Raw genomic sequence first — 71883 nt, 5'->3', positions numbered from 1 at the left:
AAAGGGCAAGAGTTCAAGGGTTTATTCCAAGCACATCTGGCAAGCGAGTGGATCACCCACTTGTCATCACCTATGAGACTTGACCTGCCAACTCAAAGCAAAGGCTCAGCCAGGTGCTACGTGAGCAGGACACTGCATAGAGGAGATGACCTTTAGCAGTGTAAAGGTGAAATGCTGCTGCCAAATGCTTCATCCCAACACAGCAGAAAAAATACTAAGAAAGAATCAGCTACTTCGCAACAAACTTTTCTGTATTTTTATGCAGCCAACTGCAACATAATAGGCTTTTCATTCTTCAGCCTGATGCTTTAAATTCTGACAAAGACACATTTTTGTATCACACACCTTTCTAACCTGATAAGCTTTTCAGCTCTAGAAATCCTTCTGGTTAATAATGGTTATCAACAGGGAGTAAGGAGGGACAAAGAGGGATTTTAATGTGAAATCAGAGACACCAGTGAGAAGCAGGACACTTGAGAAGTCTGCCAATGTTCATGCCACAGAAATTAACAGACTTCCATTTAAAAATTATGGCTCTATTAAAGCATGAAGATATTGCACTAAAGGTGTTAAAACAACCAATTAAAATACAGTTTTACTCCTGCAAAAATATGGAGCATTTCTATGGAAAAAATACAACTGACAAGCATGTACCGCAACTGCTAGAAATCAAAATAAATAAATAGTTTTAATTGGAAAAGGAATACTTCAGACCACAGTGTGCAGTTTTGTGGGCAAAGCAAATCTGCTAGCCAGTCTTTAATAAGCCCACATTGTGCTGGATTCAATTTAGCTTTTCTGAGAACATGGACATAATCTGTTAATAATTTAACACACCTCTGGCAAAGCAGGAATACCGTAAATAAAATGTAAACAGAGAAAACAAAAGCAGTGCTTTGTTTGTGCAACTAGATGGCAAATTAATGGAAAAGACCCTTATCACAACAGAAAATCTGAAAATGTTAAACAGAGAGAAATCAAGAGATCCAAAAGTAAGATTCCCGGGGAGGTATAAACTTTACTATAGTGCATAATACATATGACATATTTTATTTTGGAACGCTCTTTTTATTAAAAATGTGATCTTAGTCCTGTTTAGCAACATTGCATGTGGGAACTTCACATTATGAAATTCTTCACTACTGCTGATCTACATTTATATTTCCATTACGTAATAGGCAGAAATAATGCACATATGATATACTTTCTGAATATATGATTGATGAACGTGCATGCTTGACCAAAGCAGACCTTTCATGCATTTGTATGTATTGCATGTTAGTGGAATTAGTATTGATGTAATGAGCATCCAGAAATAGTTCATAGTTACTATCAGAGATATAAAAGCCATTTCCATTGTTTTACGTGATGATTATTTCAAGTTTTGCACTAAATGAAGGTGACGGAGTCCATAGTATCACACAGGTCTGAATAGCCTACAGTCTAAGTAAGTCACTCACTAGTCTCTTAAATTTAATTGTACGAGTCCTATCATTTCAGGCTGCTAACTGGCTATCCGAATATGTCCCAAAGCAGCTAAGAGGTCTAAGCTTTGGAAATTAAGCACCCAAATGCCTCTAACGGCCTGTCTCTACACTGCTAGAGGACTGCTCCTAAAGAGGTACATGTGTGGCACAGGGCTATGCTGTAGAGCAAGAATATGTTGGCTCTACAAGAGCAGAATGGCCATGTTAGCCTAGAAAAGCATAGGCACCATATACAGGGTGCCAGTATGGAAAATTCCTCTTCTTGTCCCCACGCTCCTGGAATATCATTCCATTTTCTAAATTTTAAGTGAACTGAGCCCCTGCTCTGCACCTCTTCAGCTACATCTCCTTGCCCAAGCATCTGTCTGGCTGGTTGTGGGCAGCTCCGTGCACCTCCGCTTGCTAAGCTCCCACATCCCTCCATGGGGGAGGCTCGGGCTTCCCCTGGGGACTCCACACCACAGCCTGGAGCAGTTCTGATCAATCAGTGTCCTGATGCCAGCTCACACTGCTTGCTTACTCCTTCCATTACGGTTCACAGTCTCCCTGGGCTCTTTCTGCATATATAGCCAGCACTCAGAGCACAGTCAGCTCAAACACCTTAAGATCCCTTAAAGTTATTTCCCTTGCACTTCCATCCCACTCTTCTAAGTCTGGAATCATGGAAACATTATCGACCCAGGGAGGTCTCAGGTACTAGCAGGTTTCTGTTTCCATTTGTCATACTTTTACAGCATTGAGGGTTTGCAGATCCCTTTTGAACCATCCTGGAGGCAAGTACTGCGTCAGCTCTGAGAAAGGCAGTGTGAGAAACATAGGTGTCCTCTGTGGAATAATTCCCCCATTTGTCAAGCTCTCATTACCTTCCTTCCATAAATCTTTCCAGTTTCCTTTCCACACAGATGTGACAAATGCACAAATGCTGAATGTTGAGAGTGCTGTTCCTTGCCTCAGCCATCAGACTTCCACTGAAGGTGAAACATCAAGTTTACTTGCGTTCCCTCATGTTATGCCACTTGCAGAAAGGCACGGCTTTGATTACTGTAGAGAGCCCCATAATCTGCAACCATGTAATTGTATGTTATGCCAGTGACTTATTTAACAATGGAACTTCTTTATGTCTGCTAGTTGCCATCCAGCAGAGTCTGACAGAGGCATCTGGCTGCTTCTGCTGGGAAAAAGGAAAGAAAAGAACAGGGAGGAGGGGAGGAGAAGGGAGGCGGAAGGAGCTGAGCTGGGAAATACATGAGCCCTGTAAAATAAGCATGGAGAGCTGCTGAGAAGGAGTGCGGATGGAGAGAGGCAAGTGAAGAAGGCCTCATGACAGAGCGGTGACGGGAATCCTGGCAGAGCCTGCTGGAGTAGGTGGCTGGTGTTAAGGCACCCAGATAAATCACAGTAGGGACTGAAGTGCTGATTTGGAAGCTTGTTGTCTTGAAAAATGTGAATATTGGGAAATTGAAAAAGTCAATCAAGTGAGTTGTGTGCTTTTGGTGGGTTACGCATCTCTAGCAAATGTGGAAGAGTTGCCCAGTGCACGGGCACAGGGTAAGAGAAAGGCATCCAAGTCCTTTGTTGACAAACAAGGTTAAAGATAGAAAGCAGCTAGAGAGCAGCATCCTAACCATTTCCAGCTGAGGATGCATCAGTGAGAACAAGGACAGAAAGACAAGAGAACTGTAGAAAGCCTCTGTGTTTTATTACCCTTGTCATCTACCAACAGACTGACTGTTTCTCTTGCTTTTGTCTTTTTTTTTTCCTCTAGCATATTTGTAAATGTTATTTACTTATTGTCACTAGCTCCTTTGGGCTGTCTACTTTAATTTCATATAACAAATTGTGACTGGCAGCATTTGGTTGCTGCTGCTTTCTTTATTAATTTGTATCTTACTACTTCAACAATATTAAACAGTTTTCACCCCTCCCATTATTTGTGCTCCATTTTGGATCAAAATCTCATGGGAATATTTATGGGACACCAGCTCCAGCAGGACTGAGAAAGGTGGCCATTTACTGTGGTGTACCCATGCTTCAGATGTACATCCTGGTACCTTTCACAAAGAGGAAAAACATACAAACGAATATCAAACCAACACTTCCACATTTCTGTTTTCATCACTAAGGATCACTATGAGCACATTACTAAAATGTTTTACTCATATTTAAGGACCCTGTGGCTCAGTATGTTATACAGAGCATAGATATATACCTAAAAATAATAATTCAACTTTAAAGCACTGCAGACCCGAACTCTTAGTCTTGGGCAATTCAGAAATTGTTTCTTGAGCTAATTTTACATAAAGAATGTCTGCCATCAAAATTCATATTCTAGTCATGTGAATAGCCTTATCAAGTTTCTCCAGAGTCAACGTCAGGTGCTTTATGTGCCATTGAATGTTATTTTTTATCTGTGAATATTGTAATAGAATTGGCTCTTTAATACTTTTTTTCTGACAGTTTTCATACTCAATTCTCTTAATTTGGACCATCATACTTTCTCCAGCCTGACTTAGGCTTGAATTTGATGGTCTGATTATTAAAGATTATTGAAATCATCTTCTCTTTCCACCCTTGTTTTTCTTTAAACAACAGCCATGTCTCACCATAAATAAAAGTTGTAAAAACAGATCATAGCCCAGCCTTTGTGCGATAAGGCTAATAAAAGCAATAATTTATTTTTCATGCCAAATATGTTTGTTCAACTGCATTCAAGACATTTGTCCCATACTAGGGTTGAGGAAGAAGCTATATCCTAGAAGGGACATTCTCTGGCATATCTGGCTATGGAGATCCCCAGAAAAATCACGGTGTTGCAGTGCAGCTGTTCTGGACTTCCATTCTCTTTCACCAGCGTGAACTGAAACTACTGCCTCTACACTACAATATATTACATTAAAATGTAAAACTAATATAACTAAGGGAAGCAAGAGGAAGGAAGAAAAGCCAGAAATCTGTGGTATTAGCCAGGATAAATTAACTTGCTTTCAAATGTGTTTAATTCCAGCAGGCTTACGTTAAAATGTTCTAAAGCACCACTCATTCTCTAAAAGGTATTAATTGGAATACAGGGCCTGAGAGCTAAAAATAAGGCTGGATAAATGTGTCTGCAACTCAGATCAACATCTGTTAAGTAAGAATCTGCCTGTCACTGTGTCTGCTTTGTATTGCCATCACTGTTGATCCTGAGTGCAAGGACTCATGGCATTATCACAGCTTCTTTCTGCAGACCTAAGTGCTGGCTTTAACACCATTTGTTTTTTTATTATTATATAGTAGGAAAATTGAATGACTCACACTGCCCACACACACTGACTTACTCATTTATACACAGCGGTCAGAGCCAAGGGTTGTCTAAATGATCTATATACTGTTGCTTTGAAAAAAGGCACGTTCAAATGAGATTCCCTCTCTCATTTCTAAACTACTGTTCTTGCTACTTTCAAATGCATATAAGGCTCCAACTTCAAGAAATAAGTTTTCTGTTTATACTGGGGCTGGCAGGTTTAGTGAGGACTTTTTTTCCTATCACATCAACCATTTAAAGACAAATGTAACCCTCTCTATAGGATTTGTTGCTCTAGAAATACAGAATGAAAACACCATAAAAAGGCTATTAATGACAATTGTTTATTTCCTAGGGTTTTGAGGGTAATATCTGTAAAATGTTATTAAATTTCTATTGAACGTGTTCAGGATTTTTAGTAGATTTTAAGGCTAGAAGGGACTACTGAATCATCTAATTGTGCCTCCTATATTGCTCATGATATAAAATAGCATCCAGTTAGTCTTGTATTAATGCCAGTCCACTTGCCAGAATAACACATATCTCTGAGTTTCACCTTAGTCTCTATAAGACACCCCTGGGTAGAACTGCCTTTTAATATATGTGGATAAAAGTCATATTTGAGTTAGAAAGACAGGAAATGAGACTCTGCTTTCCCAAAAAGAAATAAGGAAAAAAAAAAAGATAAGTAAAATTCCTGTAAAGTACTGCAACAGGGAGGAATATTGATTACAGACATCTCTCAATAATAATAAATAAAGCTATAAATAGCCTCAGCTCTCTGCTAAGTGCACTGAATATAATTAGCTCACTCTAAACATTAGCACTGATAAAATCAGCTGCATGGAAACCAAAATATTTAGGAAAAAAAAATGTGAAGGGGAATTCCATGCTATTCTGCTCCAGGCTCCTGAGAAAGACTAAAGATTAAATACTTGAGACTGTCAAATCGTGCCTGTAAGAAAACCAGTGCAGAAGTCCACTTAATATTCACGACCACCCTTCTATGCAATAACCGCACAAATATTGATGTGATCATGGCAATACGTATTCCTCTCACCAAAGGTAAGATGTTGACTGTGTAGATGTGCACATTTGAGTTACTAACCTAGGAGTCCGTTACACGTGACAGAAGTAGAAATATTTTTAGATCCCAGTATGTTATGGGTATTTGAGGTATCACTTTAGCAATACTGGAAAGTATGATTGATGCAATAAGTGTCCATCTCTTTGCATTTTTAAGGGAAAAACTGGGAAGAGAGAAGGGCATATATGCAGCCATTCCTGCTTAAGATGGCCTCTTTGCCAAAATAGCTCATATTTGAAAAATAGCTGGGCAATGGGAACCTGAGAAACACCGGGGTTGTGTTGTAGCCTGTGGAACATACTTCACAAAGTTTACATTCACTGTGCAATCTCTTTTGACACTGCATACCCACAGTATGTAATTTAGGTTTAGATTTCTCATTCAGACAAAGATCCCATGGAGTCACATCCATCAATAATATTTTCATCTCTGTTTGGTTAAAAGCCTCCATCCTAAGCAAGTCCATCTTAGTTATACACACTTTCATTAACTCCCATATGGATTGTAAAAGTGTTTTTTATCTGAACATAAAGCAATCAGACCTTTAGAGACACCTACTAGCTGATTACAGTGAACAAATCATATTACTTTCTCCACTGACTCTGCAAAATATTAAATTAAGCTCAAGATTGCAGCGTTTATTTTGAAAATACTCCATAGGCTTCAGAAAGTTCTGTCACAATGAAACTTTGCACACTAAGAAGTTATCTACATGAGAAAACTTTTCTGTATTCTAGTCTGTGACTCCTGAACTGCACAAATCATCTCACCCTCTCCTGCAAAGTTCACTGTATAACTACACAAAATACCTACATATTAGAAGACTCTATAAAAAAAGAATGAAGTGTAGGATGACACTCAGCCCTATCCCCTGGACATGAACTGGGAGAATAAACCCCAAATAACAAATGCTATTCATGGCACTAAATACACAGCACACAAATATTATGGTTTGGTAACAGTATAAAGAATAAAACAGCTACTGCAGGAGTAGTTTTATGGATGCTGCCATCTGACAAAAAACAGCATGTTCACATAGATTAATAATCCTAGGAATTATTAAAATTATTCTGTCTTTGCTACATATTACCATCTTTTGTTTTCCTGACCTCAACTGCAGTTCTAGCTATTGGACGGACTAGAGAAAGTTTACATGAAGTAGTCCCTTCTTCCCACAATGGAATAAAAAAGCAATACAGACTGTGACTAACTTCCTTCTATCAGAAGTCGTATTTCTTCAGGCAGACATATGAAGGACAGCTTTCACCCAGGTTACCTCTGCTCAGGAAGGACTCAATTCTCCACTTTGTAAGCCACACCATTCCTGAGGTTTTATTACTAACTGAAAGATTGTATCTGTAATAATATTATTTTTCTACAAGGTAGTGCCTACCAGGAATAACAGATTAAACAGTGTTTTGGCTTAGACAATTGTTAACATACACCACGTGAATTCTGTCCTACCAGGTCCAATGATTCTCTCTGAGTGTTTCCCTAGCTTGTTTCACACACATGCTTACTTCTTTTTCAAGCATTTTACATATAGGTGTATGAGGCAAAAAAAAGGGGGGGGCAGGGAAACGGTTTTCCGAGTGTGAGAAAAAAGGATGTGATTGACTAAAGATGTAAAAATGTTACTGCCTGCAAAGGACTGCGCTCACTGAGAATTTGGGGGAGATATCGGAGATTTGTATAATACTGTCCCCCAAAATAGATTCTAGGCGCTCCTCTTGCTTTTCAACCACCATTAAAACAGTCTTGGCTCAGAAGTCTGGATTTCAAATTGGCTAGTGGCATTGGTCAAGCCAGAGTTTGCCAAGCAAATCTCTTACAGGGAGGAGGGTGAGCAGGGGACCTGACACCACTTAGAGCAGAGCATCCCTTAATGGTGCTCCACAAGGGGACATGTCAGGGGAACAGTGACTATCGCTGCTGAAAGGGAATACGTCGGTGTCAGCATTGTCCTTGCTAGCTCGGATGCATCACTTTCAGCTGGCATATTTATTATTAATTATTATTAAATTTATTTATTTAAGTGTGCTTTGCACAGATAGACACATTGTCAGTCACCAAGGACTTAATATCTAAATTAGCGAGGACAAACAAACGCAAGATGAAACAACACTGTAGCAGAGAGAGTGTGAGGGGATTATTAATGAAGAGAGAAAGAGAGAAGTAATTTTTTTGAAGTGACAGGTTGCTTAAGTGAGTGTTTAAAGAAGAATTCATGGATTTTAAAAACAGACAGTATGATCATTACAACTGTGTAAAATGGCCACTTTACACTATGCAAAAAAAGGCTGTAATGTCAAAATAGACATTTATCAAAATATTTCAAGCTAGGACTTGAAACCATCTCACAGGTGACCTTCGGTTCCAAGTCTATTTCCTTGAATTTTTTTTGCTGTCTGATGATGGGGGAAAAAAAATAAGAAATAAAAAGGGAAGGAAAAAAAAAAAGAATGAGAATGAGGACAAACAGGGTTTTCCTGACACAGCAAAATAAGGTATGGTGATAGGGAAGTAATGCAGGCAGGGAAAAGGGAACAAGGAAACAAAATGAGCAAGGAAGGTTTGGCCCAGATGGTCCATGCAGAGGGAATCAGAGTATGTGCAATAGGGTGAGAACCATGTAGGTTGTTCCTAGTGAACACAGTATTGAAGGATTTAACTGCGCTTAGTATTAACAGGACTGGAGGCAGAAAGTCAGTTGTGGAATTAATAATATATGTTTAGAGCAGCCAAAAAGGATAATAACTGTATCAGCAAATCACCACTAGATAAAGAGAGAAGGAATGAGTAGGGCATGAAGGCCAAATGAGATCTTAAAAGTCTTTGGCTCTTAATAAAGAAAGGCTTTTATCTGAGGTCTTTTTCATTTCTTTTGTCCAGATAGAACAGGCCAGTAATTTATATCATTTATTAGATAAACCAGCATCCATTCTTCAGCTGGTGACTAGAATTTATGTTTGAATTCTTCTAAAAAATGAAAAAGCAGTAGAACTGGAAAGTACACAGGCTCCCAGGCTTTGAGGGTCAATTATTTCATTCAGAAGCATCATGTAAGCGCACACAGCAAAGCTACTGACAAAGTTACAGAGGGATAAAGGAATTCCCAATGGTTGTTTTATCTTATCTACTACCCCTTCTGTGCATTCTTTACAGATTTTGTATAATCTTGATCCTGCAGTCCCCTTTGGTGGCCGTTTCCAATAAAAGGTCCTTATTTTTCTTCTTGTAATACCAAAGCCGTACCAAAGAAGAGGCTCCCTAAAAAACAAAATTGCTCATAAAAAATATGGGTTTCTGGTCACTCTTCATCAGTGTTTGCAGATGTTTCATAGTGTACCTTAGGTAAGTCTGGTCTGTGAAGAGACAAGACCAACCTAACATTTTTCTTAGGCTTCAGTATTCAGAAACAGAAATCAAAGCTAGAACCACAGGGCAAATATTTTCAGTATCTGGTGCTCTCTTTTGTGTGATGTTTCTCTTTCAGAATTATTGTCCCTAAAATCTTCTAGTATGAAGTGTGTTTTTAGAACAAAGAAATAGTGTTACTAGAATCCAGTGCAATGGGAAACAAATTCCGGTTTTTAAGGGCACTTTCCTTTCCCACTTGTAGTCATGTAACTCACCTTTCTCCCTGCATAGATAACCTGTGGCAACTATAACAAATTCTGACATGGAAAAATGAGGTCAAAGAAACACTTGATCACTTTTCACCAGCTGTTTAAGAGCTAGAAGTTCTGGAAATAGAAGGAGAACCATAACCATGTTACAAAACATCCCTACCAGCAATCCTTTCTGTGGCAAATCACTTTGATTCCTTAAAGCATATATCTTCTATCTTGCTGTCTGAGAAGCCTGGCTAAGACACATGCTTATTCTTTTTTGTTATTCAAACACATTTGGGACACTGCTTCTAGGTCCAAAACACCTTTCCAGGGATTATATATATTTTTATCTCAAGAATAATTACTATTCTTAATTATTTCTATCAAAAAAGAGAGCAATGGAAAGTATAATTTTAAATATGCACATTTGTAGGAGAAAAAAAAAAGACAACAGGAACTCCTTTGCAATTGTGAAAAATAGTAGGAAGAAAGAAGCCTTTATCAACAGCAATTGTTGCAGACTGTCCGTGAGCAGAGCCAGAGGTTGAAGCCACATGGTTTTGTTATGTTGTTTCCCAGGTAGGATGTAGTGGCCCTGAGGATGAGAAAACTTCATGGAGCATAGCTATATGTTTTGAGGAAGTATAGTCATGAACAAATTTTCTGCCTAGGCTCTGATGCCCAAAGAAAGGAATCTGCAGAGCATACAGAAAATCCAAATAGAAATGCCTTACGTAGTACTTACTACCCCATTCCCATACTTTCTCTGTCATGGAGGCATAATATTGACAGCACAATTTCCACTGATACCAGAGACTTATATCCCTCCTACTTTGCAGGCATGAATTTGCGAGGGGACTAGTGTCCTTTATTTTATCCCCTCTCTGCTGCCCTTCCTTCACCTCAGCGTAGAGAAGTCACATATTCCTAAAACAAGGAGTGTCCTGCATACCTTCTTCACCTCAGCTGAGCCAGCTCTGTCCTCGGACCTACAGGCCACCAAAGGGAGGCTGCAACCTTGGAAAAGGGGCCAGCTAGAGAGCTTGTGTACCCGGGATATTGGCCCTGCCTCAGAAGTCATACAGTGTCACACCAGCTTAACTCAGGACTTGGTCTCATACATTTACCTGAGACATACTGTAGTCCCTGGCCTGACATGAAGCACACAAATTTAAAGGGAGCCATTATTTGAAAGAAAGCTTTGAAAGGTGATAGCCACATTCAGCTCTTAAATTGTTTTTTTTTTCTCTACCCATGAGGAACATACAGGAACTATGGAAAACTAAACAGTTTCTTAAAAAAGAAAAAAAAAACTATTAAATATCACTAATAAATATCACAAATAAGGCACAAAACACTTTTATAGTTTGAAAATAATTAAACTGAATCTGCAAATGTATTAAAAAGCTAAGATTATATAACTGGGCTCATTTTGATGCCACCTCCATTTTTGTTATAGATTGTGCATGATGTTTCAGATCTTGCAAGACCACAACAATCTCTAGAGTAACTGCTTTTACAAACTTTCTTTAATGTATCCATGAATATAAAGTCAACAGAAAGTGACCACAACTAGAAAAATCATGGATGTTAAAGATTAGAATATGGAAAATAAGTTTGCTCTTCTAAAACTGAGCAGCCCTGAACTGAACACAGCTAAGTAAACACTTAACTTTGAGCACAAGCATCACTCAGCAGCTCCGACTGACTGCATTGGTACTGGTAAATAAAACGAACCAGGACCTGCCCTTTGCTCTTAAAGCCATAGGTGATATCAGAATAGCTTAAATCTCTTCCACCTAAAGCAAAGGATATGCTCAAACTCAGGCAACTTCCAAACTGCCCACACACTGCCACACATAGCGACCTGTGCCAAAGCCCTGCTGATGACTAAGCCGGCATTTTGATGCCATGCAAACTCTCAGACTAACCCTAGCTGTATTCAGTTTGCTAATAGGAGCTAGTGCTGTAGCAGTGTTGTGCTGGGCTCTTTGTGGTAGGATATATAGCTCCATACGCAGCTGGAGGAACCCCATAGACTGCCACGGAGCCTGATTTAAGCAGTTAACGGCTTTTGTTACATTTCTGACTTTGGCAGTGTCTAGGTCTGTTTCAAGGGAAAATCTGCATCCTCATGAATATTTAGTGAATCTAATTTATTCTTTCATTTTTTTACAAAAGAAGGTACCTGTTTTATTGATATATAACAAAAGGAAAAAAAAGTGAATTTCTGCATAAATATGCAGCCAATGTTTTAGTTAAAAACATAAGAGAGTCTGAAACCCCTTGAGTAGATTTTATAAAACCCAGTAAAAGGTTTAAAAGTGAAAACAACGAAAATGGATTTTTTTTCCTGACAAACTTGCAATAAAATCTTTTACAGGGACAAAAAGGGAAAGAAAGCACAGCAAACAAAAAGAAGAAGAATCTTATGACCATTCTGCTACAAAATTTGATTGTAAAACTGAAACTGACTTCTTTGCAGACAAAAATCTGTCTTTAAAACATTTGCAGAGGGGTTACAGAAATAAATTAAATATAATCAAAAGCAAGAGATCCGTAGTAAGTACCAGAGTACCACCTTGTGGGGAAAGACCACAGCTTCATCCTCAGCATGTTTTTCCTCCCACTGAACAGTCTGTTGCAGGAAATACTTACAATATAAACATAAAATTCTAGCTAAGAAAAATGAAGTAGATTCAGGCACCAGGAATATATTTTATGTGAGGTTTCTTCCAGTGTCAAATTACCTTTTTTGAAGAATTCATCTTAAATTTTTTTAAGAGGGCTATTATAAAAATTCCCTAAAAGAAAAAAATATCCCCTTTTAAATTTGTGTGCATTTCTTTCTTGGCTTCCACTTTGCCGTAGATAAATTTCTCCAGTTACACTCAACCAAGAGAAAGTTATATATCTGGCATGTCAAGTTCAGCCCCAGAAAAGTTTTCATAAAGTTAAAGGTTATGACATAAACACACTAGTCCCAGGATCTTTGAGATGGTATTTCTTATTGCTTTTCTGCAACTGATGTAGAGATTAGAGACAGTAATATTCCTACCTTTGAAGAAATAAACATATTTATCAAATATTCAGGTGTCCAAAGGGAGCTATCACCTGCTTTGGTTCATTTCTTTTACAGAGTAAAAGAATTTGAATGATTAAGTCATTGCTAAAAAAAAAAAAGACAAAAAAAAAATGTGTTTACATGTTTGCATTCAAGCTGTGAAAAAATTCCCACTATAGAAAGAGTGCGGGATCAAACCCATACGAAACAGAATGAAATTGTATTTGGATTTTCCCTTCACTTGTCTGGAGCTCAGGAGTCTGATCCAGCTGCAACTGTAGTCTAGTGAGAGGCTGACAGCGACTTCAGATGAGATGGGCTTCAAATCCTTAGGCTGGACTTCCTCTTGCCTCGCTTTAGGTAACTAGAAGTTAGAGGCTCAATCCAGCTGCCCACATCCTAGCAAGTGTCTTTTCAGATGGTCCAGGATATGCTGCTGCCTGGGCCTTCATCTGATGCCCCAGGAAGATCCCATCAGTCCCATTTCACATCTGCCAGCCCCACGTGGATGTCTCAGACATCTTTAGAGGCCTCCAATGTCATTAGATGGCTGACAGTGGCAAGCTGAACCAAACCATAGCTGTCTGCTTGAATTTTGTCATACGGGCTCCATCTACAGTCAGTAGAGAAAGGGAGAATTGTCAGTAAATTGCCTTCAAATGGCAGTTCATCACACTGTGAGATACACATCTATGGCAGGTAGGAATAAATGCCCTCGAAGACGGCTTGCTTTCCTTACTGACCAAAGAAGGGCCTTAGAAACCACAAGTCTAACTTTCAGGTGATCACACTGAGCTGAGATGATGAATCCCAACCTTACTGTGTAATTGAGTACAGCCTTTCTCCCTGATTTTGTATCCTGCTAAAACACTGTGGGCTGCTTATTGTGATAATGCGACCTGAACTGTAATTTATACATTGTGCCATAAACCACAAAGAGAGATATAAAACAGTTAGTGTAGTTCCCCTCAATAGCAGCGGCAGTGAATCCTGCCTTAATCAGCACTAGTAGCAACTGTGATCTGATTGCCAGGTTGCCGTGCAGGAGCGACACCCCTATGCCCTTTGGGGATCCCACGCTGCATGGACTTACTGTCCATCTTTACTCTCTCCCCAACCCAGGACTGCAACCTCAGTCCCCAGGAGCATTATTCTCTTGTCATGTATTTCAGCTGACACAAAAGTGATGTCTGCTGTGTGCCTCCCTCCCCACACTCCCTGCCTCCAGGGGAGCTGTATTCCCAGTAAACTGGGAGATGATGTCCATCCTGCATTATCAAACAGGTGATACAACATGAGGAACTTCCTTCCTTCTTCTGTGATTGTATTTGCTTTATTCTGCCACTGCTGGTAATGAACGTGGCATGATTTTAACCTACCAGTATATTTGACCAAAGCACTTCAGCTGTGCATGCTCCTTGTTTCTCTCAATTCTAGCTGGTACAAAACCATAAACTAAGCACAGAGGGCTTCTACTCTTTTTTTTTATTTTTTGCCCATTTAAATAGTAGGAGAACAGCATTTCTTTGAAGACAAATTTCTCATTTAGAGAAGGTTTTGTTAAGCAGGCTACATTTGTCCTTTTCTTCTTCCATGATCAAATTCATGAGCAGTTTCCCCTCCTACTTTCAGTCCACTTCCAGTATTTTGTGCAACCACACTACTCTGTGTCTGCTGACATAAAAAAAATTGGTCATCTTCCTCTTCTAGCACTGGTTAAAAATCATACTTCCCTCCTCTTGTTCTGATTCAATCAATCCTGACATTCATGCCAAAAAGATGAAAAAAGAGATCGATATTCCTTCTGCAGGTTTCTTAAAAAAAAAAAATCCTCTCCTTCCAAATTACCCTGTGTATTGAAACAAGGTCTTACTCAGCTTTGTCTGTCAATATAGTTTTAGTTCATCTCAAGAACATAGCATACTCAGATACAAAAAAAAAAAAAAAGTAAGAATTAATTTCATTATTTAGACTTTTAATGGCACTTGTTTGGCCCAAATACGATTGGAAGAGACTTCCTTATGCAGTAAATCCACTGCTCTGCTCTGCTGTCACAGGTAGTTATGTCAAATAAACTATTTCAGTTTTTTGAACAGGCACCATCCTGCTAAGAGACTTTTTGTCCTCCTGGTTTGAAATTCTATTCAAGTTTTCAATTTACATTTATTAACAGCATCTTTGTGCCAACTTTCCTTTTTGCTTGAACATCATTTTTCCATCACTGTTATTTGTCTTCCTGATATCTTTCCAATCTTTTTAAAGAGGCAACATATATCCTCTCTGGCCTTTGTTTTCCTGAGTTAAACAAGCCAAGTTGTTTTATTTCCCTGCTGTGGAAAACCCTATCTTATATAGACCATCTTTAGTAATTTTTTTCAACAACTATTTCAATCTCAGTTCATTTTTCTCAGGACACAGATAAGTAGCATTGTAGAGTCTTCCAAACAGAGACTCCAAGTCTCTAAAGAAGACTTTTACTGGATATACATACAGGCCATCTAAATTAGACCTTTTTTCTAGGTATACTATCTTGCAGATCCATAGTCCTCCTTAAACCAGTTAAAACATGAAAGCTGTATTCTTCTTCATTTGCTCCCAATAAGTCTGTTGTAGGATAAGATGATGTTATGTGTCCTTAAATCTCTTCATGAGCTTGCACTCTACAATTTAAAATTTTGTCCACTTCTGTTTCTCTTGTTTTTGGAGCCTTATAATTTTTCCTGCATCATGTTCCTGTCCTCCATTAACCATCCTGTCTTAATTTGTGTCACCAGAAAGTATCGCTGTCATTCTCCTAATTCTTTTGTCAATATCATTAATGGAATTATTAACAAGATCGATCCCAAAACTGAATATTGAGAAAATCTATTAGCAACTTCTCTCCATTCCCGTACTTCCCTTTTGACAGTCCCCATTGTCTTCTGAACACTCCCATAGCCAATTCCTTACCTACTTTCAATCCTTTTAAAGATTCTTATCATTTCCAACTTAATTAACAACTTCCCACAAGGCAATATATCAAATTCAATCCAGATAGAATAGTTCTATTCCATTCCCTTTGCCTAAAAATATCACAGAATTTATCAAAAATGATCTTGTGTTAATCTGATATAATCTACCTTTGATTAAAAAGATGACATATTTTATTTCATTTGCTTCCACACTATTATTCAACCCTTCACACTTTGTTTTAAAGCCTTATTTTAAAACCTACCAAGCACAAACCAGCATGTATGTAGATGTCTGGATCACCTTACACCTTTCTTAAATATCTTTGCATATTTTAAAGTTACTTGATAACACTTCTGTCTTTCTTTAAAATATTTCCTAATGGAAAGTTCATGTATTATGTCTTTCAGAACTCTCAGGTGAAGATTAGCTGGTCTCCTCCTGTCTGACTGTTAAATTCTTTCATCAACAAACATACATTTCTCCCATTAGCCACTCATGCCATTGTAGTTGCTGCCTGTTGCCAGGTGCAACTGGGGAAAAATCTGAATTCAGTTTTGTGATCACATCTAGATGATCTTTCACATTTACTTTGCCCAATGGCTGTGCTTTCTTGAGGGCTTAGGTTGCTGGAAAAATCTGAGATATAATATGCCTCAGAGTACAAGGCAAAGCAAGGGCAGAAAACCTTGTGACCATCTGAGTTCCAGTAATTTTCATACAACGGAGCTTCCTCTTTCCTTGTTTCAAGACCATACTGTTCCTTGTATATCAATGTATATGGTGTTTAGCAAAGCAATCTACACATTCACTTTGTAAGGCCTTGGCTTTTTTCGAACACACATTTTACTACAAATAATAAAGCTCACCTTGATTGAAGGAATTTGAATAAACTCATACCTTTTTAGAACATTTTACTCAGTGTGGGGAATTCTCAGAAAATACAAATAAGAATTTGAATAAGAAAACACAAAGCACATTATGGCTGCTCTCACCCAGTCTCAGCAGAAAATAACCTCTGTACTGCTTTGCAACAGTTTGCAAATCACTAATGCAAGGCAGAATCAGTGATATGATTGAGATTCATAGTGAAATTTGACGTATCCAAAACACTGCAACTTGCTGCTGAGAAATCCTAATATAAGAGCTTCGATAATGCCACATGGGAAGAGTGGCTTGGTAACTACACCACACTAAACAACAGAAAAACTTTTAGTATCATGGAGGTGATGTGTCCTCATGAGATATTTACGCTGTACCTGGATTGAAACATGAAGTGGGCTTTCAGGTCTCTCTCCACTAGTTCTGTATGGCACACACGCTTTATGGTGTGCCTCATATCTACTCATTACAGCCTCGTGTTTGCAAGACAATGCACAACCCAGTTCATTCACCAGCCCTTCTCCCTCAGGCATCCAGGCTCATTCCTGCCCCATTAACGCCTGCAGACTTTCTTTGTGCCATGTGCACCCAACACCACCCAACTTGCAAGTGAGACGAGGCCAATAACTCACCATCACCTCTACGCCTGCTGTAGAGGTCTTTAATCACACAACTGACTGAATCACAGAATGGTTGAGATATGAAGGGACCTCTAGAGATCATCTACTCCAACTAGTCCAACACCCCTGCTCAAACAGGGACACCTACAGCACGTGGCACGGGGTCATGTCCAGGTGGGATTTGAAGACCTCCAGAGAAGGAGACTGCACAGCCTCTCTGGGCAGCCTGTTCCAGTGCTCTGTCACCCTCACAGTAAAGAAGATGAACTGAAATGGCATAGATTCCACATTTCAGTTCCTATTCATATTTCAGATTTTATTTATATCTAACACAGGACAATATTTCACAAAAGTATTAAAGTTGGTCTTGTCAGAAAATTGAGCTTGAAATTAAGGCATTATGGAACTTTTTGGAAGGTTTCTTATTATATGGTATGTCAGTTGTTCAGACCACCTTCCACTATTGCTTTCCTGTATCATTCTTCTATCACCTAAACTTTAGATGTTTTAACGAACTGAGCATAAATTGTGTAAACTAAACGTCTGACAGAAGGGGAAATATTTTGAAAGTAGAAAGTACTTTGTTGTTTTTCTAAATTAGTTCAGCATAAAACATTCTGGTTTGCTCTTCTTAAAAAAAAAAAAAAAAAAAAAACAGTTACCAGGAGATATTTTGAGAGAGCTGGAACCTGCAATTAGGCTGAGGGTGGCCATGAAAATACGGATATGTCTCTTCTCATGAAAATGTGCCCATACACTAAGCTGTAAGGTTCTGCAAATTGTGTTTAAATTTTAGATAAGATACTCAGATGTTAAGGCTAAGTCTCAAGTCCATTAAACTGGCCATGTAGGCTTGATGGATATATTTTTGAAAAGATCTATTGCATATTCTTCTGAAAAATATAGTTCTTAAACCTGGTCCACGATGACAGGATAGCCCTAAAAATCGCAGATTGGGGCATTTATTTCCGTTCTGACCATGGTATCCTGAGACTTCACACAATCTTTAAGTCCTTAACTTCCTTGTAGTGTAATTTCTTTCCAATGATAGTGATAGGCAACTGAGAAACAGATTCTGGGCTTCCAAAATTCAACACAAGAGCAGCTTTTCTCCCAGAAAAACATAGGCTGTAATGGTTGCAGTTGCAGTGCCTTTGTTTTCTGCTACCTTTAAAATGTGTTTTTTGAATACATATTTAAAATGTTCTATTTTGGGAGCGTTCACATTATACCTAGTCCCAAAATGCAACACACATCTAATTAAGATTGTGTCAGTCAGAAAAGAAAAAGAAGTAATCATAAAAACTGCAACATACTCAAAACCCTATCTGATCTTCCCAACAGTGACATTTTGATAATGATGATGATTTTGCTTTCGCAAGAGCAAGAACTCATTATTTTTGAGATACATATTTCTACATCAATTTCTGAAAGGAAATGAACCTTACAAACAACTCTAATTGGAATGCTTTCCTCCATGCTTTTAATTCTCATAAAAAAGAAAAGGTAACAGCACCTCTGTTAATAGCACCACTAAAACATAAAAGACAGCAACTGCCACTTGCTTGACATACATCATCAAGAAGCCTAGGCAACATACTATAAGTTGAATATTCAGTTGATTTTACTATAGGCCACCACCACCTGTCCTTCCGAAAAAAAAAAGGACACTTATGTACTTCACCTTCTCCAGTACATAATGTATATTAAATAATAAAAAAAGCTCTAAGTTCAGAATTCCAGCCTAACACTAGTCTCAAGTTTGCAGTTACATCTGAAAACAGGAGTGATGGATTTCCACACATTCTTTAATTCATTCTTTTCCTTGATGTTCATCGACTTCATGTGTTGGCTGCTGTGAGTCCCTTCTTAAAGAGCTTAGGGGACTTTCTTTCAGCATTGAATTTCTTGCAAGGGGTCTAAATGTTAGAAGTCTGTTTTCAATCGTACGGGCAACTTCCCAATACCTCAGAAATCTATACTCTCAAACTTCTGAAAACATATATATTGCACCCTCAGCACCAGAAATGACAGTAGCATCTTACACGACAGTGATACACTTCCTTCAATCCCTCAGGTACAAACCTGGCCACTTTGTGGCTCCATGTCATGTTATGATCAAGATGTACATTAATGATGGCTTTCACGGCCACAAAATTTGAACATACTCCTGAGGATAAGCTGGAGTTAGATGAATCATCTTGACACTACATATTTGGTGAACATCAGAGCGAAAAGCAACATCTAGATTGAGATGTCACCCTTGAGAAACAAGGGCTGCTGAATAACCCCATGGCTGGATCAAGCACCTATTGACCAGATTTGCGGTGACGTGGAACCTTCCCAATTCTAACAGAAGCTTCTGTAAATCCCTCTACACTGAACAATATGGGAAAATCCAACAGGAATTCACAGTGTTGAGGGCATGAGCCCGTCCACCAGGCACACACAGGGAGTTGTTGCACAAGGCAACGATGCTGGCCCTTCCTGCTCTGGAGACCAGTCCCATCCTGCAGGCAGCGACGAGTCAGCTGGTGCCTGCACCAAGTCTGGGATTTGCAAATCGCTGGGTTCTTGGAAATCCTCATCTAATTACATGGGTTGACAGAAAAAGCCAGCGCAAAACAACAAGCTATCACGGAAAGCATAGCTTGTACAGAACTGCATGTGGTTTAGCGTTCCCAGCCCCATCCGAACGCTCCTCCTTGATCCCCTCCCGGCTTCCCGGCTGGCGCAGCCTCTTCAGGCCGGCTCCGCACGCCAGCTCTCTGGCGCTGGCCAGGCTTTGTGGGCCGCGACCAGGGCGGGCAGCCCCGGGCGAGCCCCGGGCAGGCTCGCACCAACGCGAACGGCCCGCGCCGCAGCGGCGGCGGCAGCTCCGCCCCGCCGGCCGCGCTCCGCCCCGCTCCGCCCCGCGCCGCCCGCCGGCGGCAGCCGCAGCAGCAGCAGGAAGCGGCGCTCATGGCCGCGGCGCGGCGCTGAGCGGCTCTGCCACCCCCGCCTACTGCCGCCGCCGCCGCCGGGGGCGGCCCCCGCGGCGCCCCCCTCGCCGGCGCGGCGCCTCGCAGGCTCCGCCGCAGAGGCCGCGGCCTAGGGCAGCCGGCGCGGGCAGGCGCGCCATGCGGAGCGGCGCCGCCGGCGGGGCCGCCGCCCGCCGCCGCTGCTGAGGCCCGCGGCCGCCGCGGATGCGGCCTCGCCCCGCGCCGCGGCCCAGCTCGGCGAGCAGCAGCAGCGGCAGCGGCGGGCGGGAGCCGCCGCGGCGCCCCGCGTAGCCCCGGGCCCGGCCGGCGCGGCGGGCCCGGCGGGCGCTGCCGGGAGGGATGACTTCGGCCGCCTCCGCGGACATGATCGAGACGCCCCCCGTGCTCAACTTCGAGGAGATCGACTACAAGGAGATCGAGGTGGAAGAGGTGAGAGCGCGGCCCGCCCGGCGGCCTCTCCGCCGCCAGGTGCCCGCGGGCCGCGCGGGGCAGGTAGCGCGGGGCGCCCGACATGCTGGGGCCGCCCCGCGCCGGAGCGCGACCCGCTCCCCGTGCCCAGGCCCGGCGGTCGCGCTGCCCCCGTGCCGTGCACCCGAGGGACCGTTTCGGAAACCACCCCTGGCTGTTTTCCCGCATCTAGGGCTGTTTAGGTGAAAGCGCATATGGCTCTTTGTTTATTTTCCTTTTTTTTTTTTTTTCTGCAGCCGCGGCACGGCGGGTGGGTAACGTTTCGGTTTGTGACCCGCACTCCGTGCGCAGGAAGTGACGCCGGGGCCCAGCGCAGGCCGTGGCGGAGGCGGCGGGGAGCGTTTCCCCGCTCATCCGCCCGAGCTTCCCGGCGGAATTGCTGCCTGAAGCTCTGGGAGGCGGGAATTGGAGGGGCTTGGGGCCCGCCGGGGCGGCCTAGGAGAGCAGCATGGATGTGACCGTAGCGTTGTGCTACACCCCTAGTAAAGGCCTCAGTGCATATATAGCATATATAGCAGCAGCTTTACTAAGTCTCCCTGCCTCACAAGAGGTTCTTCCCTGGTGAGAAAGGTCCAACAAGAAGATTTCAGCTGAAATAAAGTTACTCCGCACAGGCCCATCCTGAACTTGAGTCAACTTGTAGAGCCTGGGCCTAAGGGATATCCAGGACTGCTCAGGCTGGTGTTGCACTTTTGTTCTTAGATTAGCATCTTAGTGAAAATCAAATGGTTTTCCTTAAGATAACTCTGCGGAAGTAAATTTAGTTTTGATCAGTAGTTTGTATATCTACAACAGCAAAGTTGGTGTGGCTTGTTGCATTTTGTGTTGGTAATTATTGTAGTGAGCTCACGTGATCTCAGAGAGGTCACAGGACATAAAATTTGTGGTATTTCTGTAGAACATTAGAGAACTTTTTATTTTCCTCCAAATAGCGTCATGGCAACTTCAGTTTTTCATGGTAACATAGTGGAAATCTGCAGAACATAAACTGTGTTCCAAAGGGATGCCTTTTCCCCTTTCTACAAGCCTGGCAATTGTGGTCTTTCTTAATTCTGTACGTCTAGTTGTTTGTCTTCCCTCTATGTGTTTAACTATTTTGAAGCAAGAGAATTTGGTGGGGCTCAGGAACTGAAAGTATTCTTTGCGTTTGATATATACCGATATTTGTGTAACATTTAACAAAACACAGGTATCACATCAAGTACTTTGGGAGAAATGGCTTGTTTTACCCAAAGAAGAAAATAAAGTTCATAGGAGTTTGGAGATCATAAAAAAGGTACCCAGGGATGTCTCATAAAAGTGAATAGCACATATAATTACACATAGCACTTCAAACAAATAAAACACTATACAATTTTTAGTCCTCACAACGCTCTTGGGAAGTCTGCTAGCAAGGATTATGTTGCAGTTTTACTTGTTGAAAATGTGGAGTTTATCATTCTAGGGTTTAGTATTCAGGACTGGCCTGTGTCTTGCTAGGCTACCTAGCACCTACAGGGACAGGAATATGTGTCCAAAATGTATGTATGGATGATGCCCAAGCCGTAAGTTATGGCTTGTTTAATTAGATTGTTGCATTATCCTCCCAGTAGCTTCTCTATTGGAGATCACCCAGCTCATCTAATGTCATGAGAGCTGTTGATGAAGTGGTACTACAGGAGGAAATCCAGAAATTATTGCAGTATTTTGCTCTTTGTAGCTGTCCTACCACAAATTCTTATTAGGCAATGGGAATACTCTAGTGTGTACAAAATCAAAGTATCATGGTACAGAGGAGGAAATAAGATCTGCCTTGCAATAAAACAAGAAAACCATGTTACACTTTCCTTTTCTGGACTGTGGATGTTAAGCTCTTACTCATCATGTGATTTCAGTGCAAATAATCAAATTTGCAGGCATAACATACATTGTAAGTGAGGATTCGCTATGCTCTTAATGTGGACCCAGGGATTTTCAAGGATTTTTGAATGGCTATAAGGACTCCAAGTGGCCAAATTTTAATATTAAACTTTGTGATGTTTAGATCAGATGTTTCAAAATAGAGTGTCAACAGATCTATACTGGAAACTCAAATGAATGCTTGTATAAGCATAGCTTTGCTGTTGTATTATCAAGGCTGTCTTGTCAGCAGATAGCAGTTCCACTCTGCCACAAGTTTATTAATAGATATCGAAGTTCTGGAATACTTGCAGGCCCTGAGTCCTTGCTAATAAATTTGAGATCTATAAGTGCACTTTCATTTTGGTTTGACTCGGCTCAGCTCAGCTGGGTAATATCATTAATACACCTTTTTTTTTGGCTGTCGTATGTGACTATAATAAGGGAAATAGCACTACAGGATAGTTATAAGTCAAGTTTATCTCCAGCTTCAGACTGCCTTTTCATTATTTAAGGGTTGGAGTAAAACACAGGGATAATCACTACCAATGAGTCGGAGTCAAATCAAAATTATGTGACAGAGTGGGAGAATGTTAAAAACTAGAGAGGAAAAGCAACTTAAAACTTGAATTTAACAGAAATATTCCCTCTTTAACATGCAAATTTTTGAATATGCGAATAGGTTCTTTTGAGATTTCATGGATTAGACAATCATTGGAAGCTGAGATAATAAAACTACATAATTTATCTGAAAACTTAGTATAATTGAAGTAAAGCTAACAATAAAAGCTACGTGGCTCTATTTTTAAATCTTTTTGTTTAGTATGTCTAAAGTACTGCCATCCTCTTCCCACAAGCCCTTTCCTATTCAAGTAGTGGGCAGACTTTGGTTGTGAATTGCCCTGGAAATCTGCCCCCTGCTCCTCTTTCCTAAAAATCCCACAGCCATCGTGTAACTTGATAACAGCCCCATCAGACTTGTCCATCGCGTGATGAGCATTGGCCTTGGGTTGCACAGCCAAAAGATGCAGCTCTGGTCATGTGCTGTGGCCCTGCCCACCACTGCCTCACATAGACTGGGTGAAAACCATTGCCATGTTTGCACAGTTGCAAGTTACTCTTGAATTCTCTGAAAGCCTAAATTACCTGAAAGTCACTGTTCAACAGTGTCCTGATACATTGTAACATATATTGATGTTTATTTCCCACAATCTGTTTGAACAACAGTTGCTGATTCTAAGGGGCTTTGAGGAAGCCTTTTTAAAAGATCAACAGGTAAGCATTCCAAGTATTTATTTTAGAAAACCTACTTAAGATGCCAGCAACTAAGGATGAGCTGCTTATGGTATGTTCATCTATGTTAAACATTTTTGACTTATTAATTTCATTGACTGGGAAGTGTGGTGAGAATTATATGTGTTCTTTACAATTATGGAGTAGTTCATAGACAAGAGAAAGATATATACAGTATACAGATTTTGTTTGTTTTATAAATAGTTCAAAAAGTTGATGAGATGCAGTGACCAGTTATGCCTGTTCTTTTACAGAGCAAAGGTGGCTCATATAAACTGCTGCTGAGCGGGGGACTGATAACACCTCTTTAATGCAACTCTGGTTTATAAAAACAAAGGCCTGTGTCCAGTTGCAGAATACCCATTCTAAAAATAATCTGAAAAATTGGAGGAAGTTTAGAAGAGGATTGTAGGAATGATCTAAACAGTATTTTTTGATATGAGTACATTTGGCTTGGTTTTAAAGAACCAAGTGTGTTAATCAGAATTGAATCTTAAGTAGCATCTGCAAATTCTCAGCCTTTTTCAGCAAGTAAGCCCTAAAAGTTGGGCATTTAGAAGACCAAAAAATAAAATATATATATATATATATATATATATAAGTAAGTATTTAAAATACAAGTTTTGATTTCTGTAATTTAGTTTAAGTACATTTCCAAATCAAATGTCTGTATCAAGTTTGTTTAGTTATAGCAGTGAAAGATGCCCCTCATTCATCTACATAGGAAAATAGTTGTAATGTGAACTAGAGTTTGCATATATAGCATAAGTTACACAACACCAATTGCCCGTGGATGATTTTGGCACCCAGCAAGTGTTAGTAAACCCTTAATAATCTAAACTTAATTTAGATTTATTTGTGCACACCCCAGCTGGTTGAATGAATCGGATTGCTTTCTGCAAAATATGCTGAGATTTTACTCCTCAAGAATGCTTGGGAAAGAATCCTGACAGTAGTAAGGAGGGTCTGTGTCCCAGTGGTAAAAGCTAGACCTGTACGTATGAGATAGCAATAAATTTCCTTGTCTAGCAGCAGCTGAGGTCACCACTGAATGACAATGTAACCACTATCAGAAATAGTGGGAAAAGGCTTTTCCCTAGGACAAAACAAAGCCAACAGTACTACTCTTCTGTGCCTCGTGTTTAGCCCAGCCAATAGATTCTAGCAAACTTGACTGACTGCTGAATGATTATTTTTTTCTCAAAGACCAGTAATTTTAGGTTGTGACAGACCAGCAAGCCAGATTTTCATACTGGAGTCTTTCCTCTGGAGTGCTCAATTTTGCACATATTTTGTGTTTAAAACGAGAATCTGCTGCCTGGGATGCTGTAAAACTATAAAAGTTTTTTTAAAAATCCATAATAGAGCAAGAGACAAGTGCTTTACTAATACGTTTAAATGACTGGTAGTTAAAATGAGTTTAATTCTTGAAAAAGAAATCTAAAAGGCTGTTCAATGGGATGAAAATATAACCCAATAAAGTTATCTCTGCTTGAGATGCACACATTTCTTGGAACGAGGGAACTATCTAAGTGCTAATAGTATCTTTAGAAAGCTACATTTCATAGAAAGCTAAATTTCATAGAGCAAAAATGAGTTTGTAGGTGTGCGATGACACTTTTGTGCTCCATAAACATATTCTAAAGAAGTCGATAATTTAATTCTCCTCCCAAAATCATTTGCTTACGTAGTCGAATCACTGAATAGCAGCAGCTCAGTGTTGTGCGGCTCTGTTAGATGATGTCCTCAACAAGGAATATCCGTATCAGTTTGTGGCAATCATAAGCTGTGGTCCTGTATTAAGAATCTAAGTTGCTTTTTGATTAATAGATTTTAGTTCAATCATCCTTTCTCTTATGAAACTTTGCACAGGTCTGTTACCTTCCGGCAACTCTTTCTGTCTGTCAAGTTTAAACCTTAAAATTAATGGAATTTATGACTGCTTAGACTGCTTAGGGTTTTGTTTTGTTTGTATATTTTAGGATTGTTTGGTGAATTCCAGACAGAGAGCATGGTGCTTAGAATTGGGTTGAATTTGGGGAATATTTGAGTACAAATAAACTTAGTCAGAGAAGCTAGCTGTAAAGAACTGGCACATCTAAACTGCTCCCTAAAGGGGCTGCCTGTAGCGTGCCTGTAGTCAATGACCGTTGACTATGGTCATTTGAAGCCCAAGTGTTTCAACTTGCTTGATAAAATGCAGCAAGCACAGAGGAATCAGAGCTGGAATTTGAGACTGGCTGAATGAGTAATAAACAAGATGGGCATGTATTTTTTAAGGGCTCTAAACTGTTATTCATAGGCAGTTTAGACACTTCAGTGTTCCATGTTGTTTTTTTATCTGTGTACTTACCATGTGCAGTAAGGGCAAATGTGTGAAAAACTCAAAATAGTAATATACTTACTCAGTACCCCTGGAGCCAGTATATACCAAAAATAGGAGATGCTAAAATTAAAAATGTATTTCGTTTTCACACAGTGTTGATGAGTATGTATTTTTCTCCGTCTTGCATTGTGTCTGAAGCTCAGAGGGATCCAGAAGCTCAATTTGCTTGAGCCTTTCATGAGCCTCAAATGTGCCAATGACTAAAGCGACAGATTAAAGATAACATGGAGATTTCTTCCTGTTTGGAAGCACAGGTCTTGTTGATTTGGGGGGGGCAGGGGGTTCTTTTGGGGGAAGGGAAGCTGTATTTTTTAGAACTGCTTCTATTGTTTTCCCAAATCATTTTATTGCTATATAATATGTTCAGTGAGGTCTTTTTAATTGAAATGCACCAGATATCCAGCATGCAGAGCTAAGTAATGTACAAATTTAGTGGTTAGGGATGAAAATTCTTTCCATTTCTTTAATTTTGAGTAGGAAAAAGTGTGTGACTAATACAAAATTTCAATCAATTCCCTGCAAAATGTTGACATTTGATAGAGGAAGATGGTACATATGAATAAGCATAGATGCATTTTCCTTTTTTGCTCTGGGGGAAAAAAAGTCATCATTGACATCCCCTGAGATAAAATGCATCCTTAACAGCTTAACATATCTGCAGTCTCTATATCCTGCATGATTTCTAGTCTACATACTTACCAGTCAGTATCATGTATCTTTATATACAGCATTTGATACTATTTGTATGCGGAGGCAGAGCTAATGTTTGTTCTATGGATCTTGCATAGTTCATATTCTTTAAATAAGACTCAACACTTTTTTTTTTTTTTTTTGAAAACAGGCAAATACCACTTTTTTGCCATGCTTTATGTTTGTTTGTTGTTTTGCAGTAAAATATATCTTTTTACTGCTGGGAATTTTATAGGAAGAAAAATAAAAATATATACCTGCTTTTCAATCTGTAACCAGCTGATCCTGGACAAATTTCCTCTGTGACGAAGGAGAAGCATTGGTGTTTTATTTCTAAACTTGTAATCTGTCCTTATATCTTGCCTTTTTTTCTCTTGCAAGGCACCTAGAGGGCAAAAGTCTTTTACGAAAATAATGTGTTTATTTTTAGATCATTTTCCAAACATACAGTGCCACAGATCAACTGCTGTTTATTGATTTGTTGTGTCAATAATTCCATTAACTGCACCGCATATAATTCAGAATATGCACTACTGCCTAGGCATATGGTGTGGCACCAGCAGCAGGGGACAAGAAGGAATGAGCGTGAAGAAACTAAAGTTCAGATAGCTCTTTCCTCCTGTGCTATTAAATTACTTGGTTCTAGCACACAGTGCTGAAGGGGACTCTAACAGTGTTCAAATTGTTCTGACTTTTTCTAAGATTTGCTCTTTAAAGACTAAATTAGGTGAAAACTTGAGGGGGGAAAATGAAATGTAAGTGGGAGCTGCCACGAGCCCCATCCCTGCCCCTTTCACAGGATGTTTTTGCAGTGAATACTTCTTCCAGATTAAGTAGGAAAGGCAGCCTGGGATATCGCATATAGTAAAGCTCGAGGTTGTACCGGATCCATCATTGCTCCTGACAGTTTGCGATGGCTTCACGCGGCGCCCTGGAGGCCGAGGCTGCCCAGGGCGGGAGCTGCTCCTCTCTGTTTGCCCTGTATCCTAGGTAAATAGTCGGTGTGTCCCTGTCCTCTCCTCAAGTTCAAGCCTCTGCGCACGCAGACCAAAGTTACTGATAAATTGTTATGAAACCTTCACTCTTATGCAACCTTTAATTCTGTGAGGTGGCTATGTTTTAATCTTTGAATATTCTTTTTTTCAAAAATATTTTTTTAATAAAGTCAAAAATAATTATAGCTTTTTAGTGAAGAACTCAAATGTAATTAAGGGAGGTTTTTTCAGTGTTTTTCTAATATTTCTGTGAGACCTTTAGCCATTTTAAGGAAGACAGTAGAATTAAAATTACCATAATAAACTGCTAAAATTATTGCATCTGTAGATACTTCCATTCTATCCTTGTTGTTTTCCACCAATCCCTAATTTTACCCTCCCTCCTCACAAAAAAAAAAAAAAAAGTTTACACTGGACAAAAAGTGTCCGTTCTGTTCCTCGGGATCCATACTTGTAGTCTAGGACCAACAGTATGGTCACAGGGTGTTGTTAAAGCCAGGCAAGGAAAGGCCTGGCCCCTGGCTGGGGCCAAATATGGAATTTCTGTCCCGCCAGTTCTGCTTGTTTGTCCTCATTTGGCTCCCTCATGTTTTGGGGGAATTGGAAAGAGCTGCTTTTGTACTGTTGTCTGCCTTCCATCTCTTTCCCTTCTTCTCCTCTCTACCTTTCCCTTACCAGGCATATGTACAACAGCTTTTTTTTTTTTTTTTTTTTTTTTTTTTAGTCTGTGCTTTCGTCTAGCAGCTATTAGCCTTCTCGCTATCATCTGATTTCAACCTTAAGTTGCAAATGCCTGTTCTGCTCTTATTTTTGGGTGTTGCCATTTTCTTCCTGAAGAATTCAATAAAAAGAAGTGAAAAATTATGTTTCTAAGCTTCTGTTTAGAAAACAAAACTTTTCTCAAATTTTAACTTCAATATTTCATGTTATGTTGTTCTAGGTTGTTGGAAGAGGAGCCTTTGGTGTGGTGTGCAAGGCAAAATGGCGAGCCAAAGATGTAGCCATTAAACAGATAGAAAGTGAATCTGAACGAAAAGCCTTCATTGTAGAGGTACAGTAAGCCTGCTGCAAAACCTTAGTTTTTTTCTGTAGATTTTGTCTTCTCCTGTTAAGTTCATGGGTGCATTTAGTGTATTAGCAGACAGACTCCCACACACACAGTTCAGGACACCCCCTTTTATACAGACCAGACCTGCTGAGGCACATTCACTTCCCACAGAAACTGCGATAGGAAGGGGAGAAGTGGCCTCCACTCAGTGGAAGGAGTCAAGATGCAGCTGAACTGCACAGGGCAGTCTTGGAGCTGAGAAACACTTCCAGGTCCTGCTATATGAACAGATCCAGAGTAATGTCATACCTGCTCTGAATTGAAGTTTCTCATTTTTCAGTTTAAGATGTAGGTCTTTATGTGTAGAGAAGTCAGGGGGTGGGATTTAAAAAAAAAAAAAAAAGTGTCATCTGAAAATATAATTAAGTTTTTCTTTCGCTGTTGAAGTAATCCAGTGTTAATCATCAGTAGCATTTGTAGCTACATCTGTGTTAGCTCCTTTACATAAACCTTCATTTTTGGTTCTAGTATCAGTTATTCAGGATACCGTGGATTTCCTTTCCTAATTTTTCAGCTCAAGTCTGGAAATCATTTGAAATTTCTTGGATGCTTGAAGTAGCTTCTGTCTGGAGATGGGGTGTTTGCCGTTTCTGAGGAACCCTGAAGTTAACTGCAGATATCCCGGTTTTCTAAATCTGTTTTGTCCACAATTTTCTCAGTGTTACACATAGTCTCCTCCTACATTATGTTTCTCATGCTCACAGTAGTACTTGTTCTAACAGGGCTCCTGAGGGCAACCACTGTGGGATTCTTTATACTTTCCTGCAGAAGAAATGTCTAGGAGTTTTTAAAATCTCTTCACGCAATTCTCCTCTTTCATCTGTCATAGCAAGAGCAGGGTTATTAGGTCCATCCTCAAAAATATTTCTTAAATTGACAACAATTTTATTTTATTTTTTTCTTATATTTGTTTACTAATGTGTAACTCATTTAAGGACAAGTCATCTTTTTATCCAGTGACGACTACTTTTAAAAGATCTTGAGGAACTTGAATAAACCGGTAAACTTCCCAAGATGCATAGTATTTTCTAGAAACAAACATTAGATAAATAATTTAAAATAGATATTTTATATCATGCTTATTAGTATTCAGTCAGTAAGAATCGAGGATTCTCAAGATATGCCAAAGATATTAAAATAAATCTCTTAAAGCATGTCGTAGTTTTAGTTTTAAGATTAATATTAAACGTTTAAGGAACTATTTGTAGTTGGCCTGTCAGTGTAAATATTTGTATGTTGTTTATTACCATGGTAAGTTAGTGATGTAATTAATTTTAGTCTTTTTGAATCTGGGATCTGGTCAGTCTCTTGACGTTTTTGTGTTGGAAGGGTATTTAAGAAGAGAATCCTACAACTACTTGAAGAATTACTGGGTTCAGGAAACCTACGTAGTGCAAGGAGCAGATGTAATAATCCATTCTGTTCTATTAGAACTTTTGAAATGTGCAGGGAAAAAAGTACCGTCAGTTCCCTAGATGGGTGAAGAGCAGCATGTGATAGCACAAGGCTACCTCAGAAATCTGCCTAAAGAAAAGAATTACTTTTCATTATGTACTCATCTGTTTACTTGTAAAAGAAAAATTCAGTACAAAAATTTCTGTAGTAGTCATGCTTCTAAACACTCACTAGCCATTAGTACAGGCAGCAACAGCTCCTTGCAATTACATCACATTAAATCCCATGGTTTATTTTATAGTTGTTTTTCTTTTAAAAAAGAACAATAGTTTTCTTTCCTGTAAAAGACTGATTATGAAGTCAGGAAAACCTGGATTCCAACATAAAGGCCCCAAGAAGAGCAAAAAAACTTCAGAATGTCATAGTTGCACAGTGTGTATTATCTAAATAATTTTACTACACAGTAAAATAAATTATTTTCTTTCACTTTTTAAAGAAACTTATTTCCAATTAGACAAAAATCTAATTACGTAAAAATGTAAATTGGCATATCAGTGTTGTAATACCTAAAATCGGTGTTATGCAGGGCATAAGGGTTGTGCAGCATATAAAACTGCAATTACTGATGTTATGTATAAGCTATAAATGTGAAAACAAAGCTGTAGTGTTTTTTGCCCCCCTGTGGTTTGAAACGAAGTGTGATTTGTATTGCAGCTTCGACAACTGTCACGAGTAAACCATCCCAATATCGTCAAGTTATATGGAGCCTGTCTAAACCCAGTAAGTTACAGTTGGTCATCTTATATTAATAAAGCTTGCCATAAGCAAGCATCAACCCACAAAAGTTATGTTTTATATACATTGCATATGTTTTAGCCACAGTAAGGACATATATAGAGAGATTGAGATTGTTTGGTGTTTTTAGTTTATTTTTTCTATGGAAAAATAATTTATTTCAAGAAAACCTCAAATGCTATTTCAAGACACCTATTAAATTTCAGTTTATCTTGTTATTGTACAAAATGACATGTGGTATACTAAAAATGTAATTTTGTTCGTCTTTATAGTGTATATTAGCAATATATGCTTCATACCTTGTAAATCAGTTCTGATTCCCTTCTTTGCCATCTTCAGGAGTCACTGTTTCTGCCACAGCTGCAATAATCCTGCAAATTTTCAGAGCAGAAAAGCAAGCAGTGTGACAGGACAGAAATGTCCTTAGCTAATTCTAGTAATGGTTATTTAATTGGTTAAACTAATGCTCAGTCACTGTTTTTAGCTAAATTATTTTGTCCTTGTATTTAAAAATGCTTTGTAAGCTGCTCTAAAAGAAAAACATATCAAAGGCAAATGAACTGCAATTTGAAGATAGCATTTGTTTGTTTTTCAAGATGGTGGGTGAAGGGAAGTTATTCTCTTCTTTCTTAACCTACAGGGGGAACTAATTAATGAACTAATTAAAAAAACTAATTAGTGTTTCTTATACCTATATGTGTCCCCTTCAAACTGATTCTTTAACTCATAGATAAATTTTCTGCTAGCTTAGGTACAGTCTCTTTGCAGTTCCTCTGAAAGCACTTTCCTTTCAGGTTACAAAATCTGTTGTCCGCCCCTACATTTAAAACATCCCTATTTTTTGTCCCCTCCCCGCAAAGGTGTGTCTTGTTATGGAGTATGCTGAAGGAGGTTCCCTGTACAATGGTGAGTATCATTTCAACATAGTGTCTTCCTGGAGCTGAAGTGCTGATCTTAGGGAACCCATAATCTGAAATATAATATTGTTCTTATATGTATTTAAAAGAAGTATACTTTAAATAGACTTTAAAAATTATTTTTCAGGCCACTAGTCTGTTTCTTGATGTCAGTTCTTTATGTATAAGCCTACTTAAGGTTTTCCAGTGGAAAAACTTCAGCTGACCTGCCTGTGACTTTTTGTAAATTCCGTGAGCACTTCGCTAGGTATAGCTGAAAACAAGCATCATGGTTCATTTTACTAGTTATTGTATAACAGAATTCCAATGAGAAAATATTATGAAAAAGGATTGAATTTGGAAATTATTATTTTGACAATTTCCATTATTTTTACATTTGGAAAAAGATTTTGTATTGGTAATGATGAGCTACTGATAAATAAGTATGTAGATTCTGTAAACCTTTTTGATGGATATGTTAACTCCATTGTATCTGTTGTAATATGCAATAAAGTTCTTTTTAGTTTGTGCCTTTGTTTTGCAGTGCTACACGGTGCTGAACCTCTGCCTCATTATACTGCTGCACATGCAATGAGTTGGTGTTTACAGTGCTCCCAAGGAGTGGCTTATCTCCACAGCATGAAACCAAAGGCTCTAATTCACAGAGACCTGAAACCACCAAAGTAGGTTTATAACTAGCATTTAGCTTCTTGTTGCAATTTAATTTTTGTGGTGGTGTGTATTAAATTAATAAAAAAAAATTGGAAAAAAATACCTTTAGGTGGTACTAACTTTATTTGATATGGTGTATTTTAAATGAAAGCTGTGCATTTGAGACTTCAGTTACAGAATAATGATGAATGGTACCGGACACAGACTATGCCATTACCTTCTGTTAAATGGGAAAAACGTCCTGTTCCTGACCTGCATCTTGGAAGAGGGTGTCTAATATGGAATTGTTTCCTATAAAGAGGAAACAGGCTTGGAGATCAGCATCATCATTCCCTTTTTGTGGCAGTCTGCAGTTGCACCAGATAAAAGTTATAAAGTGAAACTGCACCTTGAGCCCCTAATTCTTTCTCATTTTCCCAGTTAAGATTTGGCATGTAACTTTGAATTCTTTCATTTAAAAAAATAATTACATGGACTGACATTAATGGGAGTCCTAATGATTCTTCTTTCAGTAAAATTATCGCAGTTGTTAGGTTTTGATCTCTGTCATCTGAGAGATTGATTTTTGTCAATATGTGCCTGGTGGAATACCATGCCCACATATATTTAAAATATATAATGTACAAATATTAGTTATAATATATAAATATATGTAATTATTTTACTATTTCACATGCTCAGAGGAAGTACCAGTGACTTTTTTTTATTTTATGAAGTTATAAGACTAAATACTGAGAAGCAAACTCTCTTGAATTTCAAAGATATTAAGGTGATAATTGTAATAAAATTTCAGTGGCTTATTACCAGACTGTTTCATCCCACAATCTTGATTTCTTTTTTTGGTTTGTTTGTTTTCTTGACAGCTTGCTCTTAGTAGCTGGGGGGACAGTTCTGAAAATCTGTGATTTTGGTACAGCCTGTGATATTCAAACACACATGACCAACAACAAGGGAAGTGCTGCTTGGATGGCACCTGAAGTTTTTGAAGGTAACAGAGCAATTTACAATGTCAATATTATGCGTCCTTTTAGGGATGTAACTTTGAAAAAGAATGTCATATAAGAAAAAAAAGAGCTTAATTTACATACACTTTATGTCAAAATCAGCTTATTAAAGTTTGAAGAGGTGAAATAAAGTCTTGGCAGGAGTCTAAATTTCATTTAAAAGTCAGTGACAATGGCTTCTGTATGCTCATAAATTGGCAAGTAATTATAGAGAATTTCAAAGAGCAGCTCCAAACAGACTATATCATCTTAACATTAAACAGCTAACTGCTTGAAGATGTGGAGCCAGTATTTGTTGGTTTTAAGGTTTACATAAGTGGTACCTTTAAACTGCTGTTCCTTCTCATTCTATAACCATAGACAACTAAAAAGCAGCCGAAGTCTACTTACTGCGCTGCCTCTGAGATTCTTAAGTAATCCCAAACTCTTCTGACATTGAAATATGCTGTCATTACTTTCACTCCATACTCTGTTCGGCTTTTATCTTTAGAATTTCCCTGTTAGCATCTCTAAATCGAACATAATTGCCTTCATTTTCAATCCCCCACTTTGTTATAACTCTAGCCAGATCTGCTTTTTTTTTTTTTTTTTTTTTTTGCTTGTCTCCTTCATAGCTTTTCCTTGTCCCTTGAGGTTTCATGTACTTCTTTTTGCACATAGTAAGGAACTCATTATTATCGTTATTAACAATTAATTTAGTTGAGTAGGAGAGCAAACCATTTCTTGGAATATAGCTGGAGAAGACTAATGGCATTTAGTAATTAGGTAAAATTGCTGTGTGATTATTTGGGAAATAATCCAGTTGTCATTAAACTGCAAATTAGACACATTTTAACCAGTCAGGACTTTTAAGTTTATCATTGTGAGTAGCAGGGGGATTGGAGAAACCATCTCTCTGCTTTAGGAAACAGGAGTCCTGTTGCAACATTTTGCAAGTGCTAAACATTAGCAGTGTTTTCCCAGATTCTGTATCCAAGCAGCCTCTTTTCGTTTCTGTCCTTACCCAGAGAGGAGCAGTAAATCACATGCCTGTACTAAAACTACGTTTTTTGGAGCCTTCGTTTTGAAGGTACGCAGTTCTCACGCAGACTGCTTAGAGGACCACCAAGGCAGATTCTAACGCTTGCTTACATTTAAATTCAATTCTGTAATTGAGGGCCTTCTTTGTTTGTTTGTTTTCCTTTTAGAAATAATGAGTCTGTGTTAAAGACAGATGTTTTGAGTGACGAATCCCCATCTAAGGCAGATTATGAAATAAATTGAAAGTGTATTGTAATAGGGATTTATGGCATCTATCATAATTTCATATAATCTCATATACAAATTCAAAAAGGCAGAATATTATAAATCTTTTATTTCAAATTTATTTTTTGTTGACAGCAAAAGCCTTAGTTTTAAAGTTTTGTACTTTGTTTCTAAAAATATTTACTGTTGGTAACCTTTATATAAGTAACAAATACAAGACATCTAGTAATTTCTATGCCACAGCATATCAAATTCATCTTGAAACAGTCATTAATCACTTAAAATTTTAAAGTCAAATGTCTAAATTTTTAAGAACTTGTTAGCATATACTACTGCATCAGATATAAACAATGGAGTAAATGTTAATATTTTAATTCTGTTTTAGTACTCACTAAGATTTTTAGATGAATAATGAAGGGATGAGAAATTTCTCTGAGGTAGAGGGCAGACTTAGAGTGTTAATTGAAATAATTGCCCTAACATAAAGATTTTCCTGAGGTTTTAAATATTATAGCACCTGAAGCCTTTTACAGATGAAATAATCAAAATCATGTCATTTAGATTAGGGTTAACTGAGGGGCCGGTACTTTAATCTCAGAAATCCCATTTTAAAAAAGTCTTTAAAAGGCTGCATTTCCTTTCCCAAGCAGAACAACATCACTTCCCTGTCGTAGGCCGCACGTCTGCCCCCCGCTCTGTGCCACTTGCACCTTCAGTGGGGCCAGGCAGTTGTTTGCTGCTGCGCAGGCTCTGTCCTCTGAAAAGTCACCTCAGCAGATCTTCACGTGGCAGTGGTGGCAGGAACAAGGGAAAAAGCTGTTGCTTCCTTGTCTTGTTGTCGCCGGGGGCACGGGCCTCAGGGAGGGAGCACGAGCGGCGCAGTGCTCCGCTGCGCAGCAGCGGCAGTGTCAGCCCTCCTGCTGGGCCCCCTTTGCCACGGCTGGTAGCAGCAAAGGGTGAAAATGGAGCCAGCAGTACTCTGGCTGCATGGGAGGACACTGCTTTGCCGTCCTCAGCAATCTGCCTTTGACTTTGATCACTACCTTTGTTTCCAGCATCCCTGCGAACACTGACAGACAAAGCTGGGGTTGTTGTCCCCGTTGAGCAGCTTTTGAACTCCTTAGGCGGTGTTCAGCGGATTTGAGAGGTGTAAGGGGTCTTGGAGATGCTACATTGTGATGTTTTGTAAAATCAGCAGCTGGGAGAAGTCCCAATTAGTGCCTGTACTGATAGAGGCTTCAGATTCCTGCTGTAGCCTGTTCTATTTGGCTTGCAGGCAGCTGCGCCAAGAACACACGGCCTGGTCTGACAGGGACAGGGGCAGGAGAGCGTGGCAAGAGGGGAGCCTGGTGCAGTGCTGTGTTGTGGGGTGGATATCCACATCAAACAAGGCTTCAGCAGTTCCACCACTTATGAAATGATTTATCTTCGTGATGCTTTCTGATTACGTATTACCAAAAAATCTCTCAGACATTTTATGCCATTTTTGTTTAGTGCCTGAAGACAGATGAATAAATCCATAGCATTTGTATTCTTGAACTTCATTGTCATGTCCCTGATCATTCACATTTCTTTTCAGTGCTTGCACGAGTTATCATTATAGAGCACAAATTCTTCTCTTTCAGTCTCTGAACATTTTTATTCTTTATTTTAATATCATCTAAATATGATGTCTGCATATTTTACAGGATACTTAGGAACATTTAATTTATGATAAAAGAGCTTGAAATAAGTAATGAATATGACAAAAAGAGCAACTATAATAAGTAAGGAGGAAAATAAGGTGGTGAAGAACTGGGAAATCTATTGATTTGTTCACCTGAAACTTGCTGACTGCTAGAAACTTGTAATTAATAAACAGTGCTAGATGTGATAGAGGTGATATTGGCTAGTGTATTGGGGCTACCATCGAAGAAGTGAGTTTGAGGAGAATATTGGAAGGCAACAAGTCTCATCAGTAAGTCCTCAATACAAGAGAGTTTTGAAACTTAATAGATCATGTTTGGGAAGACACCAAGTGGAAAGGATGATTTCCAGAGAGAAACGTTGTTAACTGTCATGCCGACAAATAATTTCAGACTTAGGTTAGCATAGATCAAACTTCAGAAAACTTTTTTTCTCTCTCAATTGAACTAGCATGAGGTGGAAGGAAGCATATAGAACTATTTATCAACAGAAACTGTACTTCTTTTTAATGTGTTGTATAAAAAAGAAACAATTTACAGTGATGGCTTTTTTCCAGGTAGCAATTACAGTGAAAAATGTGATGTTTTCAGTTGGGGTATTATTCTCTGGGAGGTAATCACCCGTAGGAAACCTTTTGATGAGATCGGTGGTCCAGCTTTCCGCATAATGTGGGCGGTTCACAATGGTGAGTTGAAAATATATTACTCCCCTTAAATTGTGTGTTTCACCCATAAATTTGCTAAATGCTCTGAGCTGCTTAAGTAAATACTTTTTTGCATCACTAGATTTTTATCATGCTTCATCTTACTTGAAACTTGTGTGGCGCTTTTACTTGGGGTCTTACTTTTTATGGCCAGCATGTTTTAAATGCTTGCTATTTTCTGTACCCTATGTCTTTACATCTCTTGTGTTAAAGAACTTCTTTACTGTGAGGGTGACAGAGCACTGGAACAGGCTGCCCAGAGAGGTTGTGGAATCTCCTTCTCTGGAAATCTTCAAATCCCAGTTGGACGTGACCCTGTGCCACGTGCTGTAGGTGTCCCTGTTTGAGCAGGGGTGTTGGGCTAGTTGGACTAGATGATCTCTAGAGGTCCCTTCATATCTCAACCATTCTGTGATTCTATGAAACGCAACTGAGTGTTTATAGGTAGCATTTGTTGTTGAAATGATAAAAAAGTAGAAACTTGAACAAAGAAACAGCTGAATAGTATGTAAAATATTTGAATAAAATATATAAAATTGAAAACATGCATATATTAATTCTGTCTTAGGCCATGAGAAAACGGCCCAAAATAGGTCCTTTTAGTACTTTAAGGCAGTTCCTAAGACCAGAAACAGCCTCAGAAATACATATATTTTTTTCCTTGTAAGTACAGTACTAGGAATCAAAGACTGACTACTGCTTCCTTCCTAACTTTGATTAGACCTTTACTCTCTAGAAAGTGGTAATGTTTTAATTAGCTATTGTAATTAGAATTGCAGTACATCTCAGTTAATTTATTCAAACCACTACCAAAATAAGTTTGTCATTTTTAAAAAAGAACAAAAGTTGTTGTTCTACGTGCTTGTATGTAACTGCAACGTGAACATAGTGTAAGCAAAGGGACTATTTTGTCAGGGTGGGTGTGTTGGGGTGTGCTTTTCTTTGAGATGCAGTTAAGTGCAGGCCAGTTCCTCAGACTACAATTAGCTATATGTTTTTCTGTACTTATTTAACAAAATATCAGAAAAAGGTCTGTCATTGTCATCCTTCTTATGGTCCACTAAGCGAATTAAGGAGTTTTTCTAACTTCACTTCTAGGTACTCGGCCACCACTGATCAAAAACTTACCTAAACCGATTGAGAGTTTAATGACCCGTTGTTGGTCCAAGGATCCTTCACAACGACCATCCATGGAGGAAATTGTCAAAATAATGACACATTTAATGCGGGTAAAAAAATTGCTTAAGTATCCTAATCCTTTTTTTAAACAGTTACATTATGGAAGGTAGGCTTTTTTTTTTCCAGTGTTTTACTCACACTTTTTGTTTTTCAGATGCAAATTAAAGCAGAATTTGTAGTCAAGGCCTTAAAAAGATATGAAGTACAGTGGCAGAGAAGAGGATTAATTCCACTCCTCTGCCTATGGGACCTGTGCTAGATCAAACCATTGCTGGTTGGACCAGCAAAATTTTGATTATTACAGAGCTCTCCTCTAGTGTGTCACTTAGCCATTTCCTGGATTTTTGACTGCTTCTTTGAAGGCCAGAATATGCATAGTTCCTGTTTTTTGAACACTGCAAAGTGAACAGATGCTCTCTAGGTCTGAAATACTTTTGTGAACAGCAGTATTTTTTCATATGTCAGTTATTTCAACACCCTTTTTTGGGGCGGTGGGGGGGAGTAGGAATTACTACTTTATTAAATAATCTAAAAGTAGAAAATGATACTGCGTAAACAAAACTTTGTGAGCACCACAGGTGTAGTATTCACATTTTTTTCTAATCCAGAAAGCTTTTGAAAGAATGACAAGTTGAATTTCTTATCTTAAGTTTATTCATTTGCAGTGATGTCCTTCAATATCTTATCAATCCAATATGTTTTCGTAATATTAAATATTATGGAATATTCATTGTCCTATACATATTACATTAATACTGGGTAAGACACAGATGGTATCATGGAAGTGATTTCAGTCTGATTATCACCAGTGCAGGGTTTCTTAGAAATATCCTTACAGAACCAGACTGAAAAAGAGCTATCGTGCCATAATGTTTCATTTGTAACAAATATGGAAAAATTAATAAAAACCATACGTTTTTTTAATATATTTCTTAAAATAGTTGCATTTCTCTTTTGGGGGAGTTAATTATAGATTATTTTTATAAATTACTATTTAAAAAATTAAAAACTTTTTTTTTTTTTAATTAAAGCATTGTGTTTTTTTCCCACAGTACTTTCCAGGAGCTGATGAACCTCTGCAGTATCCTTGCCAGTATTCAGATGAAGGCCAAAGCAATTCTGCCACCAGTACAGGTAGGCTTGCATAAATGAGAGAAAAAGAACATGAAATGATAAAGGTGGGTCATAAAGCCCAGTCTTAGCTTGATTTTGAACTTGAATTGGGAAAGCTAACCTTTCCAAAATTTTAGACATTATCAAAGTCCAGTATTTTGTTAATATCTTACACCACATCATGTTCAATGTTTTCATCCAAATAGTTCTGCTGGAGTCGCCATGAATGAGAATTAACATGTAGTTAAGGGCTATCTCAGAAAAGGTCCAAGGTTTCCCTTTTTTTCATTAAGTTTGCTAGCATTTGATATTTTTACTCATGTGGAATGTTCAGGAAATGTTTTTTTTGTTTGTTTCTGTTTTTTTTTTTTTAACTGTTTTAGAAACTGTAGCTGTTTTCGGTTCTGATCTCCACAATTTAAATTTGAAGTTGTTTTATGTTAAGCTGAGATAAGTATACTAATATCTACTAAGTACAAAACTGCTTCTAGTTCACAGAAAGCTGAATGGAAAAAAACCTAGGGTAGGTTTTCAAGTAGTCTTGCCCACAGAAAAAAAAATATAATAGGAAATAAAGATCGTTTATGTTCTCAATTTGTCGACTGGTTTTCATCCTTTATTAGTTTTCAGCTGAAACGTCTTCACCTTCCACTGCTTGTTTGTTGTTGTTGTTTGTTTTTCTCCAAATTCCTGTTATTCAGCATAAAGCCTGGTTTGCAACTTAAAGTAACTTGAACTTGCAAATTGCAATACAAAATCTTTTCAGTTGTAGCAATATATTGGCTTTACTTTGTATTTAAATTTGTTCTCCACTCTTGTGGAGAGTGTGGAACTCTCTTGTTCTCTTGTTCTCCACTCTTCGGCACATGATTTTTAAGATGTGATTTATCTTTTTAAATTACCAATATATATTGGCTGTTACTTTCAGGCACTTGTTTCCGTTGTTATTCTAAAGCACAGTTAATGATTAACCTTATTGTTACTTGTGAGTGAAGTGACTGGGTTGTGTTGTTAATGTAGCATCTACCACAACAGTTTCAGAAAAAGCTAAACGTGGAGTTCAAAATGTCATCCAAATGCTTAGTAGGATATTCTGGCTTTTTTTCCCTTTTATATTTTACTAACGGATCTAAGCAAATCTTGCAGCATGACTTTTTTTTTTTTTTTAACTACTTTAAAACAAAATTAGGCTTCTGAGTAGACACCAGTAAACAATACACTTGGTATTTATAGTGAAAAGGCAGTTTCTTAAATGTTTTTCTATGTTGCTGATCTCTAGGTTCATTCATGGACATCACTTCCACAAACACAAGTAACAAGAGTGATGCTAACATAGAACCAAGCGACTTTCAAGGAACTTCTACTAATGACACTATTAAGCGTTTAGAATCAAAATTGGCACAGCAGATGAAAAATACAGCTAAGCAGCCGGTAAGCAAATCATGAATTTTTGAACCATAATAATGAAGTAGGTTTTAGCTGAAGAAATGATGTTATTGCTGTGATTGTTAGATATCTATTTTAGTTTGTTTTTCAATTTAGCAGCCTTTTTAAATGTATAGTTTCTAAATGTATTGAGTGTTTTTTTGCATATCCTGATGGTCTATAGAGACATAAGATTTTGCTTGTTCACAGTCCATTTTTATAAAGGATTGCAACAAGGAGGATATTTTGCTTGTAACATAGACACAAGTAGAACACAAACTGGATTCCTCTATCTCGTATTCTTGCTATAGAGAAAAGTAATAATACTTATTTTGTCAGTAGTAGTAACCAGAACTTGCTTCTAGGTGGTAGCTGCAGTTACAGCAATGTCCATAATGAAATGAGAACAGAGTGAAACAACTTCTGAAAAGCAGAGAAACATGAGGAATAACATGAGTCAGGAAGGAGCTCAAAGCAGCAAGGCAGTATTGTACACTTCAGCTTTTTTAATACGAAAATTGCACATTGGGCAGTGGTAAATCAAAAAGAAAAATTATTTTCCGGATAACCACTTGCTCTAGCTGTTACAAGAATAAGACAGGTAGTCTTGGACCCTACCTGGGAATATAGAGGTGATTCTCAGAATAAGTTTGTTCATTAACTTAAATTAATGGTAAGTTGAGTTGGTCACCAACATAAGTTAATGATGCTCCCTCAAGAAATGCTTTAAAGATACTGAACTTAATAAAATACTAGTGTGTCTTTTTTCAAAAGTAGTATAAAATTTAAGTCAGTAAAGAACACAAAAAGACAAGGAAAATGCTGAATGATTCAGAAAATATACAGCTCTACTAAGATATCTATGAAACCCTAAGCACTTCATTTAATTTAAAAGTATTCCTTAGTTTAAAACTAACATTTATATTGAAACTCCTTTATTTATATTAGCACCAAAGTAATAGTGACACATGAAAGGATTAAGCATTTATGGGAATTACGAAAATACTAAAGGTTGTATTTCATCTGGGATAGAACGCTAGAAAGATAATCTTGTGCCAACACTGGCATCAGTCTGCTCAATTCAGTCTTGGTAAAGTTAGATTCTTTTGAAAGTTGCAAAATACTTGGTTCTGTGCACCAATAATATGAAAACATTTTAGCTATTGTAAATTTAAATACAAATTTAAATGCTGTCATTTTTAAGTGCAAATTACAGAGATATATTTTAGCCTACATACTGAGCGCTTTATGGAGGGGCTCCTGCAAATATGTATTTTTTCTTTTAAAAATGTGGTTGTTGAAACAGGGTGATCCTGGCCGTTTGAGTTTACCCCCATCTCGTGGGAGCAGTGTGGAGAGCTTGTCAGATGTTCGTGGGCGACCACAGTCAGCCCTCGTTTCAGGAGAAGCCAAAGGATGAGTGCTGACATGTCTGAAATAGAAGCAAGAATAGCTTCCACCACAGGTAAAAAATAAAGGGTGTTTGCGGGATAGAATGAAGAACTGGAAGAAAGGAAGGAAGATGCAAAACATAATAGTGTTACAGATGATTAATAAGATTAGCCATATGAAATACTTAGACTTTGCATGTACTCCTTATTTTCATTTAAGTGTGGAGAAAACAATGACTTATTTAACAGTTGTGCACTCCTCTGTCACAAAGGTTGCACATATTTAATTGGGGTCTTCTAAGATTGATTACAGAGAGGTTATGTTTGTTGAATTAGATTTTCACCTTTCTGAAATAATAGAGGTTTCTTTTTTAATATCGTTCCTATTCCAAGTGCACATGTTTTTGCCTTTGCATCTAATTAATATTATTTAATCTCTGCTGTCAAGGTTATTATCAAAGTTATTACTGAGATAACATTTCCTTCGAGATTATTTTAATACATTGGAATGAGAAGGTGGGTTTAGAATTTGGCATGTTCCCTAAAAAGTTTTAAAATCCATTTTGAGAGAAGTGGATTTCAGAAAGAGAAACTAGAAGGTTATTTTATTTATCATAATACCAAAGTGCTTCTGTCCGTCTTTTTTTTTTTTTTTTTTTTCTTCTCCTTCACCCTCTCTTTTTTTAAAAAAGCGTAACTACAGTTATGTTGCTGGATTTGCTTCAGGTAGTCATAAACTAGTCTGTCTAAATACTGAATTTCTGAGTGAATTGGAGTTTATGTGTAAGTATAAATTCATAATCTTATGGTGAAAACAATCTTTATTTTTTTTTCAGAAAAGCAAATTAATAAAAATCTGTATACCTGACACTTTCTTGTCTCTTCTCTTCGTCAAAGATACTGTTGATAAATCTAAACAAACTTCCCACGTGAAACTTTTTATTAAGATACATAAGCACAGATTTAAATAATGAGACAAAATTACCTTGATTAGTCCAGGTTTATTTATTTCACGTGGTCTTTCTCCACCTACCTTAAATATTAGGGTAATTGAGTAACTATAATCAGGAAACGTGCATCTCATTATGGCTATCTTCTGCATTATGACTATTTGATTTTTTTGATCATTATTGTATTATAATTACTCCAAGATCCTGTTTTACTAAATACTGAAGATACTCACGAGATAATACTACCTTCCCCTGAACAGTTTTTACATTAATGTTTTTATTTTAAGGTCTTACTCTAAGATTTCTTTTCTGTACTGTCAATATTTGACTAGATGACTGTGTAGCACTTCTCACTCTGAATATCTCTAAAGGTTTCCTAACACAGAAGGTAGCTGTGTACTTACCTGATGATAACAACATGTTGTTTTTATTTTTGAGTATGTCAAGACACTAGAAACACTAGACACTACGACACTAGAAAGTCAGTGCAAGATTTTGACTTTAGTGGAGATGACCTTGACTCTGTTGTGCGAGCCTTTTAATTTTCCTGCTTTGTCTTTCATAAGTAGACTGTTTTGAATAGTAATTGCTATTTCAGAATATTTTTAAGATTTTCATGGCTGTAGGGTTTCCTTTTCTTATAATAAATGCATATATTTAATATACTGTTTTATTTAAACAAAAATACTTAAGGCAGTGGTGGTCTTCTGGAAATAAGACCGAATCCATCTAGCCTTTTAAAAAAAGAGCTGAAAGCACTGGTTTAGTTGTTTGGGTTTTGTGGGGTTTTTTTTTGTTTTTGTTTTTGTTTTTTTTCTTTTCAACTGTGTGACAGGAATGATATGCTGTGAATGTGGAAAAAAGAATCATGGGTGTGGTGATATTGGGCTATTGTTAAGAATAAATAAGTTAGTTATTTAGTGTTCTTGTTTCATCCATTTCTGGATTAAGCATAGAACCTATCACACTGCACATTAATATTAGATAGCAAGTCTGAGATGAACTTACTGCAACCCTATAATTAGGAGGTATATTTATATTTTTCTTCAAATAGGTATTATATAATCTTAAACTAACAAGTGGAAAAATAAAGAAAAAAACCCTAATGTTTAGATTTTATTCCAAAACATAAAATATTTCTTGAACATCATTCGAAAATGAAAAGGTTGGTGGTGATATCCTGCTTTCAAAAAAAATGAAAAAAATCAGTAATAGAACAAAAGAATAGACGTCAGGATTGATTACTGAATCTAAGAGAACAATAAGCATAATTTAGGGACAGATTAGATTTCACTTAACAAGAAATGATGATTCAAGGAAACATAAGCTCCAACTAGTAGTCTTGTGTGTAAAATAATGCATACCTGAGACTCAGGAGGAAGTATAATGTGACTTAAGGAGATCAAGAATATATTTCTGTTTTAAATATTCAGGCGATATGAAATAATTTAATTTATTCTCTGTTTAGATAACTACATTTGATTTTTCCCCTTCTTTGTTGCCATGCTGCTTTCTGTGTTTGACTTTTATGTTGCTAACTATAACTAATTACACTTTGTTGTATTGATGGCTAATTCCGCATTTTTGCTTTTTAACAGTTGCTTTACTATTTTGTAAGCATGAGTGGAAGGCAATGCAGTTTATTCTGCATGACATATTCTGCATGGTTGATAGTTTAACAAAATTTATAAAAAATGCAATAATACGAATTCAGTAATTTTGCTATTGCCATTTTAGTGTTTTGCATGTGTATTGTATATGTGTATTTTTTCAGCCTATTCCAAGCCTAAACGAGGCCACCGTAAAACTGCTTCATTTGGCAACATTCTGGATGTCCCTGAGATCATCATACCAGGTATCGCAGACCAGGTGAACGGGTCTATTGATTAAGATGCTGGAATAATGATCAGACTGCTGAAAATACTTTTTGCTCCAGCTGCTCTAAGGCAGAGCTAGAAATATCCCGATAAATTTTTTCACAATGTCTCTATAAGGAGAAGCATGATCTCTTAGTGCTAACTTTTAAAAAGTAAAGCTTTTTTTTTTTTTTTTCTTTATGACTCTTATGCTAGATTCTTACTATGCAGCAGAAGTACATATGCAGTGTTTTATTGCAAAACTTTATATTTATTGAAGAATGGACTTACACAGATCTGGGCAGGAATTTTCAGTGTAACTTACATAATCAACTAAAATCTTCTAGAGCTAAAATAGGTTTGCATGAAGTATTGTGTTTAAGTTAATGCAAACTTAAATTATTAGAACAGGCTTCTGACAGGAAGAAAATCAGGATAATCAGCACCATAGCCGGTAATTTCAGTTGGAACTCTAATGAATAATTCTCATCAATCTTAAGTCTAAATTTAATTAGGAATATATCTTTTCCCATTTCTTTTTTGCAATCAAAATGGATTTATCTCTTTCATTTCATACTTCTCAAGGACTAAAAATAAGTATAATCAATCCCAAACTGTGATAGGTGCACTATTAGTGGCATGCAAGTCACTTCAAAATGATTTGTCAGAGTCAGGAGCTGCCAGTAACAGTATCTGTTGCTAATCAGGATATCCATTAAAAACTGTGAACCTGTACTCTAAATATGTCCTCTGATGAAGCGTCCGTTTAAATCTTGATCATACGTAAATCTTGGTAAATTTCTATTACCCAGTGATTAAAAAAAATAGCTATTAAAACTCTTTGTATGAGTTTGATATTTCAAAGTTGAATGCAAAAGATGCAGCGCTGCACAAAAAGGTTTTTTTTTTAAATAACTTCATTGAAAGTTATGTATAAAAACATAAAATGTCAAAATACCTGGCAAAAAGTAACTGCCAAGAAAATAAGACACTCTCAGTGAAAACAAAAACCTCTTTTGCATTGAGACTAATGAAGGAGCAAGAAGCTACGCTAGTGTAGCTTTCTACTGTCTTTTCAAACAGTCCTGGCCCGCCATGACACGTAGGAATTACTGAGAGAGTGAGGAAAAGAAGGGGCAAAGCCACAAAGAGGTCTGTCAAGCTTGGCCTTGTCAGGAAGGAATGGGAGCGTGGTGAATACACCAGGAGAGGTTCCTTGGGCACCTGCTACCCTGTTTGTCTGCCCGTTTCAGTACACGAGGCTTCAAAAACAACTTTGCGACTTTTGGAGAAGAAAAATTAAACATAAAAAGGTCAATGAAACTTAATGCCACGTAGTTTTCTCAAAATAGATTGTGCCAAACATATCTGATACCTTTTTGAAGTCTGTCTCATTTAGGCAGAGGGACTTAATTAGCTACCCTTCTTCTGGACAGTTTTAAATATTAATTGAACCTGATGAAATAAGAATTCTAATGTGAGTTTGGGATAGTTAAACGAGAAATATCAACCCGTAGAACTAGAAGAGTGTATAGGATTGGAACAGGCGTAGGAATTAATTTTCTCAAAGGTTTAATCTTCAGCAGTGTAAGCCTTACATGAGTGCTATTGAAATGTGCTGCAAATGCTTTTCCAGGAGCTGTTATTAAAAAAGAAGGGGTTGGAGTAGGATGAACTGTGTTGTGATTCAAAACTCATGTAAGCAGGGTAAAATTCGGAGTCATGCACTGAAAGACTAATAACAATCCCTTCAATAAGATAAGAGCTTTCTGGAGTGGAAATGATTACAGAGGACCATAGTATCTGCACACAGCTGAATCCAAGGCAGAATAAGTCATTCATATGATGTAATTGAAAAAAAAAAAAAAAACTGTGATATTTTCGGTTTCATTTCCAGAGGTCTTGTTCCAAGAGAGATATGAAAATAAATAAAACTTAAAAAAATAAAATAAAAAGGGCATTAGTGCTATTTTGAGTGCTTGGCGGTCTGATCTGGAACACGACACACTATTCTGGTGAGCCATATGAAAGAAACATAGGCGCGCTCTGAATTAACAGCAAGAAACTCTTCTTGGATGGTATGGAGAATGCGAAAAAAGAAACTAACATGGCTTTTTTAAGCCTACAAAGTGAAAGTTAAGAAATGAATAATCTTTTTCTATAAATGAATCTGCAGATAAAGACTAGTGAGAGAGGCACTTAAGGTAAAAAACAGTATTGGCACTAAGGGATAAAAATGTAAGTTGTCTGGGCTGTAAAAAGCTGTCAGAACAGCTTCCCAGTACAAATCACAGGGCCAAAAAAAAAAACTTTCCTATTCATAAAGTAGAGCTTAATTTTTATATGAAAGGGAAGTGAATATCTGTGTGGCAAGATAGCCCTGTGTTTCTCAAAAGCTTCTTGCTCTTAATATCATGTCCTTGCTTCTCACTTCATTCTTTTCCCTGCTGCCTTAGCGCAGCCTTCAGTCCCTGCCCTTTAACGCGCTTCCCCCTTCCTAATTGCGCTCCTGGCCCCCAGACCAGGACCCGGAGCAGCTCCCGCCACGGTACCCGCTTCCCTGCCGCGCCGGCTCCTCGGCGCGTCACCGCCGGCCCCGGAGCAGCCTCTGCGGAGCACAGGGCAGAGCAGCTGCCCCTGCTCCGCTCCGCTCCGTTCCGTGGGGGCGCAGGGCAGCGCGGGCGCTCCCGGGAGTCAGCTGCTCCGGGCAGGGCTATTTTGGAAATGCGAGTGCCGCATCTGCCAGCGTTCCCTGCCCTGTGCTGCCCTGGCTGCCTCCTTCCATCCGCTGCTTAGGCCCTTTAGGTTGCAGGAAGTACATTTTTCTCATCTCAAAATAATCTGTTTGCAAAAGTAGTTTTTTCAGTATACATTGGCTGTTCTTTCTAAATAGTTTTTCAAATAAGCATGAACTGAACTTTCTTTAATTTGTGATGCTGTGTTTTGAGACTGGTATACAAAACTTAAAAATTAAAAAATGGATCAGCAAATTCCTTTCTAGTTTACCAGTTTGGTCAGTGATCTCTCTGTGGTTGTAAAGTGCGAACAGGTAGCCAAGTGTACTGCCCCTTTATAGCATACATAATAGACTCCAAAATTTTATCTTATAGATAAATATGAAAACCTAGGCATCACCAAAAGCTTAAATAGCTATATGTTTAAAGAAAAAAAATGTATAGTTTGTAATATGATCAATAAAGATATGTAGTATGCTCTTTGGATGCAAACCAGGTGAGCAGCATCTGGCAAGGGTGCCTGGAGGTAAAGGGTTTATTTATTTATTTATTTTTCCCACTGGCAACATTATTCATCTCATGCATTTGTGTCTGTAATCTCTTCATTTAAAACTTTGTGTCACACAGGGTTGTAGGATTTTTATAGTGTTGACACTACATAAATGATTATGCAAGACAGAGCTATTTTGCTGGGTATCTTTAGAAGGTGTATAGGAATCATGGATGCTTCAGTCTGTAATTTTTCTGGATGCTTTCAAAACTGGTGTAAGACAGAAATCCCATCCTGTGTCCTCAGATCACTTCATTCTTCCAGAATCAAGATCAATGTCTTCAATTTTGTGATTTATTTAAAATGTTGTCTTTTTGTCTTCTGACACTATTATATTCACTCATGATGCTCCAGTCTAAGTGAGGTTTGATTCTAACAGATGCCCAAAAAGGGTAGTAACTAAGGGGGAGGGACTTGAGAGTGGTGTGCATGGAAAAGAAAGGGAGAACATGATCTAGGTCCAACAAATAGGAAGCCTAAAATCTAAAAAGAGGGGAGTGAGAGAGAAGCTTGTGCTTTGCCTCAAGGATGCAAACAATGTATTATTGTTTTCATGAGAGAAGCACAAGCAGTGTCTATGTTTGTGAAAGCAGCTTCTTGTTTCTGAGACAAGGAAGTACGTTCGTGATGCTCTGGGGGAAAAACTAGTGTGAGAATCTTGAAGCAGCTAAGAGGGAGTAAGCTGGGGAGCACAATAAGAGTAATGCAGGAAGGAAGATGGTAATTTCCTTGTGAGAAAAGGAAAAGCTGGAGGTCAAAAAAAGGGAAAGTGCAGAAAGGATAAGGAAAATAAAATGGAGGAAGATAGTTGAAGGGAACGTATACCTTCAAATATTTTTCTTATCAACAATGCTTTGCAGCATTAAAACTACTATAAAACCCTGTCTTATTATTTCTCTTGATTTTTGACTCCTAGGTATGGTAATGAATGAGTTTCCTCTGAGGCTCTTTTCCTCCATTCTCCTCTCCACCTGCCTCCTGTCCTTAGCTTTTTTTTTTTTCTTTTTCTCTCTCTCTCTTCACATTCATTGTATCTTCATGTGTCGTTAAAGAGAACATAGCTTGGGCGTTCCAGTAATTGTACTTCTTGCCCGCAAGATAGGCACTTTGAGAAAGGCTGAAAGCAGGACCTCGCCACTACTCTTAAGAATTTGGAGCTTCTAAACCTATGTTACAGTAAGCGTTTGAACCGTAAATGACGTATGATTTCATAGGATATATTACTGTTTCAGAATATCTTTTTTAAAAAAGTATTGCAACAGGTTTTTTTTTCAGTTCATTTTAGCCTTTTTTAGAGCTGCATTGAATTGAAGTTTTTCTGTGTCTTTAGATGGTGATCAGGCATTCAAAACTCTCTTTATGTGTAATTGGATGCCTGTTGATTTGTAATCTTAAAGCCCTATGAACTGTTGAAATCCTGACATAGTACATCTGTATATTGCCTACTGTTACAGACAGGGGGGTGGCATTTATGTATGACTCTTACAAAGAGGAAAATTAAATTTTAAATTGATGTAGAGGTAAGAATAAGTTTAAAATAACATAAAGCATAGAGATGTTGGAATAATAATTTCAAATAAAGGTTTCATATTGTATAGTATATTTTTCAATCAAAATTAATTCTTGAATCTGGAGCAATAAGTATTTGTTGATTTGTAGTCTGTTTCTGCTTTGTCTAAGCTATTTGCCAGATGTCTGCAGTAATTACACTAACTCAAATGGCATTGCCTAGTAGAGCTTGCTCTTATCTCATGCTACTAATTTGAATATTTTTCATTTAAAGATATTCATTTATTAGAGCACAATGGCTTTGGCCCCTCCTTCTTCCCCCAAAGCATTTTCTTTACTTTCTTGCACCCCACCCTGATTATTTTAAATTTTTGGCAACCATGATCTAATACTTCAGCAACACATGTGCTGGGTTCTTTAAATTCACAAATGTTGCTAATCTGAAATGAGAATTTCAGATATTTTTGCAAGCTTATTTCAGCTGGGCTAATTTTAGAATGGTGTTGTTGAATGAAATGTGCACATAATTGTTGTGTCAATCATGGGTGGATCATCCATATCTTGAGTATTGCGATGATCTATAGCAGTTGGATGAATTATCTATAATATATAATTGTCTAATGTATGATGGTGTTTTTAAATGGTCAGGTAGCTAAAATGGGCATATTCAAAAATTTTGCTGTGTCCTTGTCCTTCATACATACTCTCACGTCTTCATAAGTATTTAATGCAATATAGTTATTGTTGCTTAGGTAAGTATCTGTGTTCTCTGAATTTAGGAAGCAAAACCTCAAGGCCACAGAGAAGCTGCAATTCAAATTCACTTATACCCAGAACCAAGAATATATTCCCAGTCTAGAATCTTTCTCAGTTTTGTGATGTATTTGTTTTTCATAGTAATTTCTAGAGATTTTAGAGTATCAAATGTCTTGACAAAGTGGTAAAGTGGCACCAAATTTTGTATTGCTGCTTTGCGATAATGCGTTCCTATAGGCAATAATAACTGATACTTAGAATTCAAAATATGTTTCCTTAAAAACGTATGCATTAATATTAAGCAGTTAGTTTTACATCTTTGTAGCAATTGCTGTGAATCAAAACTTCTATTAAGAAGGGCTGTGCAGTAATGCTGGGATGATGCTGAAGAAAAGAAATATCTAAGACGTTGAAAAGCTAGAAGCCTGTTAGAGGACACTGCCGAGCAAGCTGTGCTGCTTGCTGAGTTGCTGTGGGGGCTAGGGGTGCAACTGCTGTAGTACGTGTTTCGAATGCTACCCACTAGTAGAAAAGTTACGTAATGCAGATCTAAGACCAAGAATTTTGAGCATTGTCAGCTGTTACTCAGGGCGTTTTGGTGTTTCCTTTTGAACAGCTGACCTGCTCTCAAGAGACAATATAAACAATCCCAGCAATAAAAATCAAAGTGCTTGGGGAGATTCTATTGCATAATCTGCTTTATTTTTAAGGAGACTCAGTTTCCTGGAAATGCCTTTGAGTGTCAGTGCGGCAATTTAAGCTGTTCTCTCTGGCTGTCACTAGTGGATAATTGCGAACAGGTGGGAGGAGAAGAGGAAAAGATTACGGCATTGTGCTCAGGAGCTGATAGCAAGATGTGGTTTAGCTCCTTTTCACACTTTTTTAGAGCATGAGAATAGGACTTTCTGTTTTGTTCGTATTTTTCTTCCTATGCAGAGGACAAAGAGCTTTCCCTTTGACCAGAAGCAAGCGCTTTTGCTTCTTAGTTTTAGTAGGCGGGGGCTTAGCGCAGCGAGAAGCCCTTGCTGTGTTTCTTAAGCACGCCGAAGAGCGACAGGTTAGAGCTGGCAGCGCGTTATCGTAGCAGTCTAGCTTTTAGAAATCCCCATAACGTAACGCACTTGAAATAGATGTCGTCATCAGCTCCTGCCCCAAGTACTAAGCCTGGTCAAATACATGTGACAGAAGATGGTGGAGCAGAGTGCAGGAGCTATTCATGTGGTAGGAGTGGGGGTTGTATTAGGCGATACTTTTTGTTGACAGGCCAGCACGTTTTGAGTTAAAATTCTGCAGCTGTCTCTCTCTCTCCCCCTCTCTCACTTTCTCTCTGTGGATTTGTACAAATTCCAAGCTCCTCTGCCACAGTAGCACCCTTAGTTTACTCTGAATAGATCTCACGGGTTTGTTTTGTTTTGTTTTCCCAGCAGGAAACGGACAGCAGAGGCGCAGATCCATTCAAGATCTCAGTGTTGCTGGAACAGAATCCAGTCAGGTAAAAGGCTTTGTGTCGTCTGTATCTTTCAGTAGAGCCCACGGGAATTCTGTACCAGGAAACTGCTTTGTTGAGTTTTCACCTCCGATACTTGCGTGGGAATGATGTGGAGGGTGACCTGGGATGTTTTAACTGGACAGAGCGGAGCGTTGTTTGGGTTGCATTTAAGTCAGAAGCTGTGGGGCTCGTCCATGAGTGAGATTCTAGGTGAGAGCTGCTACCTGCAGAGCTCACGTGTAGCCCGTATCCCTCTGTGTACAAACAGTGTGTACACAGCCACGCAGCGTGGCTTGAGGCAAATGTCACGCAGGAAAGGCTTTCTACTCGCTATATGTGGAAAACATCTGTAATAACTGCTTATGGTGGTCTGAAGCAGTGATCTGTAGATTACGTTCACATTTCGCATAAAAATAAAAAGTATGCACATTAATAATAAATTTATAATATTGATCTCTGAACCCTGAAAGGTGACTTTTAGTATTACCACTCTGATTTCTTTCCAAAAGGTGTCCAAGAGGATGCTATTATTGAGCACAAAAAAATCACCATTGCAATGAGATATTTTATAATATCAAAGCTTTACATAGTATCTGGTGTCTTAAGTGCCATGGTAACAGACACAGTGGTACACTGTGTAAAATTTAAATTAACTGCAAACAACTTAAATGCAAAAAGTACACTTAAAGTTTGATTTGATTGTGTTTTATTTTGTGCTTTAATCACTACCTGTCTGTTTTACTAACTCAGTAGAGGATATTTGGTCATTAGTGTGAATTAGCAATTTTGAGATCCCTGTTATTTTTTGTATGTGGAAAAATACTCAGCGTGTTCATCAGGTTAATCAGGTTTCCATATTAAACATCCTACTGTAATAAACTAAAATAGGTGGTAATTTTAGGGGTGTGTCTTTATCAGGGAGATTAACATTTGATCCTTCTTTAATTTTGTGGAGCAAGGTAGCCATGGAAACCTCATCAAACCTGTGATATTATTAGTCCAGCTTTATACATTTATCAGAAAATAATGGAATGATTCTTAAATGCATTCTAATATCATTTAAAAAGGCAGGTTTTGAGGGGAAAAAAAGTTCAAAATTTAGTGAAGAATTTGATTACCTTATTCAGTTAATTCTAGAACAAAAATCAGGCAGGATTTGGGGGATGGGGGAGTGGGAGCCTGTCACCAAATACCACTCTTTGCCGTATAAATATATTGAAGTGTAGCTTTTTAAATAAGATCTCCAATTTATTCATTTTAATGAATAACATTTGAACAGATAATTTCAGCATTTACTTCAGGTGCTAACTCCTGCAGAACCTCTCTTTGAAAGTTGTTATGCTGCTAGTAGATGTTCTGGATGAATTATGCTTGTCACTAGGAAGATAGAGACAACTTTTCTTTACCTCACGGATCTCTGACGAGGCTTTATAGAAGTCTATCTGTCATGTTTTATTTTCCTGCTTGTGGTATTCTACATATTGGAAATCTAAGAGAAAGAATTATAGTTCCTTTTTTTTCTTTCTTTTTTTTTTCTTTTTTCTTTTTTTTTTTTTTTTTGCCTTAAAGAGCTTTGGAAGCACTGTGTTAAAATCCGATAAATTGTATATTTTAACAGGCACCTAAAACGCACTTTGGAGGACACTCGTGCACTACCATATAAATAAATAATGAAATTTCATAGGTTTTGGTATAAGAACAAATAGAGAAGTACTGAAACAGATTCTAATTATTGATACATATATTTTAAAAATCAGAAAGCAATTCTTTAAAAGCCAGCACAATGTACAAAAGAATACCAAAAAAAAAAAAAAAAAAAAAGGCAGCAAAAGACCTCGTTTCTAAGGTTCAGTGTTCCTTTTTATAAGTTTCCGTAGTTCTGGACCTCCTTCCCCATAATTTTTATTAACAAATCTTCAGCTGCTATCCGTATAGCCAATCTACAAGGCAAAGCAGAGAAATTTCATGTGTGACCAGCTTAGCTTCAGTCAGTTTATCATATCTCCCCACAGGCACTATAGCCTATAGGTTATCCTTTCTAATGTGAGAATCCCTTTCCCCATCCTCTTTTCATTGCAAACATCCTTGTTCTCTGCATTGCAGTCCCTATTTCACCCACTCTTCTGCATAGCCTCCTTCAGTGATCTCACATCTCTCTGTGCTTCTGTTCTGGCACCCTGTCCTTTTAAGCCCCTTTTCAACTCAAAATATAATGATTGCTGAAGGAATTTTTAGGTTGGTTTGTGGGAGGTTTTTACACCATTTCTCTGAAATGATCATTACTAGAGGTGGTCAGTAAAACTTTTATTAAACTTGTTTTTGTGGAAGTTGCCAATGTGTCGATATAGAATTATCCCATTGCAAATGGCCTTTTTTTTTTTTTTTTAATCAGGAGAGATTTTCCAATTCAGATCAAAGGGAAACAGCAGGTTCATAACCAGTAATCCTGTGGTTGTGATGCTTACCTGGGAAAACATAGACCGAGGCTTGCGTCTCCCTGCTTTAACATCTGACCTCTTGTATATTTTATGATTATTCTTATCCATATACTATTGCAAAACTTAGCCTCCCCGATGTGTCTTGCACAATATTATTTGTGTAAAGTAAAATGGCTCAAAGACAAGTTAGATGCACAAAAGAAGTAATAATCTCATTTTTGAGCAAGGAGAGGTGGGGGTGATGTCTAAAAACAAAAAACACTGTTTTATATATGGACTCTTTTGATTCATTATGACTACTGTTTTTGTGTTCTGGGACCTGAGGCATTTTCTGTTTCGCAGTATTCTTACCAAAGTTATCAACCACAGACAGTGACAGTGCTTTGAAGATGCATGTACTACTCAGTTTTTACATCATCAACTTACACAGAAAAATGTATGAAACCAGTTCTTTTTCAACCATTGAATCAGTCCTCCTAGAGAAACTGTGTTGAAAATATACATCTGCATTAAGTGCCCTTTTTTTTTTTTTTTTTAAGATTTGTGTAGGACTTGATGACCTTAGGTTGAACCTTATTCCAGGTGACCAGAGCAGAACAGACTACCCTTTCTGTAATCTTTATTTCCATCTTTTCCCATCCATATTTTGTGATACTCATTTTTCCATGTAAAATGTTCCGTTTCCACTGAAGCGATTCACCTGTCTTCTGATTTGCCTGTACGCTTGTTTTTAAAGCTCACAGAATAGTCCTGTATTTCTCTGGTCACACTGCTTTTCTTGCCTGAACACTTTGATAACCAAGAAGGAAATGTGCTGGCTCCAAACTGCAGCCGTAAAAGCTTTCAGTGCCTTGATGAACATGGCTAGGCTGGGTAGAATCATCTTCCCAGAATGTGGTATTTCATACCAATACACTGAGGAACGTATTTGGCATAATCCTGAAAGAATTGCAGCTTGTGGTCAGATTATTATTAAGACACCCGTTTTCTTGTCTACACATTTTTAATTGGGCATTTTTTTGTTATGTCGTCGTTCACAGGACTCTCTTAATATTAAAACCATCTCTTTTAAACTGGTATTTTTGGTAAGAACTGGTGCTAGACCTGAACTCTTACAGTTTATTTTGAGATACAAAAGATACGGTACATTAAAGAAAACGGTGTATCGAGCAGTAGAGGAGTAGTACATTAGGAAGCTTTGTGCGTGCCCACATGCATGCAAGTTAAGTGAGATAATTTGTGGAATCTGATATTATATAGATGAATCATTCTGTCAGTGAGATTATTCAATTGGTCACGGATGCACTTTTTTTTCTTTCCCCCCCATTCTCTTTCATAGGAAGATGAAATGCACAGAAGATGAGAAGGCAGAGCTAGTAGCAGTTAGGTTTGATATTTTGGGGTATTTTTGTTGTTGTTGATTTGTTTACCTGTTTAAATGGGAAATAATAGCTTTCTTAGAGGAGGAATTATTTCTCAGAGTGACCCAAGTTCTCAAGTCTGTATATCTATGAGAGATAGAAACTAAGAAGCTGACAACGTAACATGAGTTTGATGACCTGGCAAATATGTTTGGAGAGTGCCCTGACAAAGGAAATGGAACAAAAGGGTTAATTAGTAATTTCTGAGGCAGTGGGAAGGAGCAGACAGAAGACTTTGTGCTCCCATAAGCAAAGCCTCCTGTGGAAGGGTGAGGGAGGAAGGAGATTCTGGAGCTCCTAAGAGGACTCTGTCTTAAGCCAAAACGTTCACTAAAGGTGAGAAAATAGAGAAAGGGAAGTCTGTTTATTTTGCTTATCCCTTTCTCTCATTTCTCAAAACCTTTTTAGGTTAATAGGAGATTAACTTGAGTTTTATAACCTGCATAAAACCTGTTTTTTTACTATTACCAGAAACTGAAGAAATGAACTGTTAACACACAGTGCTTTCCAGGTGAGGTTTTTACAAAAGGTCCATTGAGGGTATGGAGATACCTAGAGGAAGCAAGGATGAAAAGGTATTTGTGAAAGGATAAGAGAAATTGCTTGCTACGGAATGGCCAGGGATTAGCTGTCAGAGGGGCTGGTGTCAGGGCAGGCGGCACAGCCTGGTAGAGCTGCAGGAGGCACAAAGCATCCTGCTCAACACTCACACTCAAACGTGAAAACCAAACACCTGGGCATTTGGGGGAACTTCCCGTAGGTTTTGTGATCCTATATAAATGTGCCTTATATAAGAATCCTTTATTCTAGCTCTGATAGTTTCATCTAAGTAGTGCTATCAAGGAAATGGGTTTATTCTGTGGATGGAACAAAACGATCTAGTTCAATAAACAGTCTAGGTCCACGGTTTTTGCTAAGTTACTTGAGTTAGAGTACTTTGTAGGTCTGCTTTGCCATCTACTATGGATGTTCAACTATTTCTTCCCCCCCTTAAAGAAAACGACTGATACTGTTAAATATGTTTGCTCCATCTTACAGTCTTTGACGTCAATCACCTAAGTGTGTTTGTCATTCACATCTGAGCACGCTGGCAGTAAACAGGTAGCACATCTTCTAGTGTCAACAAAGACTTCAAGACAAAAGCTTCTTAGGGATAACTAATGCACTTATCCCATCTGGAAATTTCTGTAGAATACTGATAGTATATTGCCCTGTTTTTGACTTCTAAAACATTAAATGATTAATAGAAAGGAAATTACTATTTTCGATACCTCTTGCAGTGGCTCTGTCAAAGAACGAATACAAGGCTAACTGATACATTGTTTTCCCAGTTTGGCAATTCCTTTGTTTTTATGGCATTTCTTGTTACTTACTCTCTGTATTTATGAATACACGTATTTCTCTTGACAATATGTGTATATTGCATTCACATATATGGGTTTCCTCAATAATTGAAGACCGAACTCAGCTGGAAAGATTAAATAGCACAAGGAAGTATATAAGTAAATTATATTAATTAACATAGTCTCTCTTTTATAATTAAAAATTATTTGCACAGAAGTGGAACACCTTAGGTTTGCAAACTTTTTGTCGGTGCGTAAGTAAGCAAGCCTAAAGTGTTCAGTACTGGAACAGTATTAACTGCTGCAAAATAAGGTTTGCTTTTTAAACAGTTTTTAAAGCTCTGAAAAGGTAATAATTGAGCCATGTTTCTGACTTCTGTGTTTTACCCAGGGGATTTAAATTATTGTTCTTATAAAGATACTTCATTTAGAAAGTCTGGTCATTTACTGTTTATAGATCTCATGTGTGCAGTTTAATTGTGTTTTCCTAGCCCTTTAAACTGAAGCAATTACAGGAGAAATCTACTCTAATATAGTTGGAATAATAGATATTTTGGTGTGTAGAGCCTTGTTAGTCTTTAGATTGTTATTTGGCTGACTAAAATCTCTAAAAAACAAAGATATTTGGATATTAGAGCCATAAAGAAATCCAACTTCCAGGTAATGTATATTTGAGCACTTTTTTTTTTTTTTAAAGAGGAACATTTAATCATTTCATGATAAATGCATCATACTTAAAACAGGTGCATTTTAACAGTGTCTTTTCTCTTGACTACAGTTTTTCCTGGAAGACTTGAAAGGCGAGGTCTATAGTCACATATTTTACTATGTTAATATTATGTCAGTGGAAGGCTATATAAAATATAAGGATATCTATTGTGAATAACTATTTTGAAAAGGAAGATGGGTAGAATAACCAAGTCTAACCTATTAGAGCCCATACTTTGGGAAACAAAAGGATTTGAGAAGTCAGGTTGTATGTTGAAGAAATTCCGACAGATTTTTGTTTTAGTTTTGAATGAAAAGGAGAAATTTTCCTTGTTTTCTAACTTCCTTGCTTTATTCTGTTGTTCCTTTTTGGTTAATTACTTCTTCATGTTTTCTGAAAATGAATCGTATCCCCTTAGAGTCAACACAGGAATCATAACAAAGCCTGTAGATTTAACACATTGAGGTCTGGTAGAGAATTACAAAACTACGCTGCATTCAGTTGAGTGTAGTGCCATATATTGATTCACACCAAAAAGGAACTTTATTCTTTTCTTATATTACAGAGGCAATATGTTTTACTAAGCAGTTGTGGAAATCATTAGATGTAATGTCATTGCAACATTGTTTTTCCTTATGCTAAATAGAAAAGTAATTTCTATTTCTTTTTATGTGGTAAAGATTGAGTAGAAATGAGGCTGAAATTATCCCTGTAATGCATGTAAAGTTTATCAAGCTATTTGAAATATTTTCAGGGTAAAATGTTTCTTACTCTTGCCCCTTCGCACACACATCCCACCCCACACTACACTGGGAGAAATGTAGATTCAAATTTCTTCAAGTTAGTTTGTCATGTTAGTGCTGTTATGTAAAACAAACACTTGGAACAATCTTCTTTTGGCTTTCATTGTCATTTTAGTTTGTCATCTTTTGTCATTGCAGGAGAGTAGAAACAGCAGTAGGTCATCTAGTCCTAGTGTGAGAATGATCACTACCTCGGGACCAACCTCTGAAAAGCCAACTCGTAACCCATGGACACCTGATGATGCAGGTGATGCTTTGTACATTAGTTAACTTACAATCTGTAAAAAGTAATAAATATTTATTTGATTTTTTGTGTGTGTGTGTAGACATTAATAAAAGTAAGCAGGTGAAAGTGCCAGTTTGTTTTAGTACTGCTTAAATCTAGTCTTAAAATAATTGCTTTGTTTTGCGTACTGAATGTAAGAGTTTTTAATGTGGGTTATATTGTTACATACACTCATCAATATTTTTCCCTATGACAAATTACTGTTCACGTACAGTGATGCTGCAATTTAGTGCAGATCTCTGAGCACCATTTTATGGCTACTTGTGTATAAGGAGTGAGGGGAATAGACCTCCCGCAGCATTTTACTCTTGTGCATTTGTATTGTGAATGCACAGATAAAGCTTTCGTTGCTCTGACTTCTGGAATGAATTGTTCCTTAGCTGAGTGTGAGCTAGAATACATTAATTTTGTTTTTATGTGTGTTCTAAAACAAAAATACACACATGCACACAAGTCACTGTTTTCAAATGAATCAATAGTGTGTTTTCAGAATTTAACATTTGCACCCCTTAACGAAATATGCGTAAGAGCAAATATAGCTTAATTCAATTTTAAAAGTCATAATGCACATCATTATGAAAAGGATTGATCCTGGACTGCATTGAAGCGATGGATCCCTACAAATTTATTTTTAGAATATAAATAAGAATTACACTTCTGCTATGAAAATGTGGATGTTAGTCTCTGGTTGTTAAGTGACTTAAATTCTGAAATCTTTTTCTGGTGATCTATTTCATGTTTGGGCTGATGAGACTTTGTCATTCTTTTCCTGTAAACCAACTGCAAAATGGTAACTCTCATCTCAACTGATATTGCCCCAGCATATATTTAAGCAAATATAGAGTGATCATGTATACAAGATATGCATTTTTCTTTTTTCTAGTGTTTCAGTGTGAGGAGAACATCCTCTTGTATTTTGTTTCCACACTTCCTTCTTTCTATCCATTCTTATTTTTCCCAATCTCACACTCTGCCTTTTAACGCATAATCCTCAAACCCTCTGCCCCATGTCCTTGTTTGTGCAACTTAGGCTCTGGGTTTCTTTAGGCAGTGTGCACTGGCAGGGATTGCTGCCTTGCACAGAGACAAGCTCTTACACATGAGCTGAATCAGGAGGTCATGGGGAACTGAGAGCTGCTGATACTCTGTCACTGAAAAGGCAGCACCTCCCGAATCTTTGGTCTTAAAAGCAGCACAGAGCTAGGTTAAGTCAGGTCCATTGCTGTGGCAACTTTCTTCCACACAAAAATGCCTCACACCTAGAAAAATGCAGAACATGCATTTATTTTTTCCAGATTAGGTTTATGCAGTCCATGAACAAAAGATTGTGTTTATTTTTTTAAAATCCTATTTCTGAACAAAGAAATAGTTCTGTTTCGGGGGTTTTGGGGTTTTTTGTTTGTTTGCTTGTTTGTTTTTTTGTAAAAGGGATAGCACTGTTAAATTAGTGAAGCAGAATGATAAAAGGAGAGCAAGGTCAAATCTGGACAATCGTAGAGAAAAGTTACAGTTCTGTGACACAGACTTGAAGCAATCCAGAATGTAGTCTGAAGTATTTTGCATGTCTTGATGTATTTGAAACATTGCACTAATTTCTTTTCTGTAGCAGTGTGCCGTACATGGCAAATGTCTAATGTAGGGGAGGACTTGTATTTTCTGATTTAAGACACTGTGGTGATTAAGTCTTTGGTTTTAGGATTTTTTTTTTTCTTCTCTACCACCTTCCAGTTTCCTTACAAGCATGCCCTTAACCACTGTTTCTCCATTCCCACTCTCTTATTTCTGTTTCCTTTTGAAGCTGCTCTTGGAGATAGCATAGTCTTTGAGGGCAACACCTTAGTTTCTCTACCACGACTACTGTGTGGCAGGTGCTTTTGGGGTATGGGTAAGCAGCCCCTTTTTTTTCCCCACCTACCCTCCTCCATATGATCCCCTGGTAGAAGTAATGCAGCTATGAAAGCAGTAGTTTCTCAGTGTAACTTTACTCCTGTGTTTCTTAAAGCTTAACTGTAACCTTGTGCTCCCTGGACTGTGGTTTACCAAAAGATAAAATCCATAATTCAGAAACATATTTGGAATGAAAGAACTAGAGAAACCCAGTGGAACTGCAGTGTAAGAAGAGAATGGCCAAGCCCAAGAGATGATGGATTGGTTATTGGGTTCCTTGCAACCCACAAAATATCTCTGCAAAGCAAAGAAGATGCCCCAGAGCATATCGTGAGGAAGATATTTGCAATCCTCACAGGGAGTAGGTTTCAAAACCGAGCAGGGGGTTGTGCTTATTTTATTTTGGCAGAGCTGGTTTGCATAGCTTCTAATTTTAAAATCATTAGATGCACGGGCTGGCTGGCTGATCCTTCATAAACAAGAATGGAATGGCAATTTTTTTCTTTATAAACAGAGAGCAAGATTGCAAACTGTACAGAAATAGTATTTTTCTTAAATCTTTGTGCTGTTACATGGCTTCTAGAAATGTAGATTGATAACATTAGTCTTTATTTCTTCTTGGTGTGGTAGACCATACATTTGAAGTTCGCATTTAACATTATCAGAAAAACAAGTGAAGTCATCTGCCTTGGATTTCGAACGCTGATATTTCCATTTGCCTTTCCACATTCAGATTGTACATATTTGAAATGTTTCAGTATTTTTCATGTCCTTTAAAAATCAGATTTACTCATTTTGATACTATATTGAAGCTTTCTTGGTATTGTTACAGAGACCAATGGGTCAGATAACTCCATCCCAATGGCGTATCTTACATTAGATCACCAGTTGCAGGTAATAAATGCTTTAGTAGATATTTTTATTCACATTAAAGTTTAAAGCATGAATTGTGAGGTGAAACATAGTGGCACATGTTTACATCCTGTCTAAGTTTTGACCAAAGCTAAAAAAAAATATATTATGTAATCTGAGATTGGTTGACTCAGATTTGATCAAGCTACTAAAAACAAACCCTGGGAAATATGATCCCTAAAACCAAGTGAAATCAGACTTTGTCTGTCAAAATAAGACATTGTTTACTTGAGTGTTATTGAGTGAATGTTCACTTTGTTTTTTCTGTGTGTGATCCAACACTACTCCGATTATTATTCCTTGTTAACAAAAAGAGTTTGAGATTAGTAACTGCAGGTTTGAGGTCTGAGTCAGCTTTGACATCAGTGCTATAAAATTTTCCAGGGCATGATTTAACACTTATTTTTAAAAAGCTTACTAGTTTCTAAAAGTTGATACAAATATATTTCAGACACATTCTAACACACTATGTTTTGGGATATCAGTTGATTAGTTTTTAACATGTCTGATTTATTTTCAGCCTCTAGCACCATGTCCAAACTCCAAAGAATCTATGGCTGTGTTTGAACAGCATTGTAAAATGGCACAAGAGTATATGAAAGTTCAGACAGAAATCGCATTGCTGTTGCAGAGGAAGTAAGTGAAATGTTTTGATCCTTTTTTGTTCTTCTGTCTGCTTCCTTCACCCTAAATTATTTGAGAGCATTGTTTTTGGCTTTATGAAGTCACATTTCATAGAGTATGGTTGTTTGGTAGACTTAATCTTGAAAATACTGAGTTTCTGACCGTGTATGATATTTCAGAGCAAGTAATTCAAAGTTCTAATCAACATCAGGATTTTCCTTTTGGATGAGTTCCGCTTTAAAGAGTGTGCCACATATCTGTGTATCAAGTTAAAGATGTCCTCTGTTAAAGAACTTTGTAATTTTATTTCACTGTCAAGAGTTTTCCATTGTAATCTGTAGATAATTGTTTAGATAATTTATTATAGAATTGTGGCTAATATGTCACTGTCCCCTATTTGGCAGAAAATCTTCACCGTGTGTCTGGCTTTTGTCAATCACATGCAAAACAGTAACATCAACGCGTGTCCTGTGTGTTTCTGCGAAGACCTTTTCTGTTTGAAAGTCATTATGTATATTGTTACCCTGTGCACCAGAAGTCATCTTTAGATCTTAGTAGAACTGTATATGTATTAAACAAATGTTTGTGGGTGTTGTTGTAGAGGGCCCAAAGCTATTGCTGAACCAGAAGTGCAGTTTGCAGTACTGGCTGTTGTGTTCTGCATCCCCTGTTTCTGCCCTAAGGTCAGGGAACAGTTTTCCCAAGTTGTTTTTCTTAGTCAGAAACAAGTTATGTGTTAAACAAAAAGAGTGGTATTACCTGAAAGGGTAACTAGTGTATTTAGTGCTTTTTGAGATAGTTAATTATTTTGTAAATGTTGAACTAGTAAGTTTTCATTAACAGTAATGTCAATCATATGGCAACAATTAATTAACATGATTAACTTTCTCCTCTACTACTTTCTTGCTAAAATACTGTTAGCAGCTTGCCTTCTTGTCACCTCATAAAAGAAGGGTAAAACAAAAGGCATTCTACTTCCTACAGCAGTTTTGTAGGATAATTCTTAGCAACCTTACTAAAAATATACCAAACACTTATGGCATAAATTAACTGAAATAACCATTTTAGAGATCTGCCTCATTCTGCTTTTGACTGCTTTAAAAAGTGCAGCATGCAAACAGTGTTCCAGTGAAAAGTTACTGAAATTCCTGCAGTGCTTTTTCCAGGATCCAAACAACTGCTGCTCTAGCAGAGCTTATTAACTTAGACTGTGAGAGTTTGTTCAGCACAGAATCGTTTTGCTACAGCCTTGAACATTTACATGATGAAGTTGTAACAATTTTTGAGATGGCTGCAAGTGTGGAAGTGTTCTTTGAATGTTCTGTAAGTGAATACTGAATGTTCTGAGCAAGAGCAATTTATGCAGAGAGGGGGAAAAAAAACAGAACTGCAACATCATCATTTTATTGAGATTAAAATAAACAAAAGTAGACAATTTGTTTCCCTACAATAGTTACTAAAACATTTTGACCATTTATTGCACTAATGAGCTGAAATTACAGTTGTAAAAATATTCTGCTTGCTTTTGCTTTCTGCTGAACTTTAAGAAGTTCAGCTTCAAATAGAAAAGCGTTTTACTGTAAAGTTAACAGAATTGTAGATCTTCCTTTTAAGTTGAAGTTTTAAGTTTTTCAATATACATGTGGTTAATCAATTAGACTTGAACACATTTATAAATTCCTATGTGGATTCTTAGGTACTGTAATGTAAACTGTAGAATAGCATTTGAAATCCTTTATAGAAAGGATAACTTTAGTGGCTGAGATTGTGGTTTTCAGCAATTTTAAATCTGATATGTGAATTAGTTTTGAAAGAGCACTTTTCTTCAGACTGTGGCAAAGAATAAGATTTGTGCATGTGGAGTAATTTCTTTGGAGAAAATATCACTAGCCATGACTAATTAATAATGATGTAAACACATGAAGCTGCCTGCCTGCAAATATAAATAGAATATATATATGACAAAGCTTTTTTTCTTCTTCTTAAACTATAGACAAGAACTAATAGCAGAACTGGACCAGGATGAAAAAGACCAGCAAAATACATCCCGTCTGGTACAAGAACATAAAAAGCTGTTAGATGAAAACAAAAGTCTCTCAACTTACTATCAGCAATGCAAAAAACAATTAGAGGTCATCAGAAATCAGCAACAGAAACGGCCAGGCACATCATGATTCCCTGGGACCTTTTCAATGAAAAATATGCACAGAAAAGACTGACCTTTTTTTTATTATCCCTTATTATGACAACTCATGAGTGTTAGCTTCTTGGTGTGGTCTGTATTTGTCTGCTACACTTATAACATCATTTAATTTTCCTTTGGTGAACATTCAGTTCAACAGGTTAATCAAATCAGGTGAGAAGACAGTGACTTGAATCAACAGCCCTCAACTGAAAGCAAGTGCAGTAAGCGGTGCCTGTATGCATGCTCCTTGTGTGAAGGCTAGCCTAACAAGTGTTAAAGTGGCTGCTAAATTGTAAGATCTTGTATTTAGTTCTTGATGTTACCTCGATAAGAGCAAAACAAAAACTTTCCTGTTCAAGAATGGTTTTGTTCTAGTGTCTCATCTCAAACAGATTTACAATAGCAGTTATTTTCAGGATTTAAACATGCACCAAGCTGCAAAGATGATGTTGGCTGACCAGAGTAATCATGATGCAGAAGTGATGCCTTTTACCTGTAGACGTAGTGTATTTTTTTCCCCCCACATGCAAAATGGTAGTCAAACTGATGCCAGCATCTTTGGTTCAGTGCTTGATAGCCCTGCATTTTGACAAATATGTTTCTTGTAATCTTGCATTCATAAAATATTTGAAGTAAAAGGCTGTATTTTCTTTACTTTCTTGGGGGGAATAGTGTGTAATTTTATCTGATTACTGGGCAAAAGTCGTGGAGGTGATTCACTGGGCAAAGTTGGTCTCTTGTGTAAATGAAAGAATTGAAAAATGTGTGGAAAGTGTGTTTAAAACATTTAAAGCTTTTGTGCTTTTAGCATCTTTGGAAGGAAGTTGAGAAAGACAAGTTTTTATAAAATCATTGCCTTAATATCGTCTATTGGATTTTCCTTACGCCTTATTTGCTGAAAAATATTTACAATAAATGTAAATAAATTTGCTTTGGATAGGGAGAGAAGGGTGTGGGGAGATGCATTTATTTTAAATAGTAAGTGATGAAATGGACTTGAGTATGCAAATAGCGGAAGCTATTAGGAAAATGAGGGAAGTGGCTTCGACCTCTCTCAGGAATCTCAGCTATTCCACTCATTCGAACGTCGTTCAAAGCAAGCCCATCACAGAATGCCTGCTGCCTTTGTGGCTGAACAATTGCACTTAATGAACTGAGGCAGAATATGCAACGATTGGGATTGTTATTTACCATTAAGCATGGGAGAAAATAACTATTTGTTTTCATCGCATATTGATTATTTGAATTATGAATTATCTTTTAGCTGACAGAAAAATGAGGCACTTAGGAATAATTTCTCAGTATATTCGTAAGTTCTTGGCACACACATTTGGGGGTGGCTTTTAATAGCACTTTTGCAAAGTGAAAATAGAAAATAGAAATTTAGCTGCCAAACCCTCAGAATAGGGATAATCTAACTTTTGATTTGTGCTTATGCAAAGTGAGTGGTGGTTCATAGGAGGCCATGAGCAGAGCTTGGTAAAATATTACTGATAAAAGTCTCAGTATTTTTTTCTTTCCCTCTCTGCTTACCTGATAATAAACATAAATAATACAATGCTTTTGTGTGAACAACAAAGATGAAGGACAGTTTGCTGAACAGTGTGATTCTCTCTTGAAAATTAATCTATTGCTGGCAAAGCTCTGGGAGTTAAAAACCCTTCCCTCATTTTATTTAAATAAAGGAAGGTTTATCATTCCCCAAACCTTAGCAGATAATTTGATTAGTGAGCTGAAACTGATATTGGGAGCAACTTAAGGGCACACATATTTATAGCAAAATGTAATTGGCAGATAAAATAACTCTAGTATTAGGAATAGCACAAGTTATCCAAAGCATTGCTGTTTGCATACATCTGTCCATCTACCAAAATGGACACAGTCAGTGGTCAGCAGCTTGTTTAACATATGTTCAAGATTGAAGTAGAGCGGTGTAAATACTAATGCTTGACTTCAGATGCATGGTTGATAATTACGTACACAAAATGATTTAGCCAGGACAGTTTTTATGCTTTGCCTTCTCATAAAACAGAGATGCTTGAAGTAAATCAGTATTAAATGTGAGAAGTCACTTAATTTGAATAGTGGAATTGAACACAACGCTAACTTAATGGTACATAATACAAACATCACTTCTAACAATCACAAGTTTTCAAAGTTTCTATTAAAAAGGGTCTCAGAGTGTAAAATAAGTACTGTACTGCCATACACTGTTGAACTCACTCCCATTTTCAGTAGTTAGGTTGTATTGCTGTTCTCACGATGTGCAAAGGGAATTTGGAGCTTGGCCTTTTGCCTTCGAATTGCCCCTTTCTTAATTCCATCAGAAACTATATTCGCCCTGCTTTCTCAGTGAGGTGTTCGTGTGAGCAAATTTCTATATCATAGAAAGCTATAAAGGTAGAGTATAGCAATTTCTGCCAAGCAGAATTCAGCAGCTTATCTTTCTAGTGGCTTATCACTTTCATAAGACACTTCTTGTAAAGTTGTTTACAAATGTACTTTTCTGTTAAGCTATGTCAGAGCATTCAGGAATCCTTCCATGTCCTCTTATGTCCAGTTAAAGCCATTGCTCTGATCATGGAGGTGAAACAGCTACTTTTGTCTGGCACTGCCTCCTAAAAAGATAACAGGCTCTGCTTTTTGTTAAAGAACATGTTGTGTAAGATAATGTGTAATTGAAAATATGCATCTGTATACTGTGCAGTTCTACCAAAACCTCTTTTTTTAGGCCTTTTTTTTTTTTCCTTTTCTGATGAGAAGCTGAAGATTGTAATTCAAAACTTGTACATAAAATGGTGAATGATTTTATATAATTCAGGAATGAGCAGTGTGGCTTTCTGCTACAGGGTTTTATTACTTCTATCAGGAATCTAATTAATAAAAGCTGAGAGGTTCCAACAAGCCTGTAGTGCCCCTGCATGTGCCAGGGCATCCTTGGTTGGTGATGGAATCCCATGCTGGGTGGGGACCCCTCATCGTGCAGTTGTTCCCACCATGGAAAGAAAATTCTTCTCCGATAAGCTCTTCCCTTCCTGCATGCTCAAGTGGAGCCCTGGGTGAGAATAGTTCTGGTCATAACTGGATATCAAGCTATTTTAAGAATGCCACATCTTTAGTGTTGATGGTCTGCAAAAAGTTCTTGCCTTTCACTGTGCAGTTTGGACAAATTACACTCCCTTTAACTTTTCTGTTTTATTCCTCATATATTTAATTGTTTGAGAGTCTTTGCTGCTATACATCCCAGCAGTTATGACCTGTTAATTATCTCCCTGCCTAGGAAAAAGCCAAAATTTATTTCAAATCTATTCTGAGCTGCTTTAACCAACTTAAGCACTGCAGTTGCCCTGTTCAAACTTGCAGGCAAATTTGAAAGACTGAGAGCACCAACGGGTGCAGCAAACTTGACTCTTCTGGATAGAAGTCCTCTATACTGAACTGCCAGAAGAGAAGCATATGTGTATATACCCCTCTTAGGCACACTGTGGTGTAATTATTTCTGTAGGTACAGACAAATGCCTGTATAAAATTATTATTATTTTTTATTTCCAAAAACCTGCTGAGCTGCGGCAAGTAAACTGTCTGAAGTTGGCTTTTATTTACTCTGTGCTACATGAAGTAGTGGTTTAATGCTGAGGATGATGTTTCAGAAAGAAAGATAAATGTGTCTGCAAGAGAGCACTGCTTATTTTGCTGAGTGTTGAGCCTTTTTCAGTTGTTGCCAGGTAAGGCCCTGGAAAGGCTAAACTAGGAATCGTGGCAATAGCACCAAGTCCTCTACCTAGGCCTGAAGACCCCCACGAGCTGAGCGTGTATCCATGTTTGTGAAACCACCACCACAGGCTTGAGGCCGTGGACATCTTTGCTCCCGCCCCCGAGGAGTCCTCGCTTGTCGGTTGCCAGAGGCCTCCTCACACAGCTGTCCCCAAAAAGTTAAAGCCAGCCTGCACAAATCAGACTCCTATTAAAGTTTCTTACATCATCATTAGCCACGGGGAGAGGACACGGCTGTGAGGGGCTTGTGAGGCGCCAGGTGAAGCTAATTTGGTTTGCTCATGGCGTCTGCCTGGCACCGCGGCGCTGCCAGGCCCAAATTATCCCCGTCTGTGAAGTGAAGTCATTGCACGGAAGACGGGGGCCACCGGGAGCCCTTCTGTGCAGTGCAGCTTTGCTTTTAAGTAAGAGCACAGCGCGGCAACCCAGCGTAGTCGTGTTGCGTGTGCGGCCTGTGGCGTTGCCTCCATTGCAGATAAATCTATAGACACCAATTCCAGTGTATTCTTGAGCACTGGGAACGTTCACACTCCTGGATTTAAGATGTATCAAAAGCTCAAGGATTAGGGCAATCTTTTCACTCATCAGAACAGATGCGCTTGAACAGATGACTTTGGAGGGGTTTTTTCTTTGTTTAAAAAATGCCTCAATAACCAAAAAAAAGGCTGAGGCCAGGGTTGTACTCCAGCTGTGGAGGTCAGGGCAAAGCACTGCTATGTCTCTGCGTAGAGCTGTGTGTGAGCGTGCTACCAAAGCAGCAGCACGATGGGCGGAAAAGTAGCGCAATGAAGGGTTTGCATTTGTTTTGTGGTTATTTTCCTCCTGAATTAGCCTTTACTTGTTTTGTTTTTGTTTATTTTTTTGAGGGAGCAAGTTTTGTTACAGTGAGGTGACTGATTTTCAGAATACCATCGTTACGGAGAACATCCGAGTCTAATGGTGGCTGTTTTAAGCTACAAGATTTTAAGCAACAGTTGCCCGAGTAGTTGATTTCAAAGTACTTTTCCAAAATTAATCAAAATGAGGAAATATCCAAAATTTCCAAGAAAAAAAAATAGAAAAATAAACTGAATTTATAATCAATATATCATGTTAATCCTGATTTCTAAAACTGTCTAGGCAGGGAGGCAAAGGGTGTATTATTCTCATACCTGGAGGAGCAGATGATGAAGGGAACCTTCCCTGCTCCACCCCGATCCATAGCAGAGCCGAAGGGATATGGAGAAGTCTATGTTCCTCTGTCCAACGTATTTGCTGTTTCTCTGTCCAATTAAGGAAAGTCCGATTAATCTTGCAACTGCAATGGAAGAGAGCTTCTTGCAGTGACGTGCACCTTGCATCTTAAGGTTTCTGGGTTTGAATTAGCGTCTTGTGCCAAGATTGTATTTTTCCTGATGACTTATTCCTGCACGCACACAAACATATTTTTGTATTAGAATCGGTTAAATCAGTTAAAAAATAATACATAAATATTTAAGAAATCACTCATGAAACAAATCCAAAGAACTCTCCATGCTTGTATTGTAGTATAAGAGTTATCCTGAGTATCCTGCTGACAGGATAGCTTGCCAGGTCCTAAGAGTGTTTTTGCTCAGGGGATCACTCTGAAGGAGCTGAATGCTTCAAAAGTCCCAAAGACAAGTTTAAAAATCCTCAGCATTCTGGTTTAATGTCTTTCCTGTTGTGGAATGGACATATGTGCAGTAGCTCTAAAACATACCTAAAGTACAGGGAGTGTTTTGGGCAGGACACTTAACACATCTGGCTTCAAGCCTCCACCCCAAGAACATTCTCCAGTGGGAAGATATTTGCAAGACGATCATGACAGATTGGCAGGGATCCTTGTCACCAGCCACAGTTGCCCTGCTGCCCAGACTGATTGCATTAAGCTGGGAAACAACGAAAAGAAAAGCAGGTAAAACCAAAAGCAAGTCAAAAATTGAATGCAGCATCGGTGTTGCTGTGGTCTGTTGAATGAAAATATAGCTGTACAGCATGGCCAATGAATCACAGGCTGTGCTGTTCACTTACTGAGCTGGCAGAAATACAAATCCCTTAAGAATCAGATGATGAACACTAAGCACTTTGAGCTCTCTTGAACCTTTATGATCCAGTGTCTGGTACTTACTTGAGCTAATGTTCCCAGGGGTATCTGCGCAGACCTAATCGTTGCTGTGTGAGTGATGATAATGCACTAATGCTGGCTCCACTTTCTTTGAGGCACAGCAAAGCTCAGAAATTTTGAACACAATTGAAAATCAGCCACAACTGTGAAGACCTTTTTGTTGTTGTTATTTTACTCTGAAGAGACAAGAAAAATAAATTACAGCTTTCTTTGTATTTTCTGGAGCTGGGTACGCTCGTCGGGGTCAGAAAGCCTACCCAAGTGTATGAAAGATAGTAGTGAATGGAGGAAAGTCCCATTGCTACGAGCTTTAAGATGCACAGCCTTCTCCACAGCATGGATCAAGGTTATAAAGAGGTGATGTTTTTACTCAGCATATGACTTGTCTTTCCATATTGACCACGGAGCAGGTAGCTGAAGGGGTGGAGGGAGTATTTGCAAACGCACTGTCTCCAAGCAGGCTCATGTTACAGGAAATTGCGAGAGATGCCTTTCTCCATTATAATTCAAAGCAGTAATTTGGGCTTCTGAAGTAGCTTTGGAGTCAGCCTCCTCATGGAGTATAGATGAATCTGGGAGAGATTATCCGCAGATGCCTCAAGCTGGCATTAGTGAATGCCCCTCAGAATCTGCATTTGTCACACTCCAGAGCCCGTGGTGAGGAAAAAAAAAAAAAAAAGCTGATGCGTATTTAACCTGAGTCTGCTCTGTTTCTGATGTTGAATATGTTCAGGGCCTTAAGATGCCTTAATAGCTACATTTATATTATAAATATATATAAATTATATATATAAATTACATATATAAATTATAATTTACATGCAGTTTACCTGATAAAAGTGCACAGCACGGTAAATTACATTAGCATCAAAACTAAGGTTTTGAGATACAATAAACATTTTCTTTCTACTTACACTAGAACTGATTGCATCAAGAGCAGCAAAGACCATGTCTACCTGTGGAGGCCCATTTTGAGCACAGCACTGTGGCAGGTCTTGTTAGCAGACAGCCAGCTTCAAGGGTGGCAGTGCAGGTGTTCTATCAGCAACTGTCTGGCTGCTATGTGACTAAAGAGTTGGTTGGATAGTCTCAGTATAAACCTTTAGATAATTGGTCTGTTCGGTAACGGTGCTTCACATTTCTTTAGACAAATAAGGTATTACATCCGGAACAGTACAGTGTATGTCTTATCTGATATTTATTAATGTGACTTTGGTGTTTGACTCAGGATTTGATCTTTGA

At 38.0% G+C, this 71883-nt stretch overlaps 2 protein-coding genes across 5 annotated transcripts; both read left to right on the top strand.

Annotated features, from left to right (window-relative positions):
* The first annotated feature begins 20236 nt into the window (after positions 1-20236).
* On the top strand, positions 20237-32533 carry LOC148595736 (mitogen-activated protein kinase kinase kinase 7-like). The gene is made up of 5 exons (XM_088519775.1): positions 20237-20396; positions 28618-28728; positions 30895-30960; positions 31836-31881; positions 32396-32533. The coding sequence occupies exons 1-5, from the start codon at positions 20307-20309 to the stop codon at positions 32464-32466; spliced, it is 384 nt and encodes a 127-aa protein (XP_088375901.1). The 5' UTR covers positions 20237-20306; the 3' UTR covers positions 32467-32533.
* Positions 32534-33250: 717 nt separating this feature from the next.
* On the top strand, positions 33251-65380 carry LOC104575445 (mitogen-activated protein kinase kinase kinase 7). 4 transcript variants are annotated; one of them, XR_015913095.1, is made up of 8 exons: positions 33251-33531; positions 37035-37163; positions 38280-38410; positions 39413-39494; positions 40753-40904; positions 42205-42363; positions 52070-52137; positions 58987-59094. XR_015913095.1 is itself a non-coding variant. In XM_010222786.2 (8 exons), the coding sequence occupies exons 1-8, from the start codon at positions 42315-42317 to the stop codon at positions 64729-64731; spliced, it is 753 nt and encodes a 250-aa protein (XP_010221088.2). In that variant the 5' UTR covers positions 42205-42314; the 3' UTR covers positions 64732-65380. The 4 variants fall into 4 exon arrangements, 3 of the variants coding, with proteins under 3 accessions (XP_010221088.2, XP_088375895.1, XP_088375894.1); XM_010222786.2 differs by lacking the exons at positions 33251-33531; positions 37035-37163; positions 38280-38410; positions 39413-39494; positions 40753-40904 and adding exons at positions 45014-45094; positions 60933-61019; positions 61854-61915; positions 62454-62569; positions 64551-65380 and having other exon boundaries at positions 58987-59095; XM_088519769.1 differs by lacking the exons at positions 33251-33531; positions 37035-37163; positions 38280-38410; positions 39413-39494; positions 40753-40904 and adding exons at positions 45014-45094; positions 61854-61915; positions 62454-62569; positions 64551-65380 and having other exon boundaries at positions 58987-59095.
* Positions 65381-71883: the final 6503 nt, after the last annotated feature.

Source organism: Tinamus guttatus, unplaced genomic scaffold, assembly GCF_059628265.1.
Source record: "Tinamus guttatus ecotype Peru unplaced genomic scaffold, ASM5962826v1 Tinamus_guttatus_pri_ptg000070l, whole genome shotgun sequence".
Classification (NCBI taxonomy): domain Eukaryota; kingdom Metazoa; phylum Chordata; class Aves; order Tinamiformes; family Tinamidae; genus Tinamus; species Tinamus guttatus.
Note: the sequence above shows the minus strand (reverse complement) of the source record. Positions and strands in the feature narration are given on the sequence as shown.

Bases quoted from the DNA above. Each gene is read 5' to 3' on its own strand.
- LOC148595736 (XM_088519775.1), top strand. From the start codon at position 20,307: ATGACTTCGGCCGCCTCCGCGGACATGATCGAGACGCCCCCCGTGCTC. The intron at 28,729-30,894 runs GTACAGTAAGCC...TTTGTATTGCAG, and splicing joins GAAAAGCCTTCATTGTAGAG to CTTCGACAACTGTCACGAGT. The intron at 31,882-32,395 runs GTGAGTATCATT...AGTTCTTTTTAG, and splicing joins AGGAGGTTCCCTGTACAATG to TTTGTGCCTTTGTTTTGCAG.
- LOC104575445 (XM_010222786.2), top strand. From the start codon at position 42,315: ATGAGTGCTGACATGTCTGAAATAGAAGCAAGAATAGCTTCCACCACA. The intron at 42,364-45,013 runs GTAAAAAATAAA...GTATTTTTTCAG, and splicing joins AAGAATAGCTTCCACCACAG to CCTATTCCAAGCCTAAACGA. The intron at 45,095-52,069 runs GTATCGCAGACC...TTGTTTTCCCAG, and splicing joins CCCTGAGATCATCATACCAG to CAGGAAACGGACAGCAGAGG.